The sequence below is a fragment of the Lemur catta genome, chromosome 15 (assembly GCF_020740605.2).
Source record: "Lemur catta isolate mLemCat1 chromosome 15, mLemCat1.pri, whole genome shotgun sequence".
Classification (NCBI taxonomy): Eukaryota; Metazoa; Chordata; class Mammalia; order Primates; family Lemuridae; genus Lemur; species Lemur catta.
Genome location: NC_059142.1, coordinates 2,201,449 through 2,273,537, shown reverse-complemented (window position 1 = coordinate 2,273,537; position 72,089 = coordinate 2,201,449). Strand labels below are relative to the sequence as shown.

The window sequence follows — 72,089 nt, the reverse complement described above, 5'->3', positions numbered from 1 at the left end:
CAAATACATTGTTTAAAAGCAGAATATGTTATATAGTTTTTCCACTTTTCAAAAATCTTTTTTATCATTTTGGTAAGAATATATAATGTTAGATTTATCCTCTTAACAAATTTTTAAGTATTCAATACAGTATTGTTAACTATAAGGCACAATGTTGTACAGCAGATCTCTAGAAGTGATTCATTTTGCATAACTAAAACTTTATACTGAATAGCAACTCTCCATTTCCGCCTTATCCTAGGCCCTGGTCCATTTTTTTTGCTGCTATAACAGAATAACATAAACTAGGTGATTTATAAAGAAGTTTATTTGGCTCATGGTCTGGAGGTTGGAAAGTCCAAGAGCATGACATCAACATCTGGCAAGCGTCATGCCACGGCAGGAGGCATCGCGTGGTGAGGAAGAGTGAGTGAGAGACAGGGAGAGGAAATCAGGCTGAACGCATCTTTTTTAACAGGAACCCACTAGAATAACTAACCTACTCCAGCAATAATGACATTAATCCATTGGGATATTTCCCACAACGTGTATTAAATTACCTATTAAAGTTTCCACCTCTTAATGTTGTTATAATAGCAATTAAATTTCCAACACATGAACTTTTGGAGGACACATTCCAACCACAGCGTTCTTCTCTGGCCCCATTCTAGGCATGATTCATCCTGAGGCAAATTCCCTCCAACTGTGAGCCTGTGAAATCAAAACAAGTTATCTGCTTCCAAAATACAATGGTGGGACAGGCATAGGATAGACATTCTCATTCCAAAAGGGATAAATAGGCAAGAAGGAAGGGGTAATTTGTCCTAAATAAGTCTAAAACCCAACAGGGAAATCAATATTGAGTCTTAAAGCTGGAGAATAGCCTCTTTCATTCCATATTTCACTTCCTGGATTCACTTTTGCAGGGGTTGGAGTCTCGTGCCTGCAGCTCTCCCAGGCTGGAGTTGCACACTGGTGGCTCTATAGTTCTGGGGTCTCAGAGGCATCCTTGCTCCTATGTCTCCACAAGGCATTATCCTAGTGGGGACTCTCTGTGGCGGCTCTGCCTACGGCAGGTTTCTGCCTGGGTTTCCAGGTGGGCCATGTCATCTTTTGAAATCTAGGTGGAGGTTGCCATGCCGCCATAGCTCTTGCATTCTGAAAGCTTGCTGACGTAACACCACATGGACAACACCAAGGCTTATGGCTTGTACCTTCCAGAGCAGGGGGTTGAGCTGCACCTGGGGCCAACTGAGTCACAGCTGAGGCAGACAAGGGATGCTGCACCAGAATGCAGGGAGCAGAGTCCTGCTAGAGGTGCCCATGGGCAGCAAGCCTGTGGAGGGTGCCTTGGGCCCATTCCTCAAAGCCATTTTGCCCCCCACTAGATCTCTGAGCCTGTTATAGAAGAGGCAGCCTGGAATGTTTCTAAAGCATCTTTGGAGAGGGGGTGTCTTTCTCTCTTTGTCTTGACTGGCACCGGGCACCCTTCTATTCATGGTAATCTCTTTAGCAGAAATCACTTGGCCACGTCTTTAGTAGTCTCTCCTGAACACAGTTTTTCACTCTTATATGACCAGGCTTTGAATTTTCCAAATCTTTCCATTCTGTTTCCCTTTTAATTATAAATTCCATCTTTATGTCATTTCTTTCCTCTCACATCTCGCTGTATGTGGTTAAAAGTAGCCAGGTAGCAACCTGATACTTTGCTGCTTAGACATTTCCTCTGCCAGATGTCCTAGTTCATTGCTCTTAAATTCTGCATTCCATAAAGTCCTAGGACATGGACACAATTCTAACAAGTTCTTTGCACTGTATAACAAGGATGGCCTTTACTCCAGTTTCCAATACCTTATTCCTCATTTCCATCTGAGATCTCACAAGAATTATCTTTATTGTCCATATTTCTACCAACATTCTTGTCATGTTCACTTAAGGAATCTCTAAGAAGATTCAGACTTTCCCTACAGCTCTCTTCTTCTGAGCCCTCATGAGAATCACCCTTAATTCTCCATTCACAGTAACATAGGCTTTTTCTAGCCCACCTCTCCAATTTTTTTCAGCTCTTACCCATTACCCGGTTCCAAAGCCACTTCCTCATTTTCAGTTATTTATTATAGCCACAAACTCACTCTTGGTACCAATTTTCTGCTGCAATTACAGAATATCACAGACTAGGTAACTTATAAGGAAAATATGTTTATTTGGCTCATGGTTCTAGAGACTGGGAAGTCCAAGAGCATGGCGCCCACATCTGGTGGGGGTCATGCCATGGTGGAAGGCATCACATGGGGAGGAAATTTGAGTATAAGACAGAGAAAGGAAATCAAGCCAAACTCACCCTTTTTACTGGGAAGCCAGTCCCATGATAACTAATCCACTCCTGTGATAACAGCACTAATCTTTTCATGAGAGTGGAGCCCTCATGACCCAATCACCTCTTATTACTGTTACAAAGGCAATTAAGTTTCCAAAACATGCACTTTTGGGGTACACATTCAAACCATAGCACCTGGTAACCACCATTCTGCTCTCTGCTTCATTGGAGTTTGATTATTTTAGATACATCACAGAAGTGGAGTCATGCTGTATTTGTACTTATGTGACTAGCTTGCTTCATTTACCACAATATCTTCCAGACTCACCCACATTATCATATGCGGCAGGATTTCATTTTTTTAAAAGGCTGAATAATATTCCATTGCATGTATACACCACTTCTTTTTCTGTTCATCTGTTAATGGACACTTGGGTTGCTTCCATGTTTTAGCTATTGTAAATAATGCTGCTATGACTGTGGGTGTACAAATATATCTTTGAGACCCAAACACACTGATTTTTGTATGTTAATTTTGTATCATGCAATTTTAGTGAATTCATTTATTAGTCCTAACAGATTTTTTGGTGGACTCTTTAGGGTTTTCTCTATATAAGATCATGTCATCTGCAAACAGATAATTCCTCTCAAATTTGGTTCCACTTGTTCTTAAAAGCATTCTAGATCTTAGAGATATTATTAGAAAAGGAGAGAACTCATTTAAAACTTTAAAGATAAAAGTAATAATAAATGAACTAAACAGTCACCTAAAGAAGCAAGAAAAGGAAAAGGTAGGAGGAGGAGAACAAAAGGAAACAACAGGAAGAAAGCTAGAAGAAAAAAGAAAGCAGAAATAATAGTAGCAAAAGAAGAAAAAATATTATGTTGATTATCTGAAGACTGATGTTCTCCATTGTTAAATTAACAGATGAATTATGAGCTTTGCGTGTATTTATGTGTATTTATATTTGTAGCTAAATTAGTAAACACAAGTGACCCAACATAAGGAGTTGGTAAATTAATCATGATATGTCAGTGAGATAAAATACAATGCAACTGTTAAATTCTACTTTCATTTTGTAGGTAACAGATGCCAGCCTTATTTCAATGGAAGAGACTCTATATAAAAAATGTACTTACTGTTGGTGGGAGTGTAAAAGGACAAGGACACAGCCGCTGTAGAAAACAGTATGAAGGTTTCTCAAAAACTTAAAAATAGAACTACTATATGATTCAGCAATCTCACTCCTGGGTATATAGCTGGGTGTGTGTGTGTGTGTGTGTGTGTGCGTGTGTGTGTATTTTGGATAATATATATCCCAAAGATGTATATTCTGGGTACATATCTCAAAAATATCTCTTTGAGATCTATGCACAAAATTGTATACGATACATTGTATATACATGCAATAGAATATTGTTCAGCCTTTAAAAAGAAGGAAATCCTGTTACATGCTACAATATAGACGAAATTTGACCACATTATGCTAAGTGAAATGATAGGCTAGACACAAAAAGACAAATACTGTGTGATTCCACTTATATGAGGTAGCTACAGTAGTCAAATTCACAGAGACAGAAAGTAGACTGGTGGTTGCCAGAAGCTGGGGGGAGGAGGGGATGGGGGGTTGCTGTTGTGGGTACAGAGCTTCAGTTCTGTGAGATGAACAAGTCCTAAAGATCTCTTGTGCAACAATGTGAATATAGTGAACACTACTGAATTGTACACTTAAAAATCGTAAATTTTATGTGTTGTTGTTGTTTTTTTTTTTTTTTACCAAAATTTAAAAACTTTACCATGGTTAATACACACAGGTATAAAGGTTGGGAAAATGGCAGGGAATTCACACACCAGCTCTCCAACCTTGGGCTCTGCTGAATAGTTTGATTATGGGTGATTTAAAGTCTCCTTATTGACTGGGCATGGCGGCTCACGCCTGTAATCCCAGCACTGTAGGAGGATCACTTGAGGCCAAGTGGTTTGAGACCAGCCTGGGCACCATAGCTAGACCCTTGTCTCTACCAAAAAAAAAAAGTCTCCTTATAGTTTTCTGTATTTAATGAAATTTCCTCAAAGAATATGCTTTATTTTTTCAAGCAAAAATCATTAAATGTCCTTTCTGATAAAGGGAGATCATCTTCCTCCTTAGGGGGGACCCACATGCAAGCCTGCCTGGTGCCTCCACGTGGGGAAGGTCTGTAGAGAGGGAACCCCATTCCTGGCAGCACCACCCCAGTGTTCCCTTTGTGTTGCACTTTGCATTTTCACAGCCACTTCACAAATGTCCCTCCTGAGGTCTGGGTCTGTGATTCTTACTGCTTGGGCAAATCCTCAGTTCTATTTTGGAGGGAAGGGACGTGAAGATCAAGGACATGTCCACAGCCCGGTTTGCACCTTTCTAGCAGGAACCTGGCTGCCCCCAAACAAGCTTTCTGCAGGCTGCTGACAGCATTGCTGAGAAGGGGATCCACTGAAAGGGTTTCCTTACATTTGTCCTCACCTCCATCCATGGGTGGAACTTTCGCTGCTTTTGCAGATTCCTAGAGTCACTTTCACTTTTACTTGGGTAACTCAGAGACTTCAGCCCAGGGAGAGCAGAAGGCTTAGATGCGGTACTAAACGATGCGTGCCCTGCCAGGAGAAACGCTACGCTTGCTATCTGTGTGAAGCCCTGAGTCTCCACCCACCAAAGGGAACTTGCATGCAGGCAGGTGAAGTTCCAGTGAAGTGTATGCCCCTAGTCAATGTGGAAATACACAAATTGAGTTCTAATCTCCTCCCTCTCAGTGCAGTTCCTACTGACCCAGTTTTCAAAATGAAGGGAACTTGGCTATTAGGAAACATTTGTGGTACCCAGGCCCTGCCATAGAAGCAACTAAGAAATTTAGGACTGTGCCCTTCAGATTCCCTAGAACTGATCAGGTGTGGTGGCTCACGCCTGTAATCCCAGCACTTTGGAAGGCCAAGGTGGGAGGATCGCTTGAGGCCAGGAGTTCCAGACCCGCCTGGGCAACATAGCAAGATCTCATTCTAAAAAAAAAATTAAAAGATTAGCCAGGCTCGGTGGTACAGGGATATAGTCCCAGCTACTCATGAGGCTGAGACAGGAGGATCACTTGAACCCAAGAGTTCGAGGCTGCAGTGAGCTCTGATCATACCACTGCACTCCAGCGTGGGTGACAGAGCAAGACCCTGTCTCAATAGATAAATAAATAGCAGAAATTCTGAAGCTGGAAGCTCCTGCAAAGTTGGAGCTTGTCATATAGCCTCATGTTTCTCTCCTTTAAAGGGCTTTCTTCAACTATTCCACCCCTAGGTTTAAAACTGCAAGTACCTGGTGCCAACCTGGGGTCAATGCAGCCCTTTTCCTAATCTATGAAACTCCTCTAAATAAAAACCATTTGAAAATCACAGACATGAAAGGAATTTTACTTTATGTCTTCCTTTGGGGTGGCCAAACCCAAATGGGCTCTAAGAGATTATCCGGGTGTTCATGGTACAAATGCAGGAGCAGAGCTATCAGGACCAAGGCCCAGCAGGCGAAGGTTTTGTGAACTAAAATAAAACAAAATCCTAAGCCCCTCCACTGACTGAACAGGCTCTCAGCCAACGAGACCCCAGAGAAACCTTAAAACTGAGTTCCCAGCCATGATGAGATGGGAGGTCAGACACACCTCATTATACCCCTCCCTTGCTAAAGGCCATCAGCCTTTTTCCCTAAGGGCTAAACAGAAACCAATCTCATGATCCACTCCTCCCTACTTGTGGTTTTGATGCTACAAGTGACCAGTTTCCCGGTAAGAGACCACCAACCGTGGAGTGGGTTTAACCAGTCTACAGAGCATGTGCAGTACGGGTTTTCACCTCCTTGCTTCACCTTTTGACGTCACAGGGCTGCCATTTCCTAAATGTGGACTGAAAAAGGGGCATAAAGCTAAATTGCAAATATGCATCTTTCTCCTTTCATAAATATTCATGATTCCTCCCATAGCTTGTTAAATATGTATTAATATACTTGGCCACTCTGCTCAGTATAAATTCCTGTTCCCATCGTCCGTCCCTTGAAGCACGTGTTTCTGGCTTCTGGCCTGAGGCTCTGCTTCCAGCCTATGGAAATGGCCATCTACAGGTTGCAACACTTTATGAGAAATAGAACTTTCCTTTCCAGATTTATGAACCTCGTCATTTCCTCAGTTGACAGTTTTGACCCATCGACCTTGGGTTACTGGTCTAGCATACTCCTACTGCAACACCTTGCTCTGTGTGCAGGTTTTTATCATTTATCTTCAAGGTCCACAATGTGCTGTCATTCTCCCACCTGCTCCCCTGAGGAAACTCTCAGCCCCATTCCACATGCTCACTACAGAATCTTGGTCAGGTGATTTCAATGGTCTCCCCACCACTAAAAAGAGGAAGATGGACAAACACGAACAAACCCACAAGTGGCACCTCCAAATGAAGAGTTGTGGCAAAATGAATAGGTGGGGGCTTTCATTTGGCAAATTGTGACTCATGAGATCCACTCTCAGGCCAGGTGCGGTGGCTCACGGCTGTAATCCTAGCACTCTGGGAGGCCGAGGAGGGAGGATGGCTTGAACTCAGGAGTTCAAGATCAGCTTGAGCAAGAGCAAGATGCCATCTCTACTAAAAACAGAAAAATTAGCTGGGTGTGGTGGCCCATAAGTCCCAGCTACAGAGGAGGCTGAGGCAGGAGGATCACTTGAGCCCAGGAGTTTTAGGTTGATGTGAGCTAGGCTGATGCCATGGCACTCTAGTCAGGGCAACGGAGTGAAACGCTGTCTCAAACAAGCAAACAAACAAACAAAACAGACCTACTCTCAGGGCCGTATTAAAAATTGGGGTAGATCTTTAAAAAGCAAACATAGAACGCAGGTATTGTTTTGAGTGCTTTATTGGTTAATGTAGGAGCCAATTAACCTCACAGTCATGTTCCTCTTTGTATATAGATGGAGAGAGTCAGAAAGTTTAAGACATACCCTAGACCCACATATGAGGCCCAACAAGAGGTGGGGGCTCATATTCAGGGAGTCCAGCTCCAAAGCAACTTGACTACACTCCTTGGGATGTAGGCATACTCCAGCTCATTTTTCTTCCTGTGACTTCAGATTGATTGTGGAGGGGAAGGAGCTGGGTGGGCCTTGTGTGGGTCATTTATGGTGAGCGACACTTGCAGAAAGAAAGCTGTAAACCTTTGTGTTGTCACTCCATCCCTTGACTTCCACATACAGATTCCTTCCTGGAAATCCCTTTGGGCACATAGAAAGGGTTCAGGTTCTCCAGGTACAACATACTTTGCAATTCCCATTAATTCTTTTCTCACTCTGTAGGGACGATGTTCACTTATCATATTAGCAGCTACCATGAGTAATTTTCAAAAGTAGAACTCACAAGATTCCACACCTTTCAGCAAATAAGAGCCAACCTCTGAGACATAGAGCCTCATTTCCTGCATTCCTAGATTTCCTTCGTAACTAACTTTTTTCCTAATTCAGCTCATCTCCAACATTATGGGCAATAGGCATTAAAGGGCATTATTTAAGGAAGTGTTCTCCCCATAACCTTTGATTTTTATTTTTGACATGACACACTCAGCTACAAGTTCTGCAGGAAGCACCAGGACCTCTGGCATCAGATCATCACTTTCTATATTTCTGTTTATAAACATCACTTCAAATGGGACCAAATAAAAATAATTACCTGCTGTCAAAATAAAATAAAAATCAATGAGTAGAAAAACCAACAGAAAAATCCGCTGTAATAAGGACCCACAAAGGATCATCAGAAAGAAATGTTTGCCACACTTATGAAAAATAAAGGGTTAATGAACAAATTAAAGAATTAAGAAAGGGCTTGAGGCTTGTTCACCATCCCCGCGGAAACTCAGCGGGTAAGGGCGTCCGAGGCAGCTGACCTCTGCTGGACTTTTGCGACCCCTGCTGCTCTCTGGGCAGGGGGACACTGGGTTCAGGGACCTGTCCCATTTCCAGATGGCAGTGTGACAGGTCACCGTCTCTGAGCCCCAATAAATTCACCAACAAACTGGGGACATCTGACAGGACAGAGTCGATGGGACGGAGGAGGACTCTGGGCAGCAGGGAGGATCGACTTAACCTGGGTCGAGTCAAGCGGGCTCCAGGCTCCACGACTTCACAGGCGCCCCACCGTGTCGCACGGAGCCTCGGCGGGCGGGCCCGGCGGCGCGGGGCGGGGTCTGGGCGGTGCTCGAGGTGCGGGGTCTCCCAGCCCGCAGTGGGGACTCGGATCTGCCCTGCCACCCGCCCCGCTTCGCCATCCCTGGGGCGGCTAAGGAAGAGGCAGAAAAACACCACGCTGAGCCCCGCTGGGCCCGGAGGGAAATACCCAAATTCAGAAACTCACGGAGCAGTGCCCAAGATCCAGGAAAAGTCACGGACTAATAGGACAGAAGTTCCCTTCACCAAGCGAATATGTGAACCCCAGAAAGCCTGAGCCAGTATGTCCGTTTTACAGACAGGGAACCTGTGGCCCATAGAATAAAGGATTCTCCAAGATCAAACGGCGGCTCAGGATTTGGGACTAGAAACAAAGACATGGATGTAAGTTGGATGCCTGTCACCCATTAGAAATCCAGCCCGAGTCCAGTGGCGTATGCTCTTTCTTTGTGCTTGGTGTGATCGGCTAAGGGAAACGCACAAGTCGCAGACCTTCCTGCCTGAGGCCCTCCCTGGCCTGCTGGGCTCAAATTCTAGGTTACCAACTTCAGGTGCAGGATCCCCACCCCCACCCCGTGCGTACAGTGCCCCCGATGGCTAATTCAATGACCACCTCTAATGTCTCAAAGTAAGACCTGACATTGTCATAGCTATTTATGGTCCTTCCCTATTCTCCAGAACCCCCCCCCCATTAGTGTACAGTGGGGAACACATATGTGTCATTAAAATGTCAGTGCCATGAGGAGGAGCATTTTTGTTTTGTCCGGGGCAGTGGTCTCAGTATGCATACCAGTGACCATACCAGTGCCTAGGAGATGATGAATACTTGTTAAATCAAATACCCGCTCTGTACATGGTACCGTTTCTGGATTTTTGAGGTGTTGCAATCAATGGCTTTCTGTATACAGTATGCCATGATGAGAGTAGTGGGAGTCAAAGAAATTTAAAAGCCACTGTTCTTGTCCTAGTGGAGTTGCTGTTTATTATGGCACAAGACAAACCACAGCCTGTAAGAGTAGAGATAACATGACAAGGAAAATGAGGTGAACTTTGGCTACCTGCCTGAGCCAGGGCCTGAGTCTGCTTACAATACTGAGCAAAAGCTTTGAAAATTATTAACACCCGGCTTCCACAGAAGGTAGATCTGCTTTCTTTAAGAGGACATGGCAGCCACTGGAGCAGGGGTCCACTGGCCCCAGTCAAAGCCAGCACAAACTGGTCGTGGCCAAGATGAAGCCCAAAGTTGACAGTCTGTAGACCTTTTCCCTCATTTTAATGCTAAAAATCATACCCAGGGGCTCCTCCCCCCCTCCCCGGCCACGTCCATCTCTTGATAATTCCTCCCACCCGACAGCCGCACACCCAGCCCCACGCCTGAGAACGGGTGTCTAGAATCCTGAAGCCCCAGCCCTGAGGCCTGACCAGTCGGCTGAGACTGCTACGGGGACACCAGCAGGATGGAGCCAAAGGAATGTCGCCCAGCCTGTGACCCGAGAGAGGAAATTGATGATGCCAGGGAGCTGGAGATAGGATTTGGTTAAGAACCAAATGGGGCCTTGTCCACACAAAGTCATTCTGAGAGAATTCATAGGAAGGAGGGAGATGAATCTTGGCTACTGAAGCAGGAAAAAAGAGAAGTAAACTGGTCTCCACGGACCACAGCGAGAGGAGGGGATCTGGACAGTGGCCCTGTGGGAAGAAGACAGGAGCAGTGGCTGGAAGGCAGGCGTGCTTTAAGTGTGACAGACAGCGGGTGACCTGGCTCAGCAGGACCCTGGTTCCAGGTCATGTGTCTGTGCTTTATTAAAATATTATTCATATACCATAAAATTCATCAGTGCAAAGTTCACATCCAGTAGTTTTAATGTATCCACAGAGTAGGGAAACATCACGACAACCAATCATAGAACATTTTCATCCCCTCAAATAAGAACCCTGAAACCTTTAGCTGTCACCCCTGAATCCCCCGACTTCCTGCAGCCCCAGGCACCACTGATCTACATTTTCTTTCTCTATAGATTTGCCACTTCTGGACTTTCATATAAATTGGATCATACACATGTGTCCTTTGCAATGTTTTCCAGGCTCACCCATGTTGCAGCGTGGATCCGCCCTTCATTCCTTTTTGTGGCTGAATAATATTCCATTGTACAGATGTGCTGTATTTTCATCAGCTGATGGATACTTGGGTTGTTTCCACCTTTGGCCACCATGAACATACTATGAACATTTATATGCAAGTTTTTGTGTGCATGTATGTTTTCATTTTTCTTGCATATAATCTATGTGGAATTGCTGGATCCAATAGTGACACTAGGTGTAGTTTGAGAACTGCCAGACTGTTTTCCACGCTCTATTCTCTATTGATTGTCTCGCACTCTCCAGATTTTCGTGATCTTATCTCCCATTTACCTTTTCTTTTTCCTGCTTTTTTTGTCCCACACATTCTCCGTCAACTCACAATGCTGTTCTTGCGGGGGAGAGATCCACTCACGTGTAGCAGACCAAGATCTATGCCTTCCTCTCTGGGAGCAGGAATCCAGGAGGTTACCTCCTCTCTGCCATCTTTTTTCTCCCAGACTGTTTTCCAAAGGGGCTACAACACTTTACATTTTCACCAACTGTATTTGAGGATGTCATTTGTCAACATTTCCCCAATTTCTTGCCAACACTTATTATTTGTCTTTTTAATTATACCCATCCTAGTGAGTGTGAAGTGGTATCTCATTGTGGTTTGAATTTGCATTTCCCTGATGACAATTGATGTTGAGCATCTTTTCAGGTGCTTTTGGCCATTTGTGTATCTTCTTTGGGGAAGTATCTACTCAGATCTTTTGTCTGTTTTTAAATTCAGTTATTTGTCTCTTATTATTGAGTTACAAGGGTTCTTTATATAGTCTAGATACAAGTTCCTTGTCAGGAATCAGCAGTCCCCAACCTTTTTGGCACCAGGGACCAGTTTCATGGAAAATAATTTTTCCACAGACCAGGAGTGGGTGGGGTGGGATGTCGTGGGAGGGGGCTGATACAGAGCTCAGGCTGTGGTGCACACCCGTTTCCTAACAGGCCACAGGTTGGGGACTGCAGAGGTATATGATTTGCAAATATTTTCTACCATTATGTGGGTTGTCTTTTCACTTTATTCATATGGTCTTTAAGACATGAAAGTTTTTAATTTTGATGAAGTCACATTTATCTATTTTGTTGTTGTTTTTGCTTGTGCATTTGGTGTCATATATAAGAATCCATCAAAAATCCAAGCTCACAAAGATTTAGCCCTATGTTTTTTTCTAAAAGAGTTATAGCTGGGATTCTTGCATTTTGGTCTTTGATTGTCTTTTTTTTTTTTTAAGACAGGGTCTCCTCTGTTTCCCAGGTTAGAGTGTAGTGGTGTCATCATGGCTCTCTGTAGCCTTCACCTCCTGGGCTCAAATGATCCTCCTGCTTCAACCTCCTGAGTAGCTGAAACTACAGGTGTGCACCACCACACCTGGCTAGTTTTTATAGAGATGGAGTCTTGCTATTGCCTGGGCTGGTCTCAAACTCTTGGGCTCAAGCGATCCTCCTGCTTCAGCCTTCCAAAGTGCTAGGATTACAGGTGTGAGCCACTGCACCTGTCCCTTTGATCTATTTTGACTTAATTTTTGCATGTGGTGTGAGATGGGTGTCCAACTTCATTCTTTTGCATGTGGATATAGCCTATTGTCCTATTACCGTTTATTGAAAAGACTATTTTTTGCCAGGTCTTTGCACCCCTGTTGAAAATCAGTTGACCATAAGAACATGAATTTATTTCTGGACTCTCAATTTTATTCCATCAATCTATGTATCTATGCTTATGCCAGTACCATAGTGTCTCAGTTATAGTTGCTTTGTAGTAAGTTTTGAAATCCAGAAATGTGAGTCCTCCAACTTTGTTCTTTTTCAAGATTGTTTTGGCTGTTCTAGGTCTGTTGAATATCCATACAAATTTTATAATCAGCATGTAAATTTCTAAAAAAGGATCCATCTGGCATTTTGATAAGGTTGCATTGATTCTATAGATTAATTTCAGATGTATTACCATCTTAATATTTCAATCCATGAACATAGAAATTCTCTCCATGTATTTAACTCTTTCTTAATTTTTTTCAATAGAGTTTCATAGTTTTAGAATATAAATTTTGTATTTCTTTTACTAAATTTATTTCTATACATTTTACTATTTTGAGGCTATTTTTTTTTTTTTTTTTTTTTGAGACAGAGTGTCACTTTGTTGCCCGGGCTAGAGTGAGTGCCGTGGCGTCAGCCTCGCTCACAGCAACCTCAAACTCCTGGGCTTAAGCAATCCTACTGCCTCAGCCTCCCGAGTAGCTGGGACTACAGGCATGTGCCACCATGCCCGGCTAATTTTTTCTATATATATTTTTAGTTGTCCAGATAGTTTATTTCTATTTTTTAGTAGAGACGGGGTCTCGCTCAGGCTGGTCTTGAACTCCTGACCTCGAGCGATCCACCCGCCTCGGCCTCCCAGAGGGCTAGGATTACAGGCGTGAGCCACCGCGCCCGGCCTTTTGAGGCTATTTTAAATGGAATTGTTTTCTTAATTTCATTTTTGAATTGTTCATTGCTAATATGTAGAAATACAATTGATTTTTTAAATATTGATCTTTGTTGAATTAAAAGGTTTTTTTGTGGATTCCTTAGAATTTTCTGTGTACAAGATTATGTCATATGGAATAGGGATAGTTTTCCTTCTTCATTTCCAACGTGTATGCCTTTTATTACTTGTTTTTGTTTAAAATCTCCATTACGATATTTAATAGAAGTGATGGTCTTTAAGTTCCTTATCTTAGAACCGGAGTAAAGCGTCCAGTCTTTCCTTAATAAGTTTGGTGTTAGCTGGGTGTTTGTCTTAGATGCCCTTTATCATGTTGAGGAAATTCCATTCTTTTATGAGATTGTTGAGTGTTGATTTCCCTTTTATTCTTAGATTTTGTCAAGAAAGGGTGTTGGATTTTTTCAAACGTTTTTTTCTATGTTTACTGAGGTGATCATTTGCGTTTTTTATTCCATTAATATGCTGTATTACATTAATTGATTTGAGGGTGTTAAATCCACCTTGAATTCCCAGTACAAATCTCACTTGGCATGGTTTATAACTCCCTTTATATGTTGCCGGATGTTTTTGCTAATATTTGTTGAGGATTTTTGCTGTATATTCATATTAGATATTGGTCTATAGTTTGCTTTTCTTGTGATATCTTTGGTTTTGGTAGCAGGATAATACTGGCTTCATAGAATGATCTGGGAAGTGTTTTCCATCTTTTAGAAGAGTTTGTAAAGAATTGGGATTAATTCTTTAAAGGTTCAGTAGAATTTGCCTGTAAAGCCATCTGGGGCTAGGGTGTTCTTTGTGGGTAGTTTTCTGATTACCAATTCAATCTCTTGTTAAGTTTATTCATATTTTCTATATCCTGTGTCAGTTTTGGTAGTTTTCATGTCTCTAGGAATTTGTCCATTTCATCTAAGTTATCTAATTTATTAGCATACAAGTGTCCAATAGTATTCCTTCGTAATCCTTTTTGTTGGTAATTATGTTCCCTGTTCACTTGAGAAAAATATTTATTCCGCTGCTTTTGAGTGTAGTGTTCTATATATGACTATTGGGTCGAGTTGGTTGATAGTATTGCTCAAGTCCTCTGTTTTCTTATTGCTCTTATGTCTAATTGTTCTATCTGCTAAGAGTGGGGTATTAAAGTTTCCAGCCATCATTAAGAGCTTTATATTTATCCCCTCAGTTTATTTATTTTGGGGCTCTGTTATTAGGTACATATATTATTTATAATTCTTATTCTTTTTTCTTTTTTAAGCCTTTATAATTTTATTTTATTTTTCTAGAAATGAATTTCTATTTTATCTTACAAAAATATTAACCTGCAACAAATTTTTTTAATTTCAGGATATTACAGGGGTACAAACACTTTGGTTACATATATTGCCTTTGTACTGCCCAACTCAGAGCTACAAGCATGTCCATCCCCCAAAAAGTGTGCACTGCACCCATTAGGTGTGAATTTACCCATCCCTTCCTCCCCACCTGCCTGACAGCCAGTTAATTTTACTTTCATATGTACACATAAGTGCTGATCAATTAGTGCCAATTTAATGGTGAGTATGTGTGGTGCTTGTTTTTCCATTCTTGTGATACTTCACTTAGTAGAATGGGCTCCAGCTCTATCCAGGATAATACAAGAGGTGTTAGATCATCATTCTTTTTGTGGTTGAGTAGTACTCCATGTTATACATATACCACATTTATTAATCCACTCATGTATTGATGGGCACTTGGGTTGTTTCCACATTTTGGCAATTGTGAATTGTGCTGCTATAAACATTCTAGTGCACAGTGAGCTGATTTTTGTGAGAGATAAGAGATGTGGATCCTGTTTCAGTCTTCTACATGTGGCTATCCAATTTCCCCAGCACCATTTATTGAATAGGGATTCTTTTCCCCAGTGTATGTTTTTGTCTGCTTTGTCGAAGATCAGATGGCTATACGAGGATGGTTTTATATCTGGGTTCTCAGTCCTGTTTCATTGGTCTATACGTCTGTCCTTGTGCCAGTATCATGCTGTTTTGGTTACTATAGCCTTGTAGTATAGCTTGAAGTCTGGTAAATTGATGCCTTCCAATTTGTTCTTTTTGCTTAAGGTTGCTTTAGCTATATGGGGTCTCCTCTGATTCCATATGAAGAGTAGAATTATTTTTTCTAGATCTGTGAACAGTGATGTTGATATTTTAATAGGGATTGCATTGAATCTGTAGATCACTTTGGGTAGTGTAAAGACATTTTAACAATGTTGATTCTGCCAATCCATGAGCATGGTATGGTCTTCCATCTGTTTAATCTGCTATTTCCTTCTTCAGTGTTTCGTAGTTCTCCCTATAGAGAGGTCTTTCACCTTCTTAGTTAAATATATTCTAAGGTATTTTATTTTCTTTTTTGCTATTGTGAAAAGTATTGAGTCTTTGATTTGGTTCTCTGTTTGACTGTTGTCGTGTATGAATGCTACTGATTTGTGTATATATTTTGTAACCTGAGACTTTGCTGAACTTATTTATCAATTCCAGTAGTTTCTTGGCAGAATCTTTGGGGTTTTCTAGATATAAGATCATATTGTTAGCAAAGAGAAATAGTTTGACCTCTTCTGCCCTCATTTGGATGCCCTTGATTTTCTTCTCTTGTTTGATTGCTCTGGCAAGGACTTCTGGCACTATGTTGAATAGAAGTGGTGATAGACGACAACCTTATCTGGTTCCAGTTCTAAGTGGGAATGCTTTCAATTTTTCCCCATTCAGTATGATGTTGCCTGTGGGTTTGTCATATATAGCTTTTATCATTTTGAGGTAAGTCCTGTCTATGCCTATTTTGTTAAATGTTCTTATCATAAATGGGTGCTTACTTTTGTTGAATGCTTTTTCTGCATCTATTGAGAAGAATATATGGTCTTTGTTTTTACTTCTATTTATGTGGTGAATTACATTTATGCATTTGCATATCTTGAACTATCCCTGCATCCCTGGGATGAAGCCCACTTGGTTGTGACGGATTATTTTTTGATGAGCAGCTGAATTCAATTTGCTAGGATTTTACTGAGAATTTTTACATGCACGTTCATAAGGGATATTGGTCTGTAGTTTTCTTTTTTAGTTGATTCCTTTCCTGGCTTTGGTATCAGGGTGATGTTGACTTCATAAAACATGTTGGGGAGGATTCCTTCCTTCTCGATGTTGTGGAATAATTTCTGTAGTATGGGCACCAGTTCTTCTTTGTAGGTCGGTAGGATTCAGGTGTGAAACCATCTGGTCCAGGACTTTTTTTTTAGGAAGACATTTTATTACTGCTTCAATTTCAGTGCTTGATATTCATCTGTTTCGGAATTCTATTTCTTCCTGATTGAGCCTAGAGAGGTTGTGTGTTTCTAAGAATTTGCCCATTTCCTCCATGTTTTCAAGTTTATGTGCATAGAGATTTTTATAGTATCCAGAGATGATATTTTGTATTTCCATGGTATCAGTTGTAATTTCTCCTTTTTCATTCCTGATTGAGCTTATTAGAGTCCTTTCTTTTCTGCTTCTGGTTAATCTGGCAAGAGGCCGTGTCAATTTTGTTTATCTTTTCAAAGAACCAACTTTTTGTTTTATTAATATTCTGTATAGTTCTTTCGTTACTGATTTCATTTCGTTCTACTCTGATCTTGATTATTTCTTTTCTTCTGATGGGTTTGGGGTTGGTTTGCTCTTCCTTTTCCAGTTCTTAGAGTCAATTTATTAGATTGTTGATTTGTGATCTTTCTGTCTTTTGGATGTGGACATTTATGGCTATGAATTTTCCTCTCAGGACTGCTTCAGCTGCGTACCACAGATTTTGATAAATTGTGTCCCCTTTTGCACTAAATTCAAAGAATCTTTTGATTTCCATCTTAATTTCCTCCTTGATCTGAGTATCATTCAATAGTAGGTTGTTCAGTTTCCATGACTTTTTGTATAGATGAGTGTTTCTGTTGGAATTGATTTTTAATTTTATTTCACTGTGGTCCAAGATGAATGGAATAATTTATATTTTTTAAAACTTGTTGAGACATGTTTTGGGGCCTAGGATGTGGTCAGTCTTACAGAACGTCCCATGAGCTGATGAGAAGAACATATATTCAGTGGTTTTGGGGTAGAATGCTCTGTAAATGTCTGTTAGCCCCATTGTTCTAGAGTTCTGTTTAAATCCTTTGTTTCTTTGTTTATTTTCTGTTTGAAGGATCTGTCCTGTTCTATCAAAGGGATGTTGAAGTCCCTGGTTATTATGGTGCTGTTGTTTATCATTTTGTTTAGAACAAGTAGGATTTGCTTTATGAATCTGGGTGCACCTATGTTGGGTGTGTAAATATTTAGAATTGTTATGTCTTCTTGTTGCATTGTTCCCTTTACCATTATATAATGACTATCTTTGTCTTTCATTACTTTTGTTGATTTGAAGACTAAGTTATCTGATATGAGAATTGATATTCCAGCTTTCTTTTGGTTTCCCTTAGCATGGAATACTGTTTTCCATTCTTTCACCTTAAGTCTGAATGAGTCCTTGTGGATTAGATGTGTTTCCTGGAGACAGCAGATACTTGGCTTGCGCATATTTATCCATTCAGCCAACCTATGTCTCTTCAGTGGGCAGTCCAAGCCATTCACATTTGTTGAAAGAATTGATAAGTGGGGTGGATTTCTGTTTATCCTGTTGAGTAGAACATTGTTGCTTTATCTCTTTAGTCATTGTGGTATCTGATCTTTGATCTTTAGCTTTTGAGTGATTTTACACTGGTTAGTGTTTATTGAGTTGGTCAATGAATAATGCAGCTCTGAGTATTTGCTACAGGGCAGGTCTTGTCTTGACAAATTCCCTCATTGTTTGCTTGTCTGAGAAAGACTTTATTTCCCTTTCATATATGAAACTTAGTTTTGCAGGATACAGAATTCTAGGCTGGGCATTATTCTGTTTGAGAAGACTGCGAATGAGGCTCCAAGCCCTTCTGCCTTGTAAGGTCTCAGTTGAGAAGTCTTCAATGAGTCTGACAGGTTTTCCTTTGTAAGTTACCAGCTCCTTTCACCTTATGGCTTGTAGGAGTGCCTCTTTCATGTTTATTTTGGCCAGTCTGATGAGTACGTGTTTGCCTCTTTGTGATGAATATCCCAGGAGTCCTTTCAGCTTCTTTTATCTGGATATCTAGATTTCTAGCAAAGCCAGGGAAATTTGCCTCAATTATTCCCTCAAATAAATTATCCAAGCCTTGTGTATTTTCTTCTTCACCCTCAGGGATTCCTGTGATACTTATGTTAGGCCTCTTTACACAGTCCAATATATCTTGTAGACTTTGCTTGTTCCTCTTATAAATATTTCTCTGCTCTATCTCTGTGACTGACTTTTTTCATTGAATGCTGCTGTCTTCAAGCTCTGAGATTCTTTCTTCTGCCTGATCTAACCTGTTCTTAAGGCTTTCCGCTGTGTTTTGTAGTTCCTTGAATGAATTTTTCATTTCCAGTAGTTCTGTTTGATTTTTCTTTAATGATTGAATTTCTTTAGTGAATTTTTCATTCATTTCCTGCATTGTTTTTGTGGTTTCTTTGTGTGTGGTTTCTTTGTGTTATGTTATCTTGTATTTCATTAAGCATCCTTACAATCTATGTTTGAAATTCTTCATCTGTCATTTCAATATTCTGCTTTTGGCTGGTATCCGTTGATCAGGAGCTTGTGTTCCCTTTTGGGGGTGACTTTTTGCTATGATTCTTCCAGAGTTCTTTCTCTGATTCCTTCTCATCTGGAGCAGCTGTTACTTCTTACTTTTGGATTTCCTTTTGTTTACTTAATGACCTGCCCAGTTTAAACTCTAAGTCAGTCAGTAGGTGGTGTTTGTGGGTGAGAATCAACAACACCCTGTATGACTGAGTCAGTAAATGTTGTAAAGGGCATACAAATTGACTTCCCTGTCAGTAGGTGGTATTTGCTGGAGGGAACAAGGTGCCCTGTTGTTTTTGGACCCCGTGACTGGTTCTAGTTCCTTAGAAGATGCACTCTAATGCCCCAGTTGGTGAGTGGGGCCCTGGAGCTTCCAGGTGAGTCCTTTATTCTCCACTACAGCAGAGGTGGGTGGGGGAGTGATGATGGGCAGGGTTAGTTTAGGTGAGCCTGCCCTCAAGCTCCACAAATGCTGGCAAGGGATGTGTAGGGGTCAAAAGTCTATTCCCTGCCTCTAGGAAAACTTTCCAGGGAGGGGCTGAAGTGTTCCCACTCAACCAGAGAGTCTGTGTGTGGAAGTGGGACTGTCTGAAACCAAAAATCAGGCAATCTGGATCAGGCCTCCCTCCTTTCTACCCTCCCCTATTCCACAGTTTCTCCTGGGTCTCTGCCAGCAGGCAGGACCTCAAGCCAGTCAAGCTCCTCCAGAACTGTAATTCATGCAGGGTGGTTCCCTGCCCCGGACACTGGCCTGAGGTGGGAGCATGGCCCTCCTGTGGGAGGAGTGCCCCACCAGCCGCAGATAGGACCCTCACTGCACTCTCCCCCTGATCTGCCCCTGCAGGCACCCCCACCTCCTGAGACTAGATCATGAATATCCCCTCTGTGCTCCCAGGTACTGCACTTGAGGCCTCAGTGTATGGGATCTGGTCTGCGCCCATCCCTGAGCCCCAGAAATCAATCCCTGACCATGCCAGGGATAAGGGTGTTGGTCCCATGTCACCCACAGGGTGCCCAAGGTGGTTTGATGTCCTTCTGCCTCAGGGCCTGTCTTGCTCTAATGTGGCTTCCAGGCAAGCAGCAGCCAGGAGGGCTGGCAGGCAGGCACGTCCCAGTCTGAGCACCCCTCAGTCCACTGCAGGACCCCAAAAGGAGAGATCTGAGCCCCACTGCCTGTGGGAGCCTCTGTGTGGTGGCTCAATAATCTCTGGCCCTGGGTGTGTTAGGGGCAGGGGGAAAAAAGAGGGTGGAGGAAAACCAGCAATCAGTGTTCTTGCTTTATACATTTTTATCTTTAATTTGTATGCTCAGCTAGGTCTATTCTTAACTTAGGGCTTAACGTGTTTATCTTAGAAAAAGTTTGTGACCATCTATTCTTGTAGACAGAATTAGGTAAGCGTCCCTTGAAACCTTTGGGGAGCCTTGAAACTTCAACAAATGAGCTGTACACATATTCTTTAACCAAGGACAACTGCTTGCTGTAACAATAAATACTGATGTGGGATTTCACTCAGGGCCTCAGCTCACAGGAATGCTGGAGGACCCCCGACTCCCCCATCACTTTAAACTGCACTTTGTCTCTATCTCTGTTATTTCTCTGTCTCTATTATTTCCAAATCTCCTGTGATGATCCTGCCTGGGACATGTTTTGCTGGGAGAGTAGCTAACTCCCGGCAGACTTGGATGCTTTTTATTTGTTTTTCTTACCTTACTGCTCTGGCTACAACCTCTAATTTTATGTTGAGAAGAATTGGTGAGAAGGGGCCTCTTTACCTCGTCCCAGTTCTTAGAGGGAAAGCTTTCAGTTTTTCCTGATTGATTATGATATTAGCTGAAGGCTTTTGATATATGGCCTTTATCATGTTGAGATTAGTTTCTTCTATACCTATTTTGTTGAGTATTTTAATCATGAATATACATTGGACTTTGTCATCTATTGAGGTGATCCTGTGTTTATTTTCTGTCATTTTCTTAATGTGGTGTATCATTGATTGATTTGCTTATATTGAACCATCTTTGCATCCCAGGGCTAAATCTCACCTGGTTATGGTTTATGATCCTTTTAATGTGCTATTGAATTTGATTTACTAGTATTTTATTAAGGATTTTTTGCATCTATGTTCATCAGGAGTATTGGCCTATAGTTTTATTTTCTTGTGTCTTTGTCTGGTTTTGGAATCAGAGTGATGCTGGCCTCAAGTGAGTTTGGAAGGGTCCCCTCTTCTTCTATTTTTTTGGAACAGCTTAAGTAAGAAGGATTGTTATTAATTCTAATTTGAATGTTTGGTGTTATTTACCTGTGAAGCCATAGGTCCTGGGCTTTTCTTTGTTGGTTAGTTATTGATTACTGATTCTATAACTTTGTCTATTAAGGATTCCTATTTCTTCTTGATTCAGTTTTGGTAGACTGTGTCCTTCTAGGAATTTATCCATTTTTTCTCTGTTATCCAGTTTGTTGGCATATAATTGTTTATAACAATCCCCTATAATGCTTTTTATTTATAAGGCATCTATTGTAATGTCTTCTCTTTAATTTCTGGTTTTATTTATTTGAGTTGTGTCTGTTTCTTCTTAGTCTAGCTAACATTAAGGCTTTTTGTTTACCTTTTCAAAAAAACAACTCTTAGTTTCATTGTGTTTTATCTATGTTCCTATTCTCTATTTGATTTATTTCTGCTGTAACCTTTATCATTTCCTTCTTTTCTGCTAACTTTGTTCCTTTTCTTTTTTATTATTGTTTTGTTTTAATAGAAATAATATACTCACATTGTAAAAGAGAAACATTTAATAATATAAAAATAAATTATGTAGATTTACAACATTGTTCTTCCATAATCTTTGAGTGATACCCCATTCTCTAGAAGTCATCACTTCTTAAAATATTTGGTTTATACTTAATTTGATTATCACCACCATAATTCTAATAAATAAAATTAAAATACAATATACAATTTTAAATTACATATGCTGCCTCTCTATTTTTAGAGGCAGTAAACATATAGGGATATAGACTCTTCAGGCGAACTTGGCTCTTGAGAAAAGTGATTAAATGTATTCCATGTTTTTTAAAAATTGATATATAATAGTTATATGTATTTTGGGGTACCTGTGATATTGTGATACCTATATACAATGTGTATCATGGTCAAATAAGGGTAATTGGGACATCTATTACCTCAAACGGTTCTTTTCTTTGTGTTGGGAGCATTACAATTCTTCTTGTCTAGCTCTTTTGAAAAATACAATAAATTTTTGTTAACTATAATTTCCCTACTATACTATCACATACTAGAACTTATTTTATCTAACTGTATTTTTGTACCCATTAACCAATTTCTTTTCACCCCCTGTTCCCTCCTTCCATTCTCAGCCTCCGGTAACCACCATTTTACTCTCTACCGCCATGAACTCCATTTTTTAGCCTCTACATATGAGTGAGAATATGCGATATTTATCTTTTTATGCTTGGTTTATTTCACTTAACATAGTGACCTCCAGTTCCATCCATGATGCTGCAAATGACAAGATTTCATTCCTTTTAATGGCTGGATAATATTCCATTGTGTGTATACACCGCATTTCCATTATCCATTCATCTGCTGATGGACGCTTAGATTGATTCCATTGTGAATAGCGATGCAGTAAGCATGAGAGTGCAGATATCTCTTTGCTATACTGATTTCCTTTCTTTTGGATTTATGCCAGTAGTGGGATTGCTGGATCATATGTTAATTCTATTTTTAGTTTGTTGAGGAACCTCCATACGGTTTTCCATAGTGGCTGTAGTACTTTGCATTCCCACCAACAGTGTATGAGTGTTCACCTTTCTCCACATCCTCACCAGTATTTGTTATTTTTGTCTTTTAGATAATAGCCATTCTAACTGGGATAAGATGATATCTCTTTGTGGATTTGATTTGTATTTCCCTGATGACTAGCAATGTTGAGCACTTTTCATATACCTATTAGCCATTTGTACATTTTCTCATGAGAAATGTCTATTCAGGTCTGTTGCCCATCTTTAATTTGCTGTTCTTTTTCTAGTTCCTTTAGGTGTAACATTAGGGTGCTTATTTTAGATCTTTTTTAATGCAGGCATTTATCACTATAAGCTTTCCTCTTAGTACTGACTTCGCTAAAATCCTATGTTTTGCTATGTTGTGTTTTCTTCTGGATGTATCTCAAGATACTATTTAAATTCCCTTTTGGTTTCCTCTTTGACCCAATGATTGTTCACGGGTATGTTGTTTAGTTTCCATGCATTTGTGAGTTTACCTATTTTCTTGATGTTATTGATTTCTAGTTTCATTCCATTGTGGTTAGAAAAGATACTTGGAATGATTTCAATCTTCCTAAATCTGTTAAGACTTGTTTTGTGATCTAACATGTGATCTATTCTGGAAAATATTCCATATATGCTTGAGAAGAATGTACATTCTGCTGTTGGGTGGAGAGCACTGGGTACATCTGTTAGGTATATTTTGTCTATAGTGTTGTTCAAGTAATCTATTTCTTTATTGATTTTCTGTCTGGATGTTCTATTCATTAATGTAAACAGGCTATTGAAGCCCCCAACTATTTTGTATTGATGTCAATTTCTCCCTTCAGATCTGTCAATATTTGCTTTATATATATAAGCACTCTGATATTGAGTTTATATATATTTATAGTTGTTATAATTTTTCTGTTGAATTGACCTTTTATCATTATATAATGACCTTCTTTGTCTCTAGAGACAGTTTTTGACTTAAAGTCTATTTTGTCTGATAACTATAGCCAATCCTATTTTCTTTTGATTACTGTTTGCATGGAGTATCTTTTTCTACCCCTTCACTTTCAGCCTGTTTGTCCTTTATTCTAAAGTGAGTCTCTTTTAGATCAGTATATTGCTGTATTGCTGGATTTTTTTTTTAAATCTATGTAGCCATTTTATGCCTTTTGATTAGGGAGGCTAATCCATTTACATTGATAGCAATTATTGTCATTTTGTTAATTGTCTTGTCTCCTTTGCAATTGTTTTGTCCCCCCTTCCTCTCTTGCTGTCATCCTCTGTTATGTGATTTTTGTGGTAGTGATTTGCTTTTTAAAAAATTTTTGTGTATCTATTATATTTTATTTCTTTGTGGTTAGCTCATTACTTAATATATCTTGTTGTAACCGTGTAGTTTAAGTTGATAACAACTTAACTTTAATCATATACAAAAACTCTATACCTTTAATTCCCTCCACCCACATACTTTCTCTGTTCTTCTAGTTGGAATTTACTTCTTTTTATATTGTTTATCCATTAATACATTATTATCTTTTAACTCTTATATTAGGGTCAAAAGTAATTTATACTCCACCATTACAGTGTTACATTATTCCTTATTTGTTTATATATTTACCTTTACAAATCAGATTTATGCTTTTGTATTGTTGTTAAGCATCTTTCTGTTTCAATTTGAATAACTCCCTAAAGTATTTCTTGCAAGGCAGATCTAGTGGTGATGAACTCACTTGGTTTTTATTTCTCTTGGAAAGACTTTATCTCTCCTTCACTTTTAAAAGATAATTGTGGTGGGTATACTTTGTTGGTAGATTTATTTTTCTTTCAATACTTTGAATATGTCATCCTACTCCTTCCTGGATAGCAAAGTTTCTGCTAAAAATTCACTGATAATCTTACGAGAGTTCTATTACATTTGACAAGTTGCTTTTCTCTTGCTGCTTTCAAAATTCTCTTTATCTTTGATTTTTGACAATTGATTATAATGCATGTCAGCATAGTCTTCTTTGGGTTGATTATATTTGGACTCCTTTGAGTTTCATGAGTCTGGATATCTATTTCCCTCCCATGATTTGGGGAGATTTTCAGTCACTATTTTTTTAAATAAGCTCTCTGTCAGTTTCTATTTTCTACTTCTGGAGCTTCTATGATGCATATATTGCTCTGCTTAATTGTGTTCCATAAACCACATAGACTCTCTTCAGTCTTTTGCATTTTTTTTCTCCTCTGATTGGCAAATTTCAAATGACCTGTCTTCAAATTTCCATATTCTTTATACTTCTTGATTGAGTCTGTTGTTGAAGCTATTTAATTTTTCATTTTATTTATTGTATTCTTCAGCTCCAGAATTTCTGTTTGGTTCTCTATTATGATTTCTGTCTCTCTGTTTAACTTCTCATTTTGCTCATGTATTTTTTTATTTTATTGAGTTTTCAATCTATGTTATCTTGTAGGTCGATGAGCCTCTTTAACACAATTATTTTTTTGTCTGGCGATTTATATATCTCCATTTCTTTGAGGTCCGTTACTGGAAGTTTACTGTGTTCTTTTGGTGATGTCATGTTTCCTTGATTATGTATTTATTTGTAGCCTTGAATTGATGTCTGTGCAGCTGACAAAGCAGTCACATCTTCTAGATTCTACACATTGGCTTCGGTGGGGAAAACCTTCATCTACAGGTTGGTGTGAGGGTGCTGGTTGGTTGGTGTACAGTGGCTCCAGCCCTGCTGAGGGGACCACTGGTGGCTCATGCTGGGGGCGGGGGGGGGTAGGCGGGAGTAATGTGTAGCAGCATGGATTCCAGGAAGTTCCATCAGCTGGAGTCAGTGTTGGCAAAAACTGTGGGAGTCTTCAGCGGTGAAGGCTGCAGGTGTCACTGGCATTAGCATGGGCTACTGGTGTCCTCAGTGATGCATATTGCTAGGATCATTCTGCTCTCTTTTCCCCTGTGGGGAGTTGTGGTCAAGTGGGTCCCCCTTGGTGCTGAGCTGGGCTAGGGGATGGGGTGACACAGGTAAATGCTTCAGATGCTTTTCTATGCATCTATTTGTGCTATTTGTGCTCCATGGGGTTGCTATAGATTCTGAATTATACCCTGGAGTTCTCCCAAGGTTATTTTTTGTCAGTAGGTAGTTGTTAAATAATTGTTTTTGTGGGAGGATGAGGGCTAAGATCTCCCAGTCTGGCATCTTGCTGATGTCACTCCCCTACAGTTCACACAGCTTCCTTAATAACGTCAATATATGTTCCTTTTACTCATATCTCTCTACTACACTATTTTGATTCCCTTCTCATTTCTTTTTCTATATATTTTTTAGTTTTTACCCTATAATTACTTTGAGGATTACAATTAATATTTTGATAACAATTGTGTTTAGACTAATACAAACTTAGTTTCAATATTATATAAAACCTCTGCATCTATATAGCTCCATTCCCTACTTTATATTGTTAATATTACAAGTTACATCCTTTTACATTGTGTGCCCATTAACATAGATTTATAATTTTTGTTTTATGCATTTGTCTTTTAAATCATATAAGAAAAAGAGAAGTGACAATGCAAATATACAATTTTATTGTCTTAGTATAGTTGCTTACATAGCTCTACTTTTTACCATTGTTCTTTATGTCTTTACAATGTTTTGAGTCATAATCTAGTGCCCTTTCATTTCAATCTGGAAGACTCCCTTTAGCCTTTCTGGTAAGACAAAACTGAACTACCTCATGCATATTTGCTAATCTTAATTTCTCTTTCATATTTGAACGTTTGCTGAATATAGAATATTTGGTTGACAGTTTTTAAAAAATTTTAGCACTTACATATGTCATCTGCTTTCTGGCCATCATGGTTTCTGAAGAGAAATCAGCTGCTAATGTTATGGAGAATCACTTGTACGTGATGAATGACTTCTCTCTTACTCTTAAAGATTCTCTCTTTATCTTTTTTTTTTTTAATAGTTTGACCAAAATATGTCTTGGTGTGGCTCTCTTTGGGTTTATCCTATTTGGAGTTTATTGAGCTTCTTGAATGTGTAGATTTATGTCTTTCATCAAACTTGGGAAGTTTGAAGTCAATATTTCTTCAAATTTTCTTTCTGCCCCTTTCTCTCCTCTCCTTCTGGAACTCCCATTATACATACATTGGTACTCTTGTATCCCACTGTTCTGATAGGCTTTGTTCATTTTTCTTTATTGTTTTCTTCTTCTCTTTCTCAGAGTAGGTAATCTCAATTGGCCTATCTTCAAGTTCATGGATTCTTTGGACCACTCAAAGGAGAATAACCCCTGTAATGAATTTTTAATTTTAGTTACTGTGATTTTCAGCTCCAGAATTTTTATTTGGTTCCTTTTCATAATTGCTATCTCATTATTGATAGTCTCTATTTGGTGAAATATTGTTCCTCTGGTGTCTTTTAGTTTTTGTTCATGGATTTCTTTCACTCTTGGAGAATATTTAAGATAGTTGACTTAAGTGAATGCCTGTGCTTCCTAAGGGATAGTTTTTATGGATTTTTTCCTGTGAATTGTTTGCATGTTCTTATCTCTTTGCATTTTTCATAATTTTTGGTAAAAAATGAACATTTTTTTTGAGACAGAGTATTGCTCTGTTGCCTGGGCTAGAGTGCTGTGGTGTCAGCCTAGCTAACAGCAACCTCAAATTCCCAGGCTCAAGCAATCCTCTTGCCTCAGCCTCCCAACTAGCTGGGACTATAGGTGCATGCCACAACACTGGCTAAGTTTTCTATTTTTAGTAGAGATGGGGTATCAGTGTTGTTTAGGCTGGTCTTGAACTCCTGACCTCAAGCAATCCTCCTGCCTCGGCCTCCTAGAATGCTAGGATTACATATATGAGACACCAGTGACACTTGGCCAATAAACTTTTTTTTTAATTTTTAAATTTTTATTTATTTATTTTTAAAATTAGAGACAGGGTCTCACTCTTGCTCAGGCTGGTCTCGAACTCCTGAGCTCAAGCAATTCTCCCAGCTCGGGTTCCCAGAGTGAGTACGAGGATTACAGGCATGAGCCACTGCACCCCACCTGAACATTTTGAATATTGTAATGTGGTAACTCTGGAAAACAGATTCCCCTCTTCTCCAGGGTTTGTTGTTGCTCGTTATTGTGGGTTGTTGTGTTTGCTTGTTTATTGGCTTTTCTAAACTGCTTTTATAAAGTCTTTATTATTTTTCATGTGGCCACTGAAGTCTGTGTTTCTTTAGCCTAGTGGTGAGTGTTTTGTACAGAGTTTCCTTAAATGCATGGAACCGAAGAAAGAGAAAAGAAAAAGGAAGAAAAATTACTCTCCCAGTCTTTACAGACTGGCTACATGTTGGACAGTCACCTTCAGTGCTTAGTCAGGTCGTTCCCAATTCTGCCTTAGCCTTCACTTGCTCTCTGTGTGGAGCTTGAAGGCTAGTCGTAGGTAAGAGCTTAGGGTCTTCTTAGGCCTTTTCTGAGCATGCATCCAGCTCTGGGTGTGCATGTGATATTCTCAATTACCTGGTTTGCAAGGAGATTTAAAAGCTCTTATTCCTGCACATATCTCCTTTCCCAGCTTCTTTCCAGGCTTTTCATTCTGTCCATTGCTTGTCCTGAGTGTTGTCATTGCCCCAGGTTACTGCAGCCAATACTTGTGCCTTTAAATATTTTTAGCAAAAGCCACCTGGCCAGTCGCCCCAGCCCTGAGAATGCCCTGAGTTGGTTGAAACAAAAGGAAGCTTTGCATCTGCCCTTCATGAGATGCCAAGCAGGTTGAGACCCACAGCCACAGTCCTTTCAGAATAAGATCCACATTTCTCCCTCTGTCACTACAACCTGCACCAGAAGTGCTGGCTGCTGTCTTCGTGGCCACTGCAGATCTGTGGTGTGGCAGTTGCAGGCACAGTTTCAAACGCTACAGCGCTCTCTCACCGCAAAGCAGCAGCTTTTCCCTTCACCAGCGCTTCCCTTCGTGGTGGTAAAGTTGTTTTCCAGATTCCAGAGTTCTGCAAAAACAATTTTAATGGGTTTTGGTGGCTCATCAACTGTTTTTGTGGAAGCATGGAACCCTGAAGTTCACTGCTCCGTCATTTTCAGTGATGTCACCCTTTACACTGCTTTTTTTTTTTTTTTTTTTTTTTTTTTTTTTTTTTTTTTTCATAAAGAAGCTTGCTTTCTGGTGCAGGTCTGATCCTTTTGGCTGCCACTCTGCTCTTCTAGTCATTGAGATAATTGCACCCACATGGTTTGGTGCTGCCAGCGGTTCTCGAGGGTTTCAGGGCCCTCCCATACCCATTGCACAGTGTGTGACAAAGACATCTCTGCTTCTGCCCTGGCCCACAGAAGAGAGCCACTCTGACATCCCTGTGGTGCTGGGATTCCTCCCCGGCACCTTCCTTGCTGCTCTGGTAATTGGTGAATCCTCTGGGACCTGTGTGGAGCAAAGTCATCGACAGGACCTCCAGCCTCCCACAGCGTCATCCGTACGAACACGCCACACTCCCAAGCCTCTGGATTCCCTCTTCCACTATCTAGCATGGCAGTTCGGGTCTTTTTAACCTCACTTAGTTTGGGTGATTCCTTTTACTAGGTACCAGTGTAGCTGCACGTTTGTGCCATTTCCTGGAGTCCTTTTCAGGATGATAAATCTGATATCCTGGGTAAGTGCTTCCAAATTGAGGAACTGTCATTTGCCAACTTTGTTCCTCCTAGGCCTTGACCCAGGCCCTCAGGTCCAGTCCCATGAGCCATCTCCCAGTTCCCCTTGGCCCATATGGACTATGTCCTGCATCTCTTTTGGGGCATAGACCCATTCTTCCTTTTTCAGACTAGCACATGCCCAGGCGGGCCATGTTGTGACTTAACCCAGAAAGGTGGAGGAAGATCTGAGGAGGGAGATGTGGTCTTGCAGGGGAGTGCCCTCTGCTTCATCTGCAATTAAGAGAAGAGTGCTAGCCCTTACTAGGGAGGAGGGAGCCAGTTCTGCAGACTGAGAAGGTTCAGGGAATCCCATGATTCGGGGTTACATCCAGCCCCATCCATGTGTCATGGTCCCACTGTTTCCCAACAAGCTAATGACCTTGGAGTAGCAGACCTATTAACGTGGGGAGTGCCCTTCTTTGGACTCTGTTAAATCATGATTAAGTCCTAGACCTGGGCCTCAGCGTTCCCTGTTCTTCAACCACTTTACATGCTACCAAGGAGACCCTCTGGCTTTCTCGTTTAGCTTTTCATTGCTGATTAATGATGCTCAGCTGAGCTGCAGCCACCCCAGTTCCATGATCCTGGCAATGACTGACTCCCCCATACACATCAGACACTCGCCAGTGCATTCCCTTCTGCCTGTGCCTCTGCATCGACCGCCAGTGACTGTGCTAACAACCGTTCCCCTACTTTATGCCAGGGCAGGTACGTGCTCCATCTGCCACCAGCGATGGGGTCCTTATTGCCATCCAGGCAACCGGTATCCACAGCCACAATCGCATCTTAGCATCTTCCTTCTCAGACCCCTCCTGGCACCAGCTGGCAGAGGTGGGGTTTCTGGAAGCAGTCTCTGAGATGGGCATCAGTGTGCAGGCTTGTCGGGGGGCGCTCTGGGACCACCACCCACAGAAGAGAAGGGAGGAAGGAAGAGGGGGAAACCGGCTGCATCCAGCGAAGGCCTCAGCCGACCCCACAGGTTTCTCTGAGGCCGACAAGGCCCTTTGGAGTTGGCCTGAGTAGGGGGAAGGGGCTTGGAGTTTATCCCCACACTGGGCATGTGTTGCTGAAGAAAACGGGAGTGTCATTGGGTGTAGACACACTTGAAGAGGCCTGACAGCCGAAGGCTGCCTGCCAACAGCATTCCCAGCAGCTTGTGCACGAAATCCTTCTCTTCCAAAGGGGGATCCGGATGGCATATTGCAGCGTCCACTCTAGAAGGGGAGGGGTGGGAAGGGTGACAGCCATGACTATAAACAGTCACATGGGGTGACAGCCGAAAAACTTCCCCTTCATGTCAGTACTTAGTTTGTGGAGGAGCCAGGGATTTCTAAGTATAACCCTGTGCTCAAGTTCCCAGGCAGGAAAAGTCGCCCAGTGTGGGCTTGAGTGAAGGACAGGTTGGAATTTAAAAACTGGAGAACCGCAGAACTTCCAAGCAGGCTGGCGGGCCAGGAGAGAAAGGGCTCAGCAGGGCGCGTGGAGACCAGCAGGGTGGCGCCGGAGGGCGCTGGGAAGCATTGCAGGGGAAGCCGGACTGGAGGGAGTGGCCGTGAAACCCCAGCTGAGGAGCCGATGGCTGTCAATGTGCTCGCGACTTGGACTGGGGCCCATGTAGACTTGGAAGCTGCCTGAGCCTGGGAAGGGCCCCACCAGAGGTCGGCTTAGAACGTGGCTTCTAGGCGCAGGTGTGGTGGCCCGGTGGCCTGAAAGCTGAGATTTGGAGTAAGGAAAAGGCCACAGATTGGCCCTGGCGTTCTGGGAGGCAGGCCTCAGGAGCCACTCAGCCCAGGGCCCCAGCACTTGTCAGAGCTGTCAAGATTTGCTACATTAAAATGAAAACACAAAGAGGAGGCCTGGCTCCTTCCCAGGATGGTACATTAGCAGATGCTCCTGGCTTCTGCCCATAAAATCTGTCCCTACAAAAACTAGTGAAGAAAATATGGACCCCAGGAACCAACAGACCTCCAATGATGAGAAACTTCCAGGAAGGAAGGTCATGTGTGTACATGTGCATGTGTGTGTCTGTGGCTTACAGCGCAGGGAAGATCCGGCGGCCATGAGGGGAAAGGAAAAGAAAAGCATGTTGAGCTCTGCTCCGGGTGCGCCCCCGAAGTGCCTTGGGACAGGTCATTGTAGCAGAATTGGTGGCACAGGTCCAGCCCGCTGACATGGGTGTCAACAGGGATGACATCTGAGCGGCACCAAACCCCTGCTGGGCGAGGGTTGAGGACAGCAGGTGGATTGTCACTCGGGGGAAGTGGTGCCTGCTTTCCCACCTCTGGGCATCCGGGCCTGTTGGCTCCAGCCTGATCCCAGGTGCTGCCCTTCCGGGGTGCTGGAAGGGGGAGCCCCACAGCTCTCCGTGTGCTGTCGGCGCCCAGCTCAGAGGTGCCCCTCCACCCCATCTTCCTAATATAATTTCACGTGGATCAGCTGTAAATGGGGATAATAATAAAAAACAATCGGTGTGAGTTACCTTTCTGAGACCAGGCAGATGTTGCCGTGTTTTGTTTCTGTGCTGCCGTCTTGCACAGAGGCGTTCCCGGGCTGTCACAGCCCCACTGCCTTCTCACCTTGAAGGGTGAGAGCGCACAGCTGGTTGGAAGCTTTCAGCGTGTGCATTTCAGCCTGGTGTGCTCTGTCCATGCTACGTCCTCGAGGATCCTCCAAGGTGAGTATAATTCACAAGACTAACGCCAGGACATCTCCTGCTAGCCCTGCTGCCAACGGGGTCAAGTTTATGTGACAGTCCATTGTCGGCAGGATGTTTTCGTTGTTTAAGCTCTTACAGAAGAGACCTCAAATCGCAGGGATCTCTTTTCACAAGAGATAGGAAGTAAACTAAAAGGAATGAATAATGCAAAGTAGAATTTCAGATACCAAAATGGTAGTGAAAAAGTAAAGAAGAGCATGAGTTAGAGACAGATGGATTTGAGTTCAATCCTCAACACTGGTATCTAGCTGCTGAAAATTTTTAAATTTTTGTTAAGGGCTGAATTGTGTCTCCCCCCCGACCAAATTCACATATTGAAGCCCTAACCCCTGGTACCTCAGAGTGTGGCTGTATTTGGAGACTGGCTGTTTATACAGGTGGGCCCTGATCCAGTATGAGTGTGTCCTTATAAGAGCATCATCCTTCCACCCACAGAATCCACTGCTGGAAAACCTGAATTGTAGCAGAGTTAGTGGCATGAGATAGGGGCTAGAATAGGGGAAGGGAGGTGTTCTTACTACTTAGTCCCCCCACCCTCAGTGAAAAAGAGACAAGTACGAGGGAATTCTGATTGTCAGTGAACATGTCACTCAGTCTATAAAAGGATAGTTTAAAATTTGATGCTATGGTTTGAGTGTGTCCCCCAAAATTCATGCGTTGCAAACTTGGTCCCCAGTGCAGCTGTGTTATGAGGAGTTTGGGTCATAAGGCTGCTGCCCTCTTGAATGGATTAATGCTGTTATCTTGGGAGTGGGCTCTTTATAAAGGACTGAATGCGGCCCCTCCTGCACTCTGTCGCCCTGTCTTTGCCCCTCTACCATGGGGTGAAGCAGCAAGAAGGCCCTCGCCAGATGCCAGCACCTTCCAGAACCGTGACCCAATACAGTTCTGTTCATGAGAAATCGGTCTGTGGGGTCCTGTTGTAGCTGCACAAAATGGATGAAGACATGTGAGCACAACTAGAGCAGCTGAAAATAAATTACAAATCAGAGACTTCAGATACAGAATGAGAAATACCACCTCTAAGGAATTATTAAATAGGTAGCAAGATTCACCTACCTACAAAAATGAATAGAGTAGACTCTGACAGTGTGAATTCTCCAACTCCTTGTGGCAGACTGAATAATGGACCTTCCAAGATGTCCACATCTAACCCGCAGAGCCTGCGAGTGAACCTCACCTTACATGGCAGAAAGGACTTTGCATAGGATTAAGGAGCTTGAAAAGGGGAGATTATCCTGGATTATCTGGGTGTATAAACACAGCAGCCCGAGATGTGACCATGGAAGCAAGAGGGTGGAGTGGTGTGAGGAAGGGGTCTCAAACCAAGCAATGCAGGGGACTGTAGAGTCTGAAACAGGCAAGGAAATGGAGTCTCCCCTGAAGCCTCCAAAAGGAACCCCACTCTGCCAACAGCTTGTTAGACTTTATTTTTTATTTATTTATTTATTTATATATTTTTGAGACAGAGTCTTGCTTTGTTGTCTGGGGTAGAGTGAGTGCCGTGGTATCAGCCTAGCTCACTGCAACCTCAAACTCCTGGGCTCAAGCAATCCTCCTGCCTCAGCCTCCCGAGTAGCTGGGACTACAGGCATGCGCCACCATGCGCAGCTAATTTTTTCTATATATATTTTTAGTTGTCCGGATAATTTCTTTCTATTTTTAATAGAGACGGGGTCTTGCTCTTGCTCAGGCTGGTCTTGAACTCCTGACCTTGAGCAATCCACCCGCCTTGGCCTCCCAGAGTGCTAGGATTATAGGCGTGAGCCACCGCGCTCGGCCTAGACTTTAGGCCTCCAGAAAAGTACAAATTTGTGGTAATTTGTTACTGTAGCAACAAGAAAGCTAATGCATTCACTAAATACTTAGGATAGTAGTATGTTTTGTAATTATTAAGACTTAAATAGAAAACAGGCATCATAGTTCAGTGGCTGTTAAACTTGGCTTTACACTTGGAGAGCTTTTGGGAGCTGCATTGATTGGGAAATGGTGCCTGAGATTGGACTGAGGAATTTGTTTTATTAAATCTTTCTCAGGGTACTTTCTCTTGAAGATGGTTGGCATAAATTTGGCATTTCCACTCCTTTTCTCCAAAATCCATTGAAAATCAGAAACAAATGCAGATCCATAAACTAAATGGGAAAGATTGAACATGGATGTGGGGAAGTTGAGAGAAAGGTGCAGAAGACAGGGCTCAGGATGACCTTCAAGTGCACTATTCCAAGAGGAGGGTGACATCCCAAGTGGCACAATCCAAACCCTGCCCTTCAGAGAGTGGCGATAAGTTGAAGCGGCAGGGGGTGGAGGTGGGGAAAGGGTGTCTTTGGACTTTGCTCCTGAAAGGGAAAAATGGGGAAGTTAGGACAAACGTGAATCACACCATCAATCCACAGATGTAGGACATCTATGCAGGAAACTGTATGACGCAGGAACAAAAAGACTCAGCACCAGTGAGTGCATAAGAAGTAAGGGCTAAAAATAATCATCAAAATAGGAAGCATCTTCAAGGGCATGCAGGGAGCTCTCTGACTCTGAAATTCAGGTTGTGTGTTGCTGCACGTATGTTGGAATACATGTAGACACAACGTAGTATCTATATGTGACCATGCCCTATTACCCAGCAATTCCACTCCTTGGTGCACACATCTGTACCAGTCTGCTTAAAGAAGCATTGTTTGTATTGCCAAACACCAGAAACCAACCTACTGTTTATTAAAAGAATGGAGAAAGAATTTTGTTACATGTACAACAGTGAAAAAGGATCTCCCAAGTCTAATCTTGAGCAATAGAAACAAAACCCAGAAGTCATAAAGTGTGAAACCATTTATATGTTAGGTTAGAGGCATACCAAATAATTTAATGTCTTGTTGGGTATTTTTGTTGTTTTTGTTTTGTTTTTAAGACAAGATCTCACTGTGTTGCCAGGGCTAGAGTGCAGTGTCACAATCATAGCTCACTGCAGCCTCCAACTCCTGGGCTCAAGCAATCCTCCTGCCTCAGCCTCCGAGCAGCTGGGGCTGCAGGCGCCACCACGTGGCTAGCAGCGTCTGGCTGTTGCCCAGCCTGGTCTCCAACTCCTGAAACTCAAGCGATCCTCCCGCCTCCACATCCCAAAGTGCTAGGATTACAGGGGTATTTTAAAATGTTATTACCTCTAAAAAAAAAATCAAGAAATTGATAATTACAAAATTAAGGATAACTATGTCCGCATATAGAAAGCACGAAAGGTACTGATGTTCTATTTCTTGAGACGAGTGATGAAGGAACTGTTCTTAGATATCATCTCTCATGTATCCCCCCTGAAACGGGGAGCAGGCCGAGGCTGGAGCTTGTTTACTCCTTGTTTACTCCGTGGCTGGAGCTTGTTTACTCCTTGTTTACTCCATGGAAACGAGCCGTGGGTGGGCGGGGCTCCGGCATGGACGAGGCCGAGAGCCGAGGTCCCTGCGCGGGGATTCCAGACGCTTCCAGAGGAGGCCTCAAACCTCGGCCTTCTGGGCCTCTTGGAAGCCGCAGTCCCTGGAGGGCAGCGGGGCGCTGGTCACCCGGCTTCGCGGAGCTACCCCTCCTCCGGCAGGTGGCTAGTGATGGGCCGGCCACTGTCCCAGGGTCCCAGTGCTGTCCTGTCAGTCGCGGACACCTGACTCCCGCGTGGGCAGAGGAGGAGCGTGGCCGGGCAGGGGCAGGGCTGGGCAGGGACGAGTCGCCCTGGGCCCGGAATCGGGCAGGGGGACTCCAGCGGCACGTCGGTGGCGCGCGGCGTCACAGCCGCCCCTTGGGGCCTGGCGGAGCCGCAGGCGCGAGTGCCCTGCGAGACCCAGCCCGCTCCGCCCTCCCGCCGGGCCTGACGCCCCCAGCCGGCCCCACCGAGGAGGTCGCGCTCACCCCCCGGGCGCCCTGTTGCACCCGCTCTGTCCGGGCCCACCCGGGGCCGCCTGGACAGCTGAGGGCCGGTAGCCTGGGCGCGTGGCAGCCTTCATCGGAAATGATCCAGGGACCGAGGGTGCGGTGTGTCCAGGTCCCGATGCCACCTGCCACGCCAGGAATTTTGATAGGGCAAAAACCCTTGACTCCTAGGCTACCGGAAGAAATTTCCTAAGGCCCGTTGAACAGCAGGAAACAAGGATCAAAGGAATTGAACTGAAAACAGAGAATGAAATAAACTGGGCTCATTGCCCTGCAGAGGAAAAAATGAATACCAAATAATTGAAGTTGTCCACATCTGAAATCTTCCTCATTTCTGATGGAAAAATGTAGGCATTTGCCTAAGGATGGGCCTCCATTTGGTCTTAGAGACTCACCCAAAGTGTCTAATAAATGACCCTCTTCAGAACTGGTCCTGAAGTAGTTACACCCGTGACGGAGGAAGTCCCTGCTCTCCTCGAACAAGAAGGGGCCTTCTAGTTCGGGCTTGTGACACATCCAGCGTGTGTCCACCCCCACCTGGCCTATCGGACCACCTTCGCTCACCCCCAAGTATCACTCTACACCCCTTCTTCATTTGCCGTTTCCTCTGAGCCGCCTTCTTGCAAGTTCTTCCCCACACTTAAGTCAAATGTAGGACGTTTCTCCAGCTCTAGACTGTACTTCAAAATGATCTGAGAGACACACCTCTGAAAACTGTGGTTAAAAACAAAAACCGGATTCATCATAAATGAAAATTCCCTCGAGGTCTGCTCTACAAATTGATCTGCATTTTTAGTTTATTTCTTGTTCATGTAAATAGTTGCTAATATATAATATTTTGATAAATTTAAAACTTTTCAACAAATGCTTTTGTATTAAACAAGAAGTTCCAACGCTGAACTTTGCTTCCAGATAGAACTTAGAAAGCAGCAAGAGACTTACACTCTTATTATAAAATCATCATTTTAAAATCCATCAGAGAGCCGAGGACACAAAGAAACTAAATTAACAAAATTTTAGAGAGGGGCCTTTCCCAGGAGAGAAGAGTCTCACGGCTGCTTTAGTCTCTGACGACACGTGGAAAAAGCAGACGAGCTGCAGACGGATGCCAGGTCCCGTTTCATCCTGAGGGGGACTCAGATATGAGGGTAAGCAACATGACTTTTCAGGATTAATGTTCACATTACTATAGGGAGTTGTGAAATGAGAAATATATATACAGTCGGCCCGTCGTATCTGTGGGTTCCATGTTTGTGGATTTAACCAAATGCGAATTTAAAATATTTGGGGAAAAGTGTCTGTACTGAACATGTTCAAACTGTTTTCCTTGTCATTATTCCCTAGACAATACAGTATAACTATTAACATAGCATTTGCATTGTATTAGGGATTATAAGTAGCCCAGAGATGATTTAAAAGTGTACAGGAGGATGTGCACAGGTTATGTGCAGATACTGTGCCATTTTGTATCAGGGACTTGAGCATCTGTGAGTTTTGATATTTAAGGTGGAGTGTGTCCTGGAATCAGTCCCCTGCGGATACTGAGAGACTGTGTGTATATATTTAATATATATACACACATGATTCCTGACACAGCTCCTAAAAGCCTTATAAATATGGGTGCTAGAACATTTTGTTCTAATATTTGATCTCTGACCCTGGTTCCTAACAGACAGCTCCTAGGATCTTTATATTAATAGCTTCCTGAGTGATGGGAGTGTCTGACACAGAGCTCCTAAATCCCTGGGAACTTTCTGAACAATGGGAGCATCTTTTCTTCCAATGAGGTGGATTCTTGGTGGACTCCTGGATGAGAGCTGGTCACCAGGGAAACCGAGCCATGATTAGAAGCTTGGAATATTCAACTCTGCCTCCCAGTCTCCAGAGAGAAGCGAGGGGCTGGGAATGGGGTTCATAGTCAATCCTGTCTACGTGCCAAGGCTTCCATACCAATCCCTGGCCTGTGGGGTTCGGAGAGCTTCTGAGCAGGCAAACACATTCCCGTGCCAGAAGGGTGGTGCACCCAGCGCCACAAGTGCCACCGCTCTAGCAAATGATCAAATCCGAGCAGGGGATTCATGAGAGCTTCAGATTTGTAGCCAAGCGGGACGTAAGTTGTAAGTAATCTGGGGACCTACTATTTGCAATTGATGTCTGAAGTGGGAGGCAGCTTTGTGAGCATGAACTTAAACTGCGGGATCTAACACTATAGTGTCAGTATTGAGTTAAATTGTAGGACACCCAGCTGGTGTTGGAGAATGGCTTGATGTGGGAAAACCCCACACATCTGGTGTCATAAGTGAAGTGTGAAGAGTGGTGTGAGTATAGAAGGAAGAGCAGTTTGGTGGCTTTCTCTCCTATACACACACATACCTAAGGCCACATAGTCCAGCCAAACTCTGGTACCAATAAACTGAAACAGCCCAAAGAGAGGAAATTACTCCCTCAAGGTGGGGGCTCAGAGAGGATTATACAGGTTGAGGCTGAATGACACAACTCAACCTCCGATCCTGGGAGGCTGGGGGTGGGGAGCGGGAAACAGACCTACATACAGACAGGGCCATGGCAGAGGCAGGGACTCTGGCTGGTGGGACCAAGACCCTTAGACCCTTCCTTGAAGTCAAAAGGCCATTCCTGGCAGATGTAAACCACAGGGCACTGCCTGGAATTGAGACATACAGTAGGCAAGTGGACAGAATGGAAGGGACCTCATCTTGGAAGGCCTTAAAATCTTAGATAAAAAGTTTAGAGCAATTGGTTCTCCAGTCTTTGGACTCCGACTGGGACTTGCAAAAAAAAAAAAAAAAGTTTGGAAGTTTAAACATGATCAGGGGTGAATTATAGGGATGTGCAGGCTTGGGAGGCCAAGGAGGTGGGGCATTTGAGCTGACTTTCAAAGGATCCTGGGAGTTTTTGCTAGGCTAGAATAAGAAGGAAATTGAATGCCAGCAGGGTCAGTGACTGGTCTTAGAGACTGCCTGTCTTCTGCCTTCTGTCCAATCCCAGTGGACCTCTGAGCTCTGCCTCCCTGTGCCTTATTAAAAAGAAAGTATTACTACTGGAGGGTGAAGAAAAGGCCACACTGGTTATATGGTGCCAAGAAGTTTGGAAACACTGTTGTACCTGGAAACCTGGAAAATAGAAAGGAGGCCTCATGAAACTGTAACTAAATTTAAACGCAGTGTGAATGATGGGGACATTCTGTGTATAAAACTAAAACTAAAACTATATCTCATTTCCCATCTCCAAACAGCACAACTCTATGTACTAAATGTTCTCGGGGAAAATACTAAATTTAAAGTACTACCTGTAATGCATGGCTCAGGGTAAATATCTCCACACCTCAACATGATGTATGGGTGTGACTAGGGAGGGCTTTTAACAATACAAAAGGAGTATCATTGAAAATGGTGGAATAGAGAACTTAAAAAATACATTCCTCCATTAAAGCAACATTTATCCTGGCAAAAACTGTCATAATTTACTTTTTCTGAACTCTGGAATCTACTAATAACTTTTTTTAAAAAAACCAGGGGATTGCTTAATGAAGAAGCTGCTAATTTTTGGTAAGAGGTATGGTACTATAGCATTTTACCTTAACCCCAACCACCTCCCAATCCCAGTTCAGAAAGCAGCTGTGCAGATGGTAGCCTACATTCCTGGTGCAGCTTGCTTGTGCCAGAGAGTCCTATAACGTCCTTGTCTCAGTAAACTGTGGTATGTTTTGACCAGTCTGGCAGAAATCTAAGGGACTGACTCAGAGGCTTGCCTTTCTTTCATCATCTTGAACTTTTCAGGACCAGAGCAGCCTTCCCAGCAGTGTTTGCCAAAAGCATTTAAAAGCATATACCAACTGTAGCCACCTGGAGCAAAGCGAACAGATGGGGTCAGCAGCAGACACACCGGAGTGCCTAGGAAGAAAGAGGCTGGGGAAGGAGACAAGTGGGGGAATAAAGATATTGAAAAGCTCTTGCATATACCAGGAAATCTAGAAGGACAAGTGCATGACTAAGACTGGACACATGCTCAGAAAAGACCTAAGGAGACACTAAGCTTTTTCCTCTGGCTGGTCTTTAGACTGCATGCAGCAAGGATAAAGGCTAAGGCAGAGGCGGAGGTGGTCTGGCTAAGCATTGATGGAAGCCTCAACTCAGAGCCAATCTGCAAAGATGGGAAGAGTAGTTTTATTCTTTTCATTTCTGTTTTATTTCTTGGTTTAATGGCTACAGGCAGTTAAGAAAATATTGTTAAATCATTGGTGCTGACCACTAAGCTAAAGGAATAAAGACCAGTGACCACACCAACAAAGAATACAGCCTTTACAAAAATAGTTTAGAAAAGGCACTAAACAAACAACTATAACCCGTGACAACAAACCCAGATAAGGGAGGGAAATTGGATTTTTGGGGTTGCCACATTACAGTATTAAAAATGTCCAGTTTTCAACAAGATATATGAGATATGGAAAGAAACAAGAAAGTATGGTCCAATAAAAAGTAAAAGAAAAATTCACCGAGGAAATCCAGGTATTGGACTTACAAGACAAAGATGTTAAATCAACTGTCTTAAATATGCTTATAAAGCTAAAGGATATCTAGAAATGGTGGCTTGTGCCTATAATCCCAGTGCTTTGAGAGGCCAAGATGGGGGGATTGCTCGAGGCCGGGAGTTCAAGACCAGCCTGGCAACATAAGGAGATCCTGTTTCTACAAATAATAACAATAATAAATAAAATTAGCCAGGTATGGTGCCATATGCCTATAGTTCTAGCTACTTAAGAGGTTGAGCTGGGAGGATAACTTGAGCCCAGGAGTTCCAGGCTAAGCCACAGAGTGAGACCCTGTCTACAAAAAAAAAAAAAAAGAAAGTATCAACAAAGAGAAATTATAAATAGAAAATCTAGAGCTGAATGGTACAATGAGTGAAATCAAAATTCACTGGGGGGGGGGTTCAACAACAGATTTGAGCAGGCAGAAGAAAGAATCAAACTTGAAGACAGGTTAATTGAAGTTAACCAGCATGAGGGGCAGAAAGGAAAAAAATAAAGAAAAATGAACAGAGTCTTAAGGACCTGTGGTAAACCATCAAGTGTACCAACATTTGCGTAATATAAAAACCAGAAAAGAGAAAGAAAAAGACAAAAAGATTATTTGAAGATATAATGGCCTAAAACTTCCAAAATTTGATGGCAGACATGAATCTAACATCCAAGAAGCTCAATGAATGCCTGGCATTTGAACTCAAAGAGATTCACGCCAAGGCTGTCGAAGCTAAAGACAAAAAGAGAATCCTGAAACCTGCAAGAGTGAAGTGACTTGGCATGCATAAGGGATCCTCAGGAAGATTAGCAGCTGCTTTCTGTCAGAACCATGGAAGCCAGAACACAATGGAATGAGAGATTCAAAGTGTTAAAGGGGAAAAAACTGTCAATCAAGAATTCTATATCTGGCAAAACTATCCTTCAAAAATGTAGGAGAAATTAAGACATTTCTAGATAAGCAGAAGCCAAGGGAGGTTGTTGGTGGTATATCCGCTCTGTAAGAGATGCTGTGGAATCCTTCAGCCTGACATGGAAGGACACTAGACAGACCCTCAAAGCTATGTGAATAAATAAAGAAAACTGGTAAAAGTAACTATATAGGTAAATGTAAAATTCAGTATTATCGAATTTTTCACTTCTATGTGATTTTAAATGTAGATGCATGAAGCAATGATTATAAATCTATGTTCATGGGCACATCATATGTGGAGATAAAATCTGTGTCAATAACAACAGAAAGAGAGGGATGGAAATGTATAGGAGTAGGGTTTTTGTATACTATTAAAGCTAAGTCAATATCCATCAAACTAGTTTGATATAAATGTAAGATGTCAATTGTAAACCAATGGTAAACCCCCACTAGTTAAAAAATAGACAAAAAGAGAGAACAAACATGGGAATCAAAATGGTACACTACAAAAAATAACATAAACACAAAAGAAGACAATAATGAATTAGTAGAACAACAAAAGAGATATATAGAATACATAGCAAAATGGAAGCTGTAAGTCCTTCTATTTCAGTAACAACTTTATATGTTAATGTATTAAGCTCAAGAAAAAGGCAGAAATTGAAAAAAAGGAAAAAAGAGGCAGACATTGGCAGAATGATTTAAAAAGAAACTGCTGTGATCCAACAATACGCTGTCTACAAGAGGCTCAAAAGACAGAAATAGGGCCAGGTATGGTGGCTTATGTCTTTAATCCCAGAACTCTGGGAAGCTGAGGTAGAAGGATTGCTTGAGGCCAGGAGTTTGAGACCAGCCTGGGCAACATAGAAAGACCCCATCTCTACAGAAAAATAAAAACAAAAATTAGCTGGGCATGGTGCCATGCACCTGTAAGCCTAGCTACTCAGGATGCTGAGGTGAGAGGATTACTTGAGCCCAGGAGTTCGAGGTTACAGTGAATTATGATTGTGTCACTGCACTTCAGCCTAGGCAACACAGTTGAGACTTTGTCTTTAAAAAAAAAGACACAAATAGGTTGAAAGTGAGAAGATGGAAAACAACATTCCATGCAAAGAGTAACCAAGAAAAGAACCAAGGTGGTCATGAAAGACACAAAAGCCAGTATATATTGGTAGAATGGTAACTATATAAGAAGATATAACAACTATAAACATATATATGCACCTAAAACACAATCTCAAAAACACAGGAAGCAAAAAACAAACTGAATTGAATGGAGAAAAGATGTTCTACAATAATTGTTGGAGACTTCAAAAGCCCACATTTATTTATTTATTTATTTATTTATTTATTTATTTATTTATTTATTTATGTATCTGTCTATCTGTTTATTGAGATGGGGTCTCACTCTGGTGCCAGGGCTAGAGTGCAGTGGCATCATCATAGCTCACTGCAGCCTCTAGCTCCTGGGCTCAAACCGTCCTCCTGCCCCAGCCTCCCAAGTAGCTGGGACTACAGGCATGTGCCACCATGCCCAGCTAGTTTTTCTAATTTTTGTAGAGATGGGGTCTCACCATGTTGCTGAGGCTGGTCTAGAACTCTTGGCCTCAAGGGATCTTCATACTTTGGCCTCCCAAAGTGCTAGGATTATAAATATGAGCCACCATGCCCAGCCAAAAGCTCACTTTTAGATATGAATAGAACATCTAGACAGAGCATCAATTGGAAAATCAGAGGACTGGAAAACACAGTAACAGACATCTACAGACCACTCCACCCAACAACAGCAGCACATTCAAGTGCACATGAACACTCTGCAGGATAGACCATATGTTAGCCCAGAAAACAAGACTCAATATTTTAAAAGTTGAAATAATACAAATTATTTTCTCTGACAAAATGGAATAAAACTAGGTATTAATAATGGAAGGGAATCTAGAAACCTCACAAATATGTGGAAATTAAACAACACACTCAAGCAATCAATGGGCCAAAGATGACTTCACAAGGGAAATTAAAAATACTTTGAGCTGCATGAAAGGAAAACACAACATACCACAACTTATGAAATGCATCAGAGGAAATTTATGGGTATAAATGGCTACATTAAAAAAGAAGAAAGATCTCAAATCAATAACTAAACTTTGCTTCATCAGGAACTAGAAAAAGAAGAGCAAAGTAAATATAAAGCTAGCAGAAGGAAGGCAATGATAATGATTAGAGCATAAATAATGAAATAGAGAATAGAAACCTAATACAGAGAATCAATGAAACCAAAAAGATGTTTCTTTAAAACCATAAACAAAATTGATAGAACTTTAGTTAGACTAAGAAAAAAGTGAGAAAACTCAAATTACTAAAATCAAAATTGAAAGTGAGTACACGGCTACTGACCTTACAGAAATAAAACAGATTATACAAGAATTATATGCCAATAAATTAGGTAACCTAAATAAAATGGATAAATTCCTAGAGACACACAAATTACCCAAACTGACTCAGGAAGAAACAAAATCTGAAAGGACCTGTAACAAATAAAGAGATTTTAACAAATATTTGTAATTAAAAACAATATCAGCCAACAGTGAAAAGCCCTGAACCAGATGGTTTCAGTGGTGAATTCTAACAAACATTTAAATAAGAATTGACACCAATCCTATGCAATCTCTTTGAAAAAAGTAGATGGAACACTTTCCAACTCATTTATTGGGTTAGCATTCCCCTGATACCAAAAAGAAGACAAAGATACTACAGCAAGAGAAATCTACAGACCAATATTCATTATGAATAAAGATGCAAAAATCCTCAACAAAATACTAGCAGACTGAAGCCAGCAGCATATTAAAAGTATGTATAATAGGACCAAATGAGATTATCCCAGGAATGCAAGGTTGGTTCAACATATGAAAATCAATCGAGGTAATATACCACATTACTAAAATGAAGAAAAAAACTAAAAAAATCACCTCAGTTCATGTAGAGAAATCTTTTGGCATAGTCTAACAAACTTTAATGATAAAAAACATTCAACAACTTAGGAATAGAGGGAAACATCCCCAACCTGCTAAAAGGCATTTATGAAAAACCCACAGGTTGTAACATGACACTTAGTGGTGAAAGACTAGATCCTTTCCTCTCCAAAAGCAGCAAATATACAGAGACGTATTCTTTCACCACCCGAAGTTCTAGCCAGAGCAATTAGGCAATTGGGCAATAAAAAGAAGAAAAGGGCAGATATTGAGCTGTTAAAAAAAAAACATAATGAAAAGCATTCAAAAGAAGAAATAAAACAACTGTTTCTATTTGCAGATTACATAGTCATATATATAGTCCTCAATAATACACAAAAAACCTATTAGAGCTAATAAATGAATTCAACAAAATTGCAGGACATAAGATCAAAACACAGAAATCACTTATATCTCTATACACTAGCAATGACAATCTGAAAAGAAAACTAAGAAACCAATTCTACTTACAACTGTATCAAAAAGAATAAAATCCTTAGAATTAAAATTACCCAGGGAAGTACAAGATTTGTGCCATTAGAAACTACAAAACATTGCTGAATGAAATTAAAGAAGACCTAAATAGATGAAAGGACACCTCATGTTTCATGGGGAAATACTACCCAAAATGATGTCCAGGTCCAATGCAATCCCTATTAAAATCCCAATGACCTATGCAGGAGGCTGAGGGAGGGGATCGCTTGAGCCCAGGAGTCAAAGGCCACCCTGGGCAACACAGCAAGCCCCCCAGTGACCTTTTGTTGTTGTTGTTGTTGCAGAAACAGAAAACTGATCCTCAAGTTCATATGGAATACAAGGGGCCCTGCATAGCCAAAAATACTCTTGAAAATAAGAACAAAGTTGGAGGACTCATACTTTCCAATTTCCAATTTCATAACTTATTATAAAACCTTGTGATACTGACATAAGGATAGACATATATTATCAATGAAATACAATAGAATTGAGAGTCCAAAAATAAACCCATACATCTATAATCAATTGATTTTTGACAAGGGTGTCAAGCCCATCCAATGGGGAAAGAATATTCTCTTCAACAAATGGTGCTGGGACAACTGGGTTTCCACATGCAAAAGAACGAGGCTAGACCTCTGTCTCATATAATATACAAAAAATAACTCAAAAAGGATCAATGACGTAATAAACTTTTAAAACTATAAAACTCTTAGAAGAAAACATAGGGGAGAATTTTCATGAGCTTAGAATTGTCAATGGTTTCTTAGATATGACACCAAAAGAAAAAGCAACAAAAGAAAAAAACAGATAAAGCTTACTTCATCAAAATGAGAAACTTTTGTGCATCCAAGGACACTATCAAGAGTGAGAAGACAACCCACAGAATGGGAGAAAATATTTTCAAATTAGTATCTGATAAGGGTCTAGTATCCAGAATATATACAATGCAACAACAGAAAGACAAAGAATCCAATTTAAAAATTGGCAAATGACTTCCAAAGAAGATAAACAAATGACCCAGAAACATATGAAAAGATGCTCAGTGTCATTAGTTGTCATGGACTGAATTGTGTCCCCCCCACACACACTCACCCAATTTATGTGGTGAGGCCCTAACCCCCAATGTGACTGTATTTGGAGAGAGGGCCAGCCTTTAGGGAGGTAACTAAAGTTAAAGGAGATTATAGGGGTCGAGCCCTGATCTGATATGACTGGTGTCTTTACAAAAAAGAAGGGACACCAGAGGCCATGTGAGGACACAGCCAGAGGGCAACCATCTGTAAGCCAGGAAGAGAGGTCTCACCAGAAACCAACCTTGACAGCACCTTGATCTTGGACCCTAGAACTGTGAGAAAATAAATTTCTGTTGTTTAAGCCACCTACTCTGTAGTGTTTTATTATGGCAGTCTGAACAGACTAACACATCAGTCATTAGGAAAATGCACATCGAACCCACGAGATACCATTTCACACCCACTAGGATGGCTGTGATCAATAAAACAAAGTATCGAGTGTTGATGAAGATGTGGAGAAACTGGAACCCTCATACATTGTTGGTGGGAATGTAAAATGATATCACTACTATGGAAAATAGTTTGGTGGATCTTCAATAAGTTAAAGATAGAATACCATATGACTTCTACTCCAGCTATGGACCAAAAAGAATTGAAAACAGGTATTCAGACAAAACAAAAACTTGCACGTGAAAGTTCACAGAAGCACTATTCACAATAGCCAAAAGGTGGAAACACCTCAAATGTCCATCAGCTGATGACTAAATAAACAGAAGGTGCTGTATCAACACAAGGAAATATCCAGCCATGCAAAGGAATGAAGGACTGATACTGGCTGCCACATGGGTGAAGCTTGAATACATGATGCCAAGTGAAAGAAGCCAGACGCAAAGGCCCCGTGTTGCATGATTCCATTCACATGAAATACCAAGAATGGGCAAATCCATAGATACAGAAAACAGGTGAGTGTCTGCCAGGGTCTGGAGGAGGGACACCTGGAGAGTGACTACTTGGTGGTATGCATGGGATTTCCATTGGGGTGGTGAAAATGGTTTGGAATTAGGTAGAGATGACAACAGCAACATGTGGATGCACTAAATGCCACTGAATTGTACACTTTATAATGATTCACGTGGCAACTTTTATGCTGTATGCACTTTACCAAAATAAATAAAATAAAAAGAATGTTAAGATTGTGCACTGGGCACAATCTGCTAAACAGTCTCTTTGCTAGACAAAAATCTGTAGACCCTCTTCTGCTAGGCAGTAAGTCCTCTATGTTCCTAAGGGCCTGCCTCTTAGATCCTTTTGACTACATGTGAAAGCTTTTTAATCTTTAAAGGAATTGTCCATTGCACCTCAATTCTTGTTCCAAAGGGGAGAGGGCCTGTCTTCGAAATGTCTGCGGTGGTGGCTTTTGTATAATGGAGTAGATTACAGTTTTATAAATGGAGATCATAAACTTCTGAAAGGAATTTTGACAGCTTAGACTGAGAGGCATAGCATTACAAACTGGAAAGAGGAGGCCTTTGGACCCCAAGCTTCTAAGGGCCTACTCAGTGGCAGGGACCCTTTCTTGCAGGAGATGGACCAGTCAGAGGGCAGAGCCCAGAACTGCAGAGTCTTCTCCAGGGAGCAGGACTGGGCTCTAACCGAGGAACTTCAGTCTGGGTCAGGCTGGAGCTCAAGCTGCTATGAGCCAGTGATTGCCAGGCACCTCCTGTCTCTCCCTATAAGACTCGGTGTCTCCTGCAGCAGTCCTGTCTGTTCCCCTCTTACATTTTGGGTCTCTTTAATTCTCAGCTCTTCAAGATTTCAAGAGCCATTCTCAAGGAAATGTCTTGAGGAGCTTCTTCTGCACCAAGACCTAATTTACATGATGATACTCCGAAGCTCGGGCGCTGATAGCCAAGCCTGGGGCCGTAATGGGATGAGAATTTTCACTGCCTCGGGAGAGGGTGTGTATATCTTGCATGTGGAAAGAATGTAAATAATTTGTGGCCATAAAGTGGCGTGGCAGATTAAAAATGGCCACAGATTTTTTCATGTCTCCCACTGAGAGGTGGGCAGTCTATGATTCTGCCCCTTAGCACGGGCAGTGTGTGTCTGCTTTGACCAATAGAATAAATGGACCAATAGAATAAACCGTGCCAGTTTCCAGTCATGAGGCCTCAAGAAACAGTTTCCCTTTCTTAACTCTTGGACCACTCTAGGATCCCGGACCTATCTTGTGTAAAGTCCAACTACTCTGAGACCACCTTGCCATAGAGGACACACACACGTGTTCTGATTGACAGTCCCCACTGAGCCCAGCCTACCAGTAAGACCCAGCAAAGGGCCTGATGTATGAGTGAAGCCTCCAGAGCTGCCTGTAAGCCTGTCACTGTCCCCGAATGTCCTTAGTCAGTATCATGTGGCATAAGTGCTCACGCAGCTGAGCACTGACCAAATTCCTAATCCCCAAATTTGGGAAATAGAACGGTTATTGTTCTAAGCCACTAGCACAGACACTTATTAGCACAGATGGTAGAGAGCACGGATTTAGGAATCTCACACACCTGGGTTTGAATCGAGACTCTTTGATATTGGGTGTTAACCTTTCAGAGCCTCATTTTCCTCCTCTGTAAAGTAACAATGAAACCTACCTCCTTAGCTCAGTGTTTTGACAACTGTTTGGTGTTAGGAAAACTCCTTTAGGCTGGGCGAGGTGGCTCATGCCTGTAATCCTGGCACTCTGGGAGGCTGAGGCAGGAGGATCGCTTGAGCTCAGGAGTTCGAGACCAGCCTGAGCAAGAGCAAGACCCTGTCTCTACTAAAAAAGTAGAAAAATTAGCCAGGTGTCATGGCACGCCTGTAGTCCCAGCTACCTGGGAGGCTGAGGCAGGAGGATTGCTTGAGCCCAGGCATTTGAGGCTGCAGTGAGCTATAATGACGCCACTGCACTCTACCCAGGGTGACGGAGTGAAGCTCTGTCTCAAAAAAAATAAAAATAAAAATAAAACATAAAAAACAAAAGGAAAACTCCTTTAGATTCCTCTTTAGGAATTTAAAAAGTCATCTTATCATCACTGTATATTAAATAATAAGGAAATGATTTAAAATTTATTTTATTTAAGATCACTGTACTAAAGACTATCTTAATGAGATCATCTTTTAATCATTCTTTAATGACTGAAATATGCAAGTACAAATTTTGACATCTTTTCCATTTAGGTGACAGAAAACAAGTCTTGTTTATTGATAAATGAATGTTCAAAAGGGTTAGGGTAATGCAACCAGGGGTTACGTACGGCAGCCCTTGGTGGAGAGAAGGGTAGTCGTTCCCGGCCAGTCGTTCCTGGCATGCCACATCTGGTTTTGCTCAGCTCACCTCGTACTCTAATTGAGGGTCAGGGCATTATTCAAGAGAAGTTCTTTTCCGGGCCTTTGACATCTGCAGGAAGAAGAGACCATTTCAAACTGGAAGTGAAGAAGTAGGTTGTGCCATTGTCCTGCTGTCCCTGGCTGCGCAGCCACTTCACAACTACAGTTTATATTCTAAAAAAAAGTCTCATGCACTTTGGCAGATATTCCTCTATCTCTGCTCCAAAATGGATGATGGACAGGCCCCTACAGTCTTTGTCACCAGTAGGAACGAAAATCCCAGTCACTGAATCCCTCTCAATATATATGTTTGTGCTTCTGTTCAGCAGGGCTCATAATTCTTTCTTCATGGGGTGCTTGTGAGGATTCAGTTATCGAATGTAGAAGGGCCATCCCGGAGCAGGGTTAACTGAAGCTGTAAGTTCTACCTTCCTGCCTTTGTGCCTTGAACCCACAGGCCTGGGCAGAACTGAGCGGCCTTGGTGTGAGCACCTGTTCACATCCAGTGGCAGCCCATTCCTTCCAGGAAAGAGTCATTCAGGTCATTTTGGGGAGGTCTATAATTATGTTTATTAGCAATGTTTCTTATTGATAGATCTGTTTTTCCTGTTATTTTTGCAGAAAGACAGCTTAGCTCCCTTAGTACTGGTTTATCTTATGGTATATGGCAACCAAGGTATTTGGTTGTATGGGATTGAATGGAACTTCTTTTAAAACTGTATATAAAATGCTTTATATTGCTTCTTACTTGGGACAATACATTTTTCCAGCCCTTATAAATAACTCTCACTTTTTAAAAAAACTACACTTTTGGCCTTATTTTGATTTTCTTTTGGTATGTAAAATAATAATTTATACACATGATATGAAAACTCATTGTTATATTGACAACTCAATAATAAAAAGACAAATAACCCAATTAAAAATGGGCAAAGGATCTGAATAGACTTCTCCAAAGATACACAAATGGCCAAGAAGCACATGAAAAACTCCTCACCTTCATTAGTCATCAAGGAAATGCATTTCGAAACCACAGTAAGGTACCATTTCAGGCCGGGTGCGGTGGCTCACGCCTGTAATCCTAGCACTCTGGGAGGCTGAGGTGGGCGGATTGTTTGAACTCAGAAGTTTGAGACCAGCCTGAGCAAGAGTGAGACCCTGTCTCTACTAAAAATAGAAAAGAAATTATACGGACAGCTAAAAATATATATATATACATATATATATATACAGAAAAAATTAGCCGGGCATGGTGGTACATGCCTGTAGTCCCAGCTACTCGGGAGGCTGAGGCAGGAGGATTGCTCGAGCCCAGGAGTCTGAGGTTGCTGTGAGCTAGTCTGATGCAACGGCACTCTAGCCCGGGCAACAGAGTGAGACTCTGTCTCAGAAAAAAAAAAAAAAAAAAACCACAATAAGGTACCATTTCATACCCATAAAAAAGACAGACAGTGACAAGCAAGGATGTGGAGAACTGGAACTGTCATACGCTGCTGGTGGGAATGTAAAATTGTGCAACCACTTTGGAAAATAGTCTGGTGGTTCTGCAGAAAGCTAAACATAGAGCGACCATAAGACCCACTGGTTCCGCATTAGGTATATATATATACTCAAGAGAATGAAAACATATACAAATGTTCATAGCAGCATTATTCACAACAGCCAGAAAGTGGAGGCAACTCCAATATCCACCACTGATGAAAGGAAAAATAAATTATAGTATTACACAATGGAATATTATTTGGTAATAAAATGATACATACTAACAACATGGATGAACCTTGAAAATATCATGCTAAGTAAAAGAAGCCAGGCACAAAGGACCACATATTGTATAATTTCATTTACACAAAATACTCACAATAGACAAATCTATTAAGCAGAAAGTAGACTAATGGTTGCCTGGACTGTGGAAGACTGGGGACATGATGGTTAATTTTAATGTCAACTTGACTGAACCACAAGCTTCCCAAATATTTGGTCAAACATTATTCTTGGTGTTTGGGGCAGAGATTAACATTTAAATCAGTAAACTGAGTAAAGCAGATTGCCCTCCCTACTGTGGGTGGGCCTCATCTAATCAGTTGAAGGCCTGGATAGGACAAAAAGCCTAACCCTCCCTTGAGTAAGAGAGAATTCTTCTGCCTTTGGACTTGAACTGAAATCTTGGTTCTTTCCTGGGTCTTGAGCCTACTGGCCTTTAGATGAAAATTACACCACTGGCTCTTCAAGTTCTCAGTCCTTCAGACTTTGATTAGAATTAAATCATCAGTTCTGCTTGGTCTCCAGCTTGCTGACTGACTTTGCAGATCCTGGGATTCACCTATTTCCACAATTGCATGAGCCAATATATAATAATATATATTTTATTGGCTCTATTTCTCTGGAGAACTCTATTACAAGGGAATTGGGAGGTAACAGCTAAGGAGTTTCTTTGTGGGGTGATGAAAGTATTCTACAATTGATTTTGGTGATGCTTACACAGTTCTGCGAATATATTAAAAGCCACCGAATTATATGGTATATGAATTATGTGTCAATATAACAGCTATTTTTGTATGGTATGTGAATTTTATCTAAACATTAGCTATTTTTGTACAGTATGTGAGTTTTATCTGTATACATCTCATTATAACATAGCTTTTTTAAAAAGAACTTGTGCTTTTAAGGCTTTTGATACTAATATTGTATACACTTTGTTAAATAAAGACTAAAGACTTACAGGACAGATTTCTTTCAGTGTTCCCATTAATGGTTTTGTATACAAACTTGCTATGATGGAACTGTACACTATAATTTATTGTAAAGATCTTGATAATATGTTTCCTTTTGTTACTGTATTCAGTTTGTGCTAAATTTCTACCATGTGATATTTATTGTTCCAAATCACCATATAAATTCTATGTTAAAATACACAGTACTTTTTAAAAATTGTGGGCATTTTTATCTTCCCCAACCAGCCTTCACCACTGAGACACATCTCTGTGTCCAGGACCCCCCCAGACCACCCCTCTCTAGCATCTGCTTCTCACCTTGGGGCTCAGTTTCCCCATGTTCTTGTTCACATCTGAACTTCTAATCTAGAACGTCACTATTGGTCCTCTTTGCGAGTGAAGCGTGGTGGGGACAGCAGTTAGGGTTATTAGGGTCACCATAAAATCCCTGGCCGCACGCCCTGGGCGAGGCTTCGAGGGGGCGGAGGCAGAGGCTCTAGAAGGAGCCAGGGTCCCCACCCACCCGGAGATTTTCTGCCCGCTTCTCCTGCTTGGGTTCACGAGCTCAGGTCATCTCTGGGCCCCGGCCTCTTGCAGGCATCTTCCCCCGGAGACAGCGCAGCGGATTTGGGACAGTTCTTATTTTTTCCAGCTGGCGAGGTGGTCCTGGGCAAGTCGTTGTTCGCGGTCCCCAGCATGTCCCTGTAAAATGTAGTACATGTCCTGGCCCTACACAGGGCAGAGGATGTGGGCCAGTGGAGAATGGAGCTGCAGGGGAAGGACGGTCGCCTTGGGGAAAGCAGTAAGATGGCGCCCGACACGACGGGACAGGCGCCCCCGGGACGCGCGCGGAGCCCCAGCCAGGGTCGCCCGGGCGGGGACGGAGCGGCCTCCGAGAGCGGACGCGGGGCAGGGTCCGGCCGCTTGGGGGCGCCGCGGCGCCGGCTCCTCCTGCCCTGCGCCTCCTTCCCGACGCCGCGCCGGGCTGGGGAGGGGCGCGCCCCTGTCCTGCGTCGCAGTCCCGCTCCAGGGTCCCAGGCCCCGCCTCTGAGTGCGGCCTAGGCTTCCCGCCCGCCAACTCCCCGCGTCCGTGTCGCCCCGGGTCCAGGTAGCGCGGAGGGGTGGTGGCCTCGGGGAGCCCACGTGCTGTGTGAGAGGGGTGGACGGCGCCTCCAGCTCAGGGACAAACGGCCTCAGGGGAGGCCACTGTCCAGCTGGACAGCTCTAGAGCTCTGGAACAAATTTAGTCTGAAACTCATGGAAGCTCTAGACACAGTCATCAAAGAAGCGGAACTGGGGATACAGGAACTGAGAACGAGGAACTAGGTCCTAGAACAGGAGCGTCTAAAGATAGCACAGGCGCAGAGAGGCTCTTTTTGACCTCATGGTAAGAAACATCAGAGCCTCAAACTAAGACATAGAGGGACGCCACACCCCCAAAGGTGTGGAAAATGCAGCTTTTTCCCTTAAACAACCCTGGATTTGTTAATGGTTCTCTTGAGAGATATGGGGCCTAAATCCTGAGCAGAATGTCTTGAAGTGTTTTGGGATCCTACAGTCAATGCTACTTTATTCCTAGGAACACTTCCCTATAAGAAAAGAACATATCAATTGACTGAAAAACAGATTTAAACATGTTCAAAAACATCTCCGGCAAGGTACAAGAATCCTTACAGTATTGTCAAAATGTGAATGGAAGCCCAAAGCAGAAGATCTCTTGGGGGTGGGGTGGGAGCTGGGGAGAACTAAAGCCTCTTCAGAGGAATTTATTCCATATAAAAAAGAACAGAGCAGACAGAATAAAAACCATTAAAGGAGGTGAAATTGCACAATGAGAGAATTCAAGAATAGATTGGTTGTGAAGATTAAATGAAATAATGTATATAAAATACAATGCAAGGGACATACTAGGTCCTCAGTAAAAAGTAATTGATAAAATAACAAAGATCTGAGTTCCCAGACCACTCAGAGTATGTTTGTGAATCATTTTTTGGTGAAGATTCTCCAATTTACACATCCACAAAGTATCACACGTTCACACAATCTGGCTGTTCTGGGCATGTAATTAGAGTGTTGGTTGGACTCTGTATGGCCTAATCAGAGAGCAACAATATGTATTACAGAGAGGAGAAATGAGAAAGGGAAAACGAAAACCAACAAGACAAGAAAATAATTTAGAAAAGGAGGCCCACAAACACCATGTTTGTCTTCTGGCTTATGTGACTCCACTGTATTAACAGCAAACTTAGTTACTACTCATGCTTGGTGAGAAGCTAGAATTAGGTTAAATTATATACCTTACCCCTATAGCACTGGTCAGCTCTGTACCCCCTGAAGTCTTAAAATCTGACATGTCTGTGGCTGTGGTTTGAATGTGTCCCCCAGATTTCATGTTTTGAAACTTAATCCTCAAATTCATATGTTGATTGGAAGGGGGCCTTTAGGAGATGATGAGGATAAGTCATGAGGGGGGATCCTCTTTATAAGGAGAGGAAGCGAGATCTGAGATGATCCCACCATGTGATGCCTTCCACCATGTCATGACACAGCAAGAAGGCCCTCACCAGACGCTGGTGCCAGGCTCATTGACGTCCCAGCTTCTGGAACCGTGAGCTAAAGAAACTTCTTTTCTTTATAAATTACCCAGTCTCAGATATGCTATTAGGCAGCAGAAAACAGACTAAGACATTTGTAAAAGCCTAGTAGTCACACTAAATGTTAAGAAACCACAGTCATTCTCTCTGGAACCCATTTCCACACCTTCATTTCCTTAATCCTTACAACACCCCTTTGACATAGGTTTTATTGGGTTTTTTGGTTTTTTGTTTTTGTTTTTTTTCTGAGACAGATTCTCACTCTGTCACCCTGGCTAGAGTGCAGTAGCATCGTCATAGCTTAATGCAACCGCCTGGGCTCAAGCCATCCTCCTGCCTCAGTCTCCTGAATAGCTGGGACTATAGGTGTGCGTCACCATGCCCAGCTATTTTTTCTATTTTTTGTGGAGACAGAGTCTCCTTCTTGCTCAGGCTGGTCTCCAACTCCTGGCCTCAAGTGACCCTTCCACCATGGCCTCCCAGAGTGCTAGGATTACAGGCATGAGCCACCGCGCCCGGCCTGAGATAGGTTATACTGCAAACATTTTAGAGTTGAGGAAACTATGGCAAAGAAAAGTTGGATGACCTGTCCAAAGTCACAAAACTAGTAGGTAACAAGGATAGGACTCCAACCCCTGTTCTCCTGACACCCAGCCACTCTGGCATACCTGCTACCTCTCTCGTGGTAGAGTGCATCTGCCCGTAGATCTTCCTTACCTATATTGCTGAAGACAGTTTAAGCCCATAATTAAATTCTGATTAACAATAAGGACAAGGCTCCCCCCTTTACTGTTGACATCATACACCAGATTGGAAGACAGTTGTTTTGGCCCAGAAAAACTCAGCATCATACTCATCTTGCTGCTGACGGAATTACAGAGCTGTCTGCCATTGAGCCTCTCTGTACACAGCCCCCTCGCCACGCCATGCTCACCATCTGCGCTGTGTGAGCATTAGGAAGCAAGCATGGCCCCTGGGTTCAGCAAAGTACGAGTCCAGATCTCTAGGCGGAAAAACATCTCCAGAGACATATTCAGCCAACATTGTCACAGGGGGTAAAGATAAACTGAAAAGATCACATTTACTGACACAGGGACTGGCTGGACAGGACCCTTGTCCTTTGACAGCTGCACCCACAGCTGTTACCCCAACAGACATAGAACTTTCCACTTCCAATATTCCATTTCTCCACTGTAGCGAGCATCCAAACTGTTCCAGTCTCCTTGGACCACTGAACACATGTGGCAGTCTTCTCAGCAGATAGACGGTTGAAAGACTTTCAGGCCCAACTATGTAGCCAAATTTATGTGGGTTTAACCTGAACCACATCCTCAGAAAAACAGGTTGCAGAAGCCTTAGAAGAGAGAAGGACAGAGAGGGACAATGGAACAACTGTCTCCATTTATTAATCCTTTTGGATTTTCCCATTTTAAGAAAGGGTTTCCTACCTATTTGAGGGTTTTGAGGCACAATGCATGAAATGAATGAAAACCTGGCATCAAAATCATCACGAAAATCTAAATGCCTAAAGTTCACAAACTTCCTAAATCTGCATTTTTTAATCCTATGTATAGCAGCCAGACTCTACCTGGACCTCCCTGTCACAGCCTTCTGAGTGGCTTTTTCCCCCCAATAACCTGTAACCAGCTTGGCGGAGACCTGCCCTCTGCCAAGGCCTCCAGATGAAGCAGTGACTCCCAGGGAGCGTTTCTGACGGAAATCTTGAACATTCCGCCAGTTTCAGCAGTATTTTTCCTTCTGAAGAGTGGAGTAATTAGTGGTGTTGAGACTTAGAAGAAAGGTTTTCTGTCACAGTGTGAAACAGGAGTTCCTTTTATTTCCTTTGGGCTAAATATCAGTCAGAAAGGAGTTTAGCGGGGACAGTGGGAGACACTGCTCCAGAGACTTTGCTCCCAGGAATCTGGAGTTCTCTGTCGGTTCAGCTCACTCATAGTTGAGATTCGTGCCTGAAGCAGGACATCAGGGAACAGGTAAAAAACACAGAGGTGAGAACCCTGCCATGAGCTGTATGTTGCACACTGTGGCAGACCCCACTGTGCCTCCCTCAGATCCTCCTCCAAGGGAGAACTTGCTGTCCAGCCACAGCAGGGCAGTTAGTGGTCAGCCTCCAGTCCAGCTACCCTTTGCCTGCCTCAGCTTTCAGGCCAACATCGCATCCTTCCAGAGTGGCCCTGGCCCGAGACTGAGCAGGGTGGTGGCACGAGGTGAGCCATTTCCATGGGACATGGTATTCCTCTAATGGAGCTCCCCACCAGCTGCAGAGACTGGGCCAGGACTGCATCCCAGCCTGCTGCCCACTTAGCCACCGCCCATGTCCCCTCACATGAGTTACTCCCCAAATATACTCACTGTCTCAGCAGATGCTTCCAAAGAACTCAGCCTGCAGTAGTATGGCTGTCCCCACACCCTCACCCACTCCACGTGGCTGCGTGCTTTGTTTCCTCGCAAGGTTCAGCTTTCAGGTCTCTGGTTGGAATTTGTCAGATAAGGAATGTGTCAATCTGAAAGATACATGGCACCTTCCATGGGCTTTGGGGAGTTGGAACGTTTTTAGAAAGTAAGAGCTGAGTAAAGACTTTTTCTTGACGAACAAATACAGCAATTACCTAGGTATGAGATGATACTAAACTAAGCAAAGACTGAGAAGCCAAACTGTGCGTGTTTCCGTCCCTGGTGGGGCAGCCCACGCATGGTGATTCCAGGCTGTGATCCTGCATCCCTCCGCCGCCTCCGACTTCTCGCCACCGCAGCCCTTTTTCCCAGGAGCCCTGCACATTTGCTCATGCAGGCAAGCAAGCGCCAAGGTCAGCTCCCCTGCCTCACTGCCCTGGAAGTCTAGACTGAACTTGTACAACGAACAGTCAAATGGCCGGGGCTTTCAATATTACACACAAGGTTTTGATGAGACAATCTTGGAGGGTTCATCTTTGCCTTCATCCTTAACTGTTCCTTTAGTACATATTCTCTAGAAGAGGAAATGTTTTGACAAAAGCACTCAGAAAACATTTGTCACATTACAATTCAAAAAGCAAGGACCAATTTACACATGCTTTTCTGGTCTTGCATGAGAATATCTATCTGTTTCCCCATACCCTTGCCATTATTGGTAACTATCATCTTAGTTTGTATTTAATTGGACATTGGCTATTTTTAATTTAGAAAATTTCTATAATCTACAGAAGTTTGTTTTTTTTCTTTTTAGTAAGGTTTAATGTTTCCATACACAAATTCTAAAATAAGGAAGCGCAATTTCTGAGCAGCAGCAGAACTGCAGCAAGGCCTGGAGGAAAGGAAGGTGCCTGAGGCCCTCTCCCAGTTGCAGAATTCAAGGGGTAGTCAAAACTCAGCAATCAAGACAAATTAAAAATAAAACAATATTTGTAAAAATAGAAATTAAAGCAAAAGTCCCTAATAAGCTAAGTATCAAAATTTTAAATAAGACAGGACTCCATCCTGCACCAACTACATGCCTGCCTCACTCCCCTCTAAGCAGGATCCTAGTCTTCAAAGGGACCCCTTAGCCGCATTTTGCAAGCCATTTGATCTAAGCCCTTCATTTGCTCACAGTGCCATACTGTAGTTTAATGACATACCCACATCATAGAACACAAGATAGTTTTTGGTTCCCCATCCCAGGAGACTTGGGGCCAGGACATCACAGGTGTATCCACAAATGAGAGCAGGTTCTGAAAAGAGTGGCACTGGTCTTTCCTGGGGTGTGGGCATGCCTTCCAGTACATTCTGGACTCTTGAGTTCTGTGGGAGAGGCACTGGCTCTTCCTCACAGTGACTTCCCTTGTGTGGCTGATGCTGGAGGGCTTTGAAAGGGAGAAGGGAGGACGTCTAAGAGTCATCAGCCTGAACGTGAAGCCAGCACACTGCCCAAGCTCCCTGAATCCTTCCCCCCCACTGGGGCCCCATTCACCCTGGGCCGTCTAAGGCTGTCAGGAGGTGACATTAGTAATCATACCTTGGGCTGGGCTGACTCTTTACTCCTGAGGACAGAGACAGAGCCTTCTGGTCCTTGCTTTTCTGACCACTTAGGGACAGCCACCTCAGGACCCACAGTTATTAATAATCCCAAATTCTTGCAATTCTCACAACTGGCCACAAACCCAAAAATTGCCAAGACACCTCCTTTCCTGCTTCATCTGTCAGAGGCAGTTTGGGGAGCCCTGGGAAGCTCTGGCATCTAGTGGCCATCACATCTCCACCCACAAGCTTCACCGGGAGTGCCAAACACAGTGTCTCTAAAGACTGGGGCCCATTCTAGATCTTTCCTTTTCTAAAAGGCATCAGACCCTGTGAGTGTGTCATTTATTGAATTAAGACCGAGCCTCCATGTTCTTAAACAGACCGGGACAGTTTATTTTTCTTACACAGTGGTTTATTAACTTAAGGGTTTACTCATTTAATAGTTTTTTTTTACTTAATAGGATGAAAAAAGTACTGTGCAAAGTAGGGACTTAAGACTCCCACAAAGTGAACAATGAACCTTTAAAACATTAACTCAAGGACACGGGCAATGTAACAAGTGAAAAAATTAATAAAATGTTATATACAACATAATTCCTTCTCAAAAATGACCCTGAAATTACTGCAAGGGGGCTGTGAATGCTCTCTTTCTTGGCCTGGATGCCAGATGCACCCATACCTTTCTGTATCGTACAGTTTGTCAATGGAAAATTCAAAAATACACTTGGGATATATATGCAGCCAGTAAAAATCTGGAAGGATTCATCCCCGCGTCAAAATGCAAGCAGTGATTATCTCTGGAGGGTGGGATTGTCAATGATTCTACTTTTCTTCCATGTACTGTTTTTGACTTTCCTCAAAGAAATGTTTACTTTTATCGTTGAAAAAATTAAATGGCTTCAAGTTTGCGAATCGAGCCGTCGCGGGCTGTGGGCGCCGCCCTCCCGCGTCCGGCGTCCCGTTCGTTCCCGGAGGGGAGCAGGGTCCCCGCGTCGCGGTGTCCGCACGTCCCCGTCCCCGCCCCCGCCCACAGGGGCCGCCGCCATTTTTCGAGGAGGGGCTGGGGACGCGCGAGTCGCCACCGCGAATGGACCCGCCGCCTGCGGCCGGGCCCCAGCGTCCCCCCGCCCGCATGTCCCCCGCTCCCTCTCAAAGTCCCTCAGCCCAGGGGTCTCCGCGTCCCCAGGGCAGCCCCTGGTCCTCCCGGGCGTCCCCTCGCCCAGTCACACCGCGACACAGAGGAGGCGGAGCCCGGGTTTCTGCCGCCGGGCGCCGGCTCTGCAGTTCAGGCTGGGATGCCCCAGAGGCGTCCGCTTCCCAACACCCAAAAAGCGAGACTTTCGAGCTCCTTCCCCTTTGAAATTTGCGCTGGAGCCCGGGAGCGAGAGCGTCTTCCATCCCCGCTTCCCGAACCGGGAGATCGTGCCGGCACAGTGAGGTCTTTAACAAGTCAGCGTCTCCGACTTGCAGTGACCTCGTGGCGCAATGGTAGCGCGTCTGACTCCAGATCAGAAGGTTGCGTGTTCAAGTCACGTCGGGGTCAAAGTCGGTTTCTTTTTCCCCCTCAATTTAGGGGAATTTCGGATTAGGTGGAATTAAAGTCAAAAATGAGAAATTAGGCTTCGTGCAAGCTCTGCTGTCCTTCTAAAGCGATGGAAAGCTCAGCTCCTTTTTCCCCTCCATGGGAGTATACACATGCAATTGCCGCAGAGAGGTCTTTCCAGTGAACTAGGGCAGGCGCCGTCAAGCCTCAGGGTGACGCGAGGGACTCGGCACCGACTCCGCGCCCCGCCCACCCTAACGCACGACTCCGCAAGGCCATGTCCGCTTCTTCCCTCCCCCCGACTCACCCGGCCCTCCCCTGGAGGGGGTCTCTGTAGCCCCAGAAGCGGGCTCTCCACCCTGAGGAGGACCGGTGTCTTTTGTATGTGTGTCTCCCCGCTGCCTGCCTGCAGCTTCTCTTTTCTCTCTGCCACACTTGAAGGGACTTCAGTGATGGTCTCTCTGGTGGTCGTTTCTGTCACACTTGAATTGTTAACCCACTTTCAGAAGGCCTATGAATTCAGCCACAGCTATGAGGCCTGGATATCCACTTCAGTGTTGTTTGTTAATAGTTGTTTTTGTTTTTTTAAAAAAATCTCTACTTGTCCATCAGTAGAAGGATGTATACAAAAACAGCAAATTGCATAAAAATTTTACACACAAAACTATACTATACGTTAATAAATAGCGTACTTAATATGGATCCATATTACAATGTAGATAACAATTATAGATACCAACTCTAGGGTAGTAGTTACCTGTGAGGAATGAAGAAGAAGATGGGATGGAGATGGATTCTTACTTTCTTTCTTTGTATTAAACATGGCCGAAATGTTAATGTTAAATCTGCTTAAAGGGTTCATGGTATTTAATATTATGAAACATGGGTTTCAGGTCTGAATTCACTGCATCTGCATGGTCCAAAACCCCCAGGCAAAGAAATGACAGTTTTTGAGGTTAATAGGCCTCACAGCTCACTGACAGAAGTTGAGGTAAATTCTCTCTGAAAGAAATACACCCTCACAACAGGCCTTTTAGTTTCCCCACATATAAAGTCGCAGTCAAGGGTCGGGCGTGGTGGTGCATGCCTGTAGTCCCAGCTACTGGGGAGGCTGAGGCAGGAGGATCGCTTAAGCCCAGGAGTTCAAGGTTGCTGTGCACTAGGCAGATGCCACGGCACTCTAGCCTGCGCAACAGAGTGAGACTCTGTCTTAAAAATAAATAAATAAATAAAGTTGTAGTCAAAATTTACTCAAAATAAATTTTAAAAGAAAATAAAGAAGTTTTGTGAGTAAGAAACAGCAAAAATAGTAGACAGTGGATTCAGACCCATAGTCTCCAGATGAGGAGATTATCAGATACAGAATGCACTGTGGATATGTTTAATGTATATTGTTTAAAGAGGGGACCAAAAAACTGACCACAGAATAAGAGATAATAAAAATGACCAAGTATATTTTAAATAACTAAAATATTCTAGCAATGAAAGGTTTAATATTTGAAATAAGAAACATAATTGATATGTTAACCAGTAGATTAGATAGCTGAAAAAATGAATTAATAAAATGGAATATTGTGGTGGTTCACAATATGTTCACAAATTCTTTGGCACTTCCTTTGAAAGGTGGAGCCTAATTCTCTTTGTCCTGGGTGTGGGCTGGACTTAATGACTCGTATGTAACAACAAGCAGAAGTGGTGATGTGTGAGCTGGAGACTGGGTCATAAAAAGTATGACCTGCTTGCTCACTCCTGGATTGCTCACTCTGGCAAGAGCCAGCTGCCGTGCAGTGAGAACATTTATGAAGTCCTATAGAAAGTTCCACTGGATGAGAAAATGAAGCCCCCTGCCAAGAGCCATGTGAGTAAACCCCAGTCAAGCTTTCAGATGACTGCAGCCCCAGCTAACATTTTAGCTATATTCTCATGACAGACCATGAACCAGAACCAACCAGCTAAGCTACACCCAGATTTCTGACCCTTGGAAACTGTGTGAGATAATAAATGTTTGATGATTTAAGATGCTAGGTGTTGGGGGGGCTAATTTGTTATGTAGCAATAGATAATACAAAGAATTTAAGAAGTTACACAGAGGCAGATAAAGAGATAAGGAGATATACAATATGAAAAAGATATAAAATATAAAATAGAATAAAAACGTCTAATATAAGCCTAAATGGAGCTCTCTGAAGGAAATTAACAACAGGGGAGAGATAATATTTGGAGAGATGAATGCCAATAATCTTTCAGAATTGATGAAGTGTGAGTCCTCACTCTGAAGAAGCACAATATCTCCTAAGCATGATATGATAAGAAAAAGAAATTCATATCTACATACAGCACAAGGAAACTGCCCAATACAGAAAATAAGGAAAAGATTTCAGAACAGTGGAATGGTGGGGGGAGACAGATTATGTACAAAAAACACCAATTATCCTGAAGCAGAGTCCTCAGCAGCAACAGTGGAAGCCAGGAAAAGCATATTAATAATTCCAAAGTGCTCAAAGAAAATAATGGCCAAGCTAGAATTATATGCTTGGGAAACTCTTTTTCAAGAATGGAGACATTTTCCAACAAATGAAATCCCCAGCATCCCTCGCTGATAGGGCCCATCTAATGGACATGCTTCAGGGAGAATGAAAATGATCCAGACAGGTCTGAGATGCAGGAAGGACTGGGAGGCACAGAAAGCAGTGACCATGTGGGTGTAGCCAAACAGACCTTGACAGTTACAAATAATAATAATATTACAAACTTGTCTTCATCCGTTTTGTGTTGTCATAAAGTAACACCTGAGGCTGGGTAATTTATCCAGAAAAGAAGTTTATTTGGCTCCTGGTTCTGCAGGCTGTGCAAGAAGCGTGGCTCTGGCATCTGCTTCTGGCGAAGGCCTCAGGCTGCTCCACTCATGCTGGAAGGCAAAGGGGTCTGGTGTGTGCAGAGATCACACGATGAGAGAGGAGGCAAGAGAGAGAGGAGAGAGGTGGGTGCCAGGCTCTTTTTGACAACCAGTTCTTGGGGGAACTCTGATGGAAACTGACAGGGCAAGAGCTCACTCATTACCATGCTGGTGGCACCTGGCCATTCATGGGGGAGCCAAACACCTCCCACCAGGCCCCACCTCCAAAGCTGGGGATCAGATTTCAACATGAGATTTGGAGAGGTCAAACATCCAAACTATATCACTTATGGAGTTAAAAAATAGAACTAAAATACAAATAACATTTGAGAGCAAAGGCTTGCAAAATGATTGTATTGTTTGAAAGGAAGAGTAGGCTATTTATTAACCTGAGACCATGTTAAGTATGTAAAATGTAATATTCCCACAGAAGGAAGGGCTGGATGCAAGCGAAGACCACCCAAATGAGAAAAGCAAAGGCTATCATTTGTGCAGAGCTTGCTCTGGCAAGGGAGTCGGCCACCAGCACTGGATATGGCAGAGACCAAGGGCGGGACAAGGGGTGGGAGAGATTCAGGGAGGAAGAGTGGTGACATCAGGCTGCCCCGGGGTGGAGGCAGGGCCTGGGGAGTCCACTTGGGGCTGATTGTGACAGGGGTGCTATTATTGGTTTTCTTGGGCTTCCCAGGCTGGATACTGAAGATGATGGGTTGGCTTCCTGGGCTGGTGACTGCAGATTGTGGGTCAGAGTTCAGTCTTTATACATGGTCAGGTCATTGTCCATTTGTATATTTAGTCTCTCAAAGGGTATCCACAGCCGCCTCCCTACAGGGTCCCTGCAAACTGTGGCCTGCACAGAAGTTCACAGCTCCTCTCTGGGGACCACTCCACGGGGCTCTCTCATCCCCAGGACCTCAGGCTGGCACAGCACCCACCCCTTGCTAGCCCCAGGGTGCTGTACCATCCTGGATGCTCCGGGCAGGGCATTCCCTAAAAGGAGCTGTCTGGTGGGGCCACCGCACCGCAGGACTTCTGGTTCAAAGTGAGACCTGGAAATGCTCAGAGCGCCCAGAGGGACACTCCAGAGGGCTCCAGTGTGAGAAGGGCTCATCCTGGCATCCTTGGCTCCAGAAAGGTGGATGAGCTCGGGCTTCAGAATTCAGAATGTTCCTGTAAGAATTCGCTCCTCCAAAGAGCTAAAGATTGCACAGACATCGCCAAAAACGGAGAATAAAGCAGCATAAGCCAAGATCTGGAACCTGCCTTCTGTTCCCTCCCACGCACCATCTGAACTTGATGCTGAGCACAGAAGACTCCTGACCGTCAGCCCCACCCCTGCCTCAGAGGAGGGGCAGTCTTCCTGGGGGAAGCACTTCAGCCCTGGGACGCTGCCAGCGGGGCCTGGGTGGAGGGGTCTCCATCACCCCGTTCCCTCAAGCTGCCCACAGGAGAGAGAACACTAGAAGCTGAATGTCAGAAAGAGACAGTTATCTCAGCATGCTTCATGCTCCAGGGGATACATGAAACTGATCTCGGCTGAAAATAGAGATGAAAAGTGACCAGGAAGAAACTGGACGTATTTTAAGTGTCCAAAGCAGATCACAGAACTAGAAGTTCCCATTTGTGCAAACGGACGGAATGACTGAGACCCACACACTCCGACTCACACACAGGACTAGAGAGGCACACTCCAAAACATAAGCACTCATCATCCCTGGGTGGCCAGGAAACAGATTGCTGTTTTGACCTTTTGCCTGTGTTTTCTCATTTTTATGGAACAAATAGTAGAGAATGATGGTAAATGTACAACCTGCAGTGGAAGGGCCTGGCTCTAAATCTTGACTCCACACCTGATTTGTTATGTTAATTAATTTAAGCTTCCTCATCTGTAAAATGAGAATAATGATGGTTCCTGCCTCCTAGGGCCAATGAGAGCTTTCGGCGCATGAATTAGGTTCACTCCCCGCGTGAGGGAACGTGGGCGGGTTCAGACAGGGGCTGGCACACAGCACGCACCATAGGCTCCAGCAGTGTGATTATCGTTGTTCTTCTAGAACGACTGACGTTCCCAAGGCTGAGAAACTCTTCCTTAGATCAATCAGTAAAAGAAGACTGGGTAAGTTCAGAACTGCGACCAAGAGCACGTTCACCTTCACCCAGCTGCAAGACCTTCGGACCCTGTCATTCTGTGATCTGCTTGCTGGGAGAGGATCGGTCAGATCCGCAGCAGGCTGGGGGCTGCGGGCACCCACGGCGGCCTCGGGCTTGTCAGGCCCTCCCAAGTGGGGGATTTTGACCACGGTTAGGAAGGGAGACAACAAAGGACAGTGTCACCTCCTTAAAAGCAAAAACTCATCCCACCGGCAGAGGGCGCAAGCGGCAAACCCAGGAAAGACTGGGACGTCGACTGGAACACCTGTTTCCTCTAACAGAGTGTTAATAAACGTTTTTGCTTGAGTAACCTCTTAAAGGATTTCTGGAAAACTAGGTAACCCTTGCACAATTTTTCAAGTGGGCATATAACATTTTTACCATAATTAAAAATAGCTGCAAGGGCTGGCATATTGCAAATAGTAACATTTAAAAATAAAAAGATTACATCATTCTTTTAAATATATCCAATGAAGTGTAAACACCACAATAATTTGATACTGCAAGAATCAAATTTTAAAACTATAAGAACAAGCTCATCTTCAAGTCAGAAATTTTGTATCATTCTTTTTCTCACTGTATATCCATTCCTTCTCCCATAAATTTATGGTAATATAATATACTTTAATGCTGAAATACTTTTATTTACCACCCTGTCATGCCTCTCATGACAAAACACAAATATAAATTGAAAATTAAAACGTCTTATTTCCTGAGATCCTTCAAAGACTGTTAACGATCTTTCTTTGGGATTGAATTATCACTATAATTGAAATTAACACAGCTTTGCTATGAACAACACTAATATATTACAAGTTTTGATAAGATATTACAAGGTTTTGCAATTGTCTGATTGCCTGTTTGGCACCTGAGAAATTTTCATACCCTGGGGCAACGTGCTTTAGTGAGAGGCCATGTGGGTGAGAAGGTGGCTTTCTTTGGTGACAAAGATACTGAGAAGTGGAAGGAACCAACCCTGAGGCTCAACCCACAGGCTCTTTCTCAGGCAGGGCAGTTTTAACAAGGAACTTGAAGATCAGGAACATCAGTTCCTTAAAACTATCCTTTTCACATACAGTATTCCCTTGGAAAGTCTTCCCCTGTCCTGGGGTATGCCTGCTCCAGTTTGAAGAAGCTGTCAAAACCCACTGTGGGCTGGGCACAGTAGAACTCTGGGAGGCCAAGGTGGGAGGATTGCTTGAGGCCAAGACTTTGAGACCAGCCTGAGCAAGAGCGAGACCCTGTCTCTACTAAAAATAGAAAAATTAGCCAGGTGTGGTGGCGCATGCCTGTAGTCCCAGCTACTCGGGAGGCTGATGCAAGAGGATCACTTGAGCTCAGGAGTTGGAGGCTGCAGTGAGCTATGATGATGCCACTGTACTCCAACCTGGGCGACAGAGCAAGACTCTGTCTCAGAAAACAAACAGCAACAAAAAAAAAAAACTCCACTGTGAAGAAAACGGGAAAGCTGACTGAGCCAGCTGGCCACTGGGCCAACGGGGCAGGGGGGTGGAAGCTTACAGCCTGGAGGCCCAGGGCAGCGCACACCCCCGAGGTCCTTTCATAGCCCGGGAAAGCAGGGCCAGAAATCACTGATCAAAGTCAGCCCAAAGGAGGCCTGGAGACTGAGTCACAGAGGGAATCTGCGCAAAGGGATGAATAGAAGTTTCTAAAAGTAAAAGAAAAAATACTTTTTTCCCAAATGACTTCATTACTGTGTGGCTAGGAATCACAGAGCACAGTCAGAAAGTAGTATTTCTGTTTTAAATGTTTTATGTTAAATTGTTTCTATTTTAAGTGTTACATATGTCTATATTCGATTTGATTGCCTTACTTTGCAATAAGACACTGAATAATTTACAGCTCTTTAAATTCCATTTTTAGCAAGCCCTATAAACAGAATTTGAATATGAGAAAATTTAAATATTTGAAAGCCACCTAATTGTTTTTTAATTTAAAAAAATAGAGCTAGTTTGCACTTGACTACAGCTTGAGTCCTCTGCTTTTTGAAGATCACCCCTCTGCAATCCAGTCTCAGATGTTCTGAAATGGGGTAAAACGCATGTGCCTGGCAGAAAGAACAGGCTTTGGAGTTAGACACATTTACATTCAAATCCTGGTTTGGCCAGTTGTTTTTGTGTAAGCCTTGGTTTTCTCATCTATGAATAATAAGAAAAAATAATAATTCCTATCTTGATATTTTTGGAGGGTAGGAATCAAATGAGATAATGTGTCACTTAGAGGCGACGGTGGTTGTTCTGGTGGTGATGTTGGACAATGATATTTTTATGCTTCGATTGCTCTGGGGGCCATGACTTCTAGACCTAACTTTTGCCCTAAATTCCTGTGTGACCTTGGGCAAGTCCCTTTATCCTCTTGGGCTCAGTGACCCAACGTCCAATGCAAGGATTTTACCGTATGCTCGGTAAGGCGCGGCCAGCTTTGACTCTTGAGCTAACTTTCTACAACCTGCCAACCAGACGTGGTCCTGAGACCAGCAGCAGGCACACCGCCCGGGAGCAGCAGTGCAAACTCTCAGACCCCACCCAGACCTAGCTCCGAATCGGCACTGTCAGAAGATTTCCAGGTGACTTTCACGCACAATGTTACCATAGGAGTTCTGCTCTACTGTTCCTGATTAAACTGATTTGAGGCACCTTTGAGGAAAAACCAAACAACCAGAATACTAGAAATATAGAAATTTTGTTGACTGTAGTGGTTGGGCTGCTCCTGACAGTTTAGAGACAATGTCCTTCATTTCTGACCACTAACATACGAAAACACAGAATTTATTCATTCTGAATGTTTTGTTCCTGGAGACAGCAGATGTTCACAGTGCATTTGCTGGGAGTGGTGAGCAAATGTTCAGAGTTGGATATTCCTGTCTCTTAATTATCTGATATTAAATAATGACCTTTTATTCCCACTCTTTTTCTGGAGTCAGCAGAAGTAATTCCTTTTCTTTTCTTTTTTTTTCTTTTCTTTTTTTTTTGAGACAGAGTCTCACTCTATTGCCCGGGCTAGAGTGCCGTGGCATCAGCCTAGCTCACAGCAACCTCAAACTCCTGGGCTGAAGCAATCCTCCTGTCTCAGCCTCCCAAGTACCTGGGACTACAGGCATGCACCACCATGCCTGGCTAACTTTTTGTATATATTTTTAGTTGTCCGGTTAATTTCTATTTTTTAGTAGAGACAGGGTATCGCTCTTGCTCAGGCTGGTCCGAGACAGGGTATCGCTCTTGCTCAGGCTGGTCTCGAACTCCTGACTGCAGGGGATCCTCCTGCTTTGACCTCCCAGAATGCTAGGAAGAAGTAATTTCTAGTCCCCTCTCTGCCACTTGTTAGCCATTTAGCTCTGGGCTAGCTACTTAACCACTGGAACCTCCACTACCCCATGTGAAGAGAGTAATAATTCCATCTTGGATGTTGTGAGGATTATGAGCTAGTTGCTAAAAACACTCAGCTCAGCCCTGGAATATGGTAGCAGTTAATGATTTTACAAAAAGAAAATGTCGGCTGGTCTGATGGTAGTGGGTTATCAGAACTTATTAACATTAATGTCACTAAAGTTGGTATACAACCCCCACTGGCTTTAAAAAAAAAAAAAGGAGTCTACGGCCATAACACCCTGATCTCAGAAGCTGAGCAGGTCAGGCCTGGCTAGTACTTGGGTGAGAGACTGCCTGGGAATACTGGGTTCTGTAGGCTTTAATTAAAATTAAAAAAAAAAAAAAGAAATTGAAAAATCAATTTTAAGAAAAGGAAATGTCATTGCATAAAATAGTAGGTACTGGGCAATGGTATTACATTATTATGGTTGTCATTGTTATTAATATCCCAGGGGACAGAATCAAATAGAGCTACTGGACTAAAAATGTATCCAGGTATTCTCCCTTGGTGACCAGATCATACTTCAGGTCCCTGAAAGGTGGTTCCCTCCAAGGTCTTTGACATTATTTCTGGAATGGTGTAACACTCGATTCACAGGTATGGCCAAGCAAACGCTCTTCTCCAAGGATGCTTTAGAATCCGAGAGTCCTTATGATTTTTACAAACACAGTCCCACAGATGATTCAAAGCTGCCTTTGTAGCTGCACAGAACTTTCTGGACTGGAGGGATGGATGACAGATGTTCTCTACCTTTGATGGTTGATGCCAGGTTTTCATCCTCTTTCAAACCTCTCTAAGCCAGTGCAAAATCCTCCTGCCCTCGGGTGCTGACAATTCAAAGCATGTGGCATTGGATGTTACACGAGAAGGTATCATCTGGCTTCTTTTGTAGAGCTTAGTTTCCATAAGCTATGGATTCTTGGGCTTTAAAACCATCAAATTTACTAAATTAAGAGCATGAAAAGCAAACCTGAGAATAGTAGTACATACCTGCAACACACTTATTCCACAAAGGATTCATATTCAAAATATTTAAAGAACTCCTAAAATCCAGTGCAGCACATGCACATGGTGGATTACTATGCGGTGATAAGAATTAACAGTAACAAACTTCAACTGCACATGTCAGTGTGAATGAATCTCACAGTTGAGATATGTTAGGTAAAAAAAGCTACACACAAATGTGTACTGTATAATTCCATTTATATAAAATGTAATAGAAAATAGGCACAATCTATGCTTCTACGAGTTTCTGAGGGCCACCACAACAAATTTTCACAAAGCTGATGACTTAAAACAACAGAAATTTATTCTCTCACAGTCCTGGGGTCCAGAAGTACGAAATCCAGGTGTCAGCAGGGCTACACTCGCTCCTAAGACTCTGAGGAAGAACATTCCTTGCCTCTTCCAGTGTCTGGTGGCCCCTGGCTTCCTTGGCTTGTGGCCACATCACTCCAGTCTCTGCTTCCATCGTCACACGGCTTTCTCCTCTGTGTTTGTGGCTCCTCCTCTCGGTCTCCTATGAAAACACTTGCTATTGGATTTAGGGCCCACTCGGATGACCCAGAATGATCTCATCTCAAGATCAAAGACTGTTTCCAAATATTGGAAACATTGGCAGGTTGCAGGGGTTCGGACACAGACACACCTTTTTGGGGACACCATTCAACCCACTACTGTGCTGCTAAAAGCCAGGACAGTGGTTTCATTTAGGGAGCTTAATGACTGGAAGGCCACGGGGAGCTTTTGGGGTGATGGTAATGCTCAGTTTCCCAATCTGGGTGCTGCTAACACAGGTGTGTTCACTCTGTACAAATTCGCCAAACAACACACCTATCATTTGTGCACATTTCTTGATGTCTGTTGAACTACAATAATTTTTTTTTTTTTTTAGAATTCATCAAAAGGATTGATAAAAATTATTCACATTTCCCCATTCTTCCCACATTCCTGATGAAGGGACTCCAAACAGACCATATCCAGGGAAGTGTGACCAGTTCTGGACCCCTTAACTTTTGCAGGATGTGGGGACATCAGTAAAAAGGGGATTGTTGACAAATTGGACACCCCAGAAGAGGCTACAAAGATTTCCTTTTGGATAGAAAAGATATGAGAGAGAAAAGATATAAGAAAGTTCCTTTTGGACAGAAAAGATATGGAGATACCCGCCTCAGAGCATTCCAGGGCAGCACGTGGGACACAGAGAAGACATGGAGACTCCTGAAAGCAGAGCTGAGGCTGGCAGGAGGGGGTTTCAGACACAACTTAGCCTAACGACAAGGCTCCTGACCTCAGAGATGCTGAAAATGTCGTGAAGCAGCTCGGCATGCAGAATAGTGGCTTACCCCCAAATATCCACATTTTGATCCCTGAATCTCTGAAACCTTAATCCCCGAATATGTTACATTACCTGGCAAAGGGGATTTCAGGATGCAGGTGGAGTTAGGGTTGCTAATCAGCAGACGGTGGAATTACTCGACATGGCCTGGCTGAGCCTGATGTGCTCACAGGGCTCCTTAAACATGGGAGAGGGAGGGGGGCAGACGAGGAAGGACTCGGAGTGATGCAAAACGAGAAGGTCCCCCCTGTGCTGCTGGCTTGGAAGATGAAGGAAGGGGCTGCAAGTCAAGGACTGTGGGTGGCCTCTAGAAGCTGGGAAAGGGTAAGGGAGTGGATTCTCCCTGGAGCCACCAGAAAGGAATGTGGCCCTGCCGGCAACTTGATTTTAGTCCAGCTACACCCATTTTGGGGCTCTGCCCTTCAGAACTGTGAGATAATACATTCTCATTAAGCCACCACATTTGTGGCAATTTGTTGCAGCAACACTAACACAGATAGTGCGGTCCCCATCACTAAAAATGTTTGAGGAAAGACAGGGCAATTTGTCACAGTAGTCGTGAAGGGTGCACAGGTCATCTCCAAGGCTCCTGTGACTTGGAGACGATGATGTTAGTGACAGTGCTTGGTACTGGCATCCCTCAATAGAGCGCACTGTGCCCCTTCACACATAATTTACCCTTTGATTCTCCCACTGAGTTTATGGACATACACCAGGTAGGAATGATTACCGTCATTCTGTGGCGAGAATTTAAAATCCAAGGTGAAGTGCTGCCCAGTCCAAGATGACACAGCCAGGAAATAGCAGAGGCGGAACTGGAGTCCTGCTTTCCTGGTTTACAGTTCAGGCGGCTCTTTCCACCATGCGGTGCTTGCCTGTTTCTGAGTCCAGGGTCTCCCTTTGTGGGGAACTGGGTGAGTTCAGCTTAGGTCATCTCTGTCAGGACCCAGAGTGTCTCATTCTGGCCTCCGAATACAGCACTAGTCCTGTTCTGTCCTGTACTCAACAGCAGTGCCGAGTCAGCTGGGCTCCTGGCTTCATCTTGCTCAACCAGGAAGGAGCTCGGGCCCTAGGAGTTACCGACTCTCTGAGCTCTCTCTGGTCTGCACACTCTGCCCAGATTGCAGCAGCAACTGGCCCAGGCACTAACCTCTGGTATTGCCTGGAGGTTGCTGGGCTAGGTCATGAGAGATGTGGCCACATGTTTGTTGGATGCCCAACAGGCCTTAAAAATCTCAGGGTCCTGCATGAGGTCATGGCAGGTATAAGCTGGGTGGGGCAAGAGAGCACTCCCCATCTAGGTACATGCGGAGG

General features: G+C 43.0%; 1 non-coding gene across 1 annotated transcript; it reads left to right on the top strand.

Annotated features, from left to right (window-relative positions):
- The first annotated feature begins 59,928 nt into the window (after positions 1–59,928).
- On the top strand, positions 59,929–60,000 carry TRNAW-CCA. The gene has a single exon. It is a non-coding gene; the product is annotated as a tRNA-Trp (tRNA).
- The last annotated feature ends 12,089 nt before the right edge of the window (positions 60,001–72,089 follow it).